Below are 72,089 nucleotides of genomic sequence, written 5' to 3' on the forward strand. Positions count from 1 at the left end.
ACACTAAAAATTGGTTAATCATCTTTCCCACATCCTTAGAAAAACAGAGGAGCGCGTCGTAAAATGATCCGATTTGGACGACTGGCCCCTGGCTAAATATTATGAGCGATTTTTTTTTCTTGGCTTCAGAAATACTGTACACAGAATGACATGCTTAGCTGATATTCCGAAGAAAGTTGTTCAGTGGATATATGAAAAGTTCATTGCAAAGTGGAAAAAAAAGTGCTTTAAACGGATGCTAGCCCCTAGAGTTCCACGATTTCTACAACGAAGTAGTTGCTTTTAAATGGTTGTTACTATTTTGTGGGGATAAAACGCCTAGGAGAAACGGGTACATCCATCTTCCCGTTCCTTATCGATATTTCTTAGGGCAAGTATTGTGCTTGCCTGTAACCTGTTGAGGAACGGAGAAGAGTTGGAAAACCGATGAAGAACACATTATATTCGAATAACGAACCCAGAAATTATAATGCTTTTCGAAATCAGAATTTGATTTGTAAAATGTTGCAGGGCATCTAAGCAAAAAGTCCTTAGCCTCGCGCTCTTAATCGTCCTTAGATTTCAGTTCTTGAATAAGGACTTGAAATGATATTGCATTCAACCCCATGAAAAAGCTCCTGCGATCCGTTTGGGTGGCAGCATTTGGGGGCTACCTGCGAGCAGAGGTGTTGAGCCGGGCTGTGCTGTGATTATTTCCCTTGCGGGGTCATTTTTCCCCTTGCGGAAAATCTACCTTAGCTGTTTGATCCCAAGCACTGCGGAGATTTGGAGAGGACTGGGGGGCTCTGGGAGCGCGGSGGGGACGTTGCCCGTGTCCCTTTGCTGTGCACCCCGTGGCTCTGCAGCCGCGGCGCCCCACGCGTGTGCGCGGCTGGGAAGGGGGCTCAGCCCCACGGGGACTTTCGGGCCGATATTGCCCCGCTCTAGCAAATATGCGGCCGCTATGAAATGAGCACCGCGAAAAGGGACATTTATTCGAGGACGGCAGCGCTGCCCGGGGGGATTTGCGGATCCGCATCTCTAAAAGCGGCTCCTGGAGCTGCTGCTTGAGCTTCGTTCTCCTTAGCCAGAGMGTGAGAGTCAGTGAGGAGAGGAGAATGTAAGTGCTTTTAAATACTGAAGACAGACAAATATATACACGCTCCTAGAGGGGAGAGAAAGCAAGAGAGAGCGAGAGGGAAACGGAGAAAGCAAGAGAGAGAGACAGCAGAGAGAACGAAAAGAAAGACAGGGGAAAGAAAATGATAGATGGAAATAAAGAAAATGAAATAAAGACAGAAATAATAGAGAAAAGAGAGAGAAGAAATAGAGAGAAGAAAGAGAGAAAGAGAGAAAGAGAGAAAGAGAGAAAGAGAGAAAGAAAGGAAGAAAGGAAGAAAGAAGAATGGAAAGCAGAGAAGGAGAAGGAGAAACAAAAGAGAAAAAAGAAAAAGGAAGATAGGAATGAGAAGAAGAAAAATAGAGAGCAAGAAAATGAAAAATGTTAGAGAAGAAAGGAAAGAGAAAGAAAGAAAATGAAAGAAAAGGAGAAAGAAAAAAAAGAGAGAGGAGAGAAAGGAAGAGAAAGAAAGCAAAGAAACTTCTGCAAACGAAAAATGGGAAAAGGGGAATATTAACTTTCCCCGCAAGAGTGGGGGGACTCAGGAGGCAGACTCAGGAACAGGCTCCCAATGCACCAGCAAAGCACCCGCAGCCGCTACCTGCTCCGAGCCCGCGGCGCTGCTAAAGCGAAGCAGCAGCCCCTAAAGAGGGTTCATTAAAAAATACTCTCCGAAGGGAGAAAGAATAAAATCCCGGGCTAGGGCTACGGGTGGTGGGGTTTATTTCTTATTTTACTCTTTCTTTTTTTTTCTTTCTTTTTTTTTTTTTTTTCCCTGAGTTTGCGGGAATGTGAGCTGCGCAGCTCCCGCGTTTCCCCGGGTGCGGAGCCGCAACGGGAGCCTCGGCTTAACGCGCGGCTCCGCGCCCGCGCTGCAAGCGGCGGCACCGGCTTCTCGTTTGCTTCACCGGCTTGGTAGGTGGCCGTGTATATTTTTGTTGAAGTAGTGTTTATGTTAATGAAAAAGGCTGAGATTACAAACAGACCACTGAATGCCCGGGATATTGCTGCCGGATTGGTCTAAGCTGTGTACTTTAAACCTAATCAGTTGCTGTGAGCAAATATGATGTTTTTTTTTATTTTTAGCAGAAACCTTTTTTTTCTTTTTTTTTTTTTTTTTTTTTTTTTCCCCGCACTTCGGGGTTCCCGGCCATTTCTCTCCCCGTTCCGCTGTTGTTTTGCTGCAAGCTCTGAAGCGCGTTTTGCCATCTCTGCCCGATTTGGCTCTAGGCATCCAAATCAACTCTCAAAAATTAACCGAGAAAAAAAAAAATCAACGAAAACAAGCCCTTCTGCTTGGGGTCTGCCCCCCAAGGCTSCTATCCCGCGTTTGGATCCCAGAGGGAAAGGCGGGTCTTTGCTCCCCTTCTCTCCATCACCCTCACCCCGCGGGTGGGTTTCTCTGTCCCCGAGGTAACCGTGTGTTTGGCATTCTTGATTGTAGCAGGGGGGACTGGAGACCATGTGAGGATGAATTTTGCCCTGTTTTTGCTCTTTTTTAATTTTTTTCCCTCGAACGTAAAAAACCCTGCGTATATATAATTATATAATTCCAGACTCCATTAATACTTCATGATCGGGAATCGATTCTGCGATCTTACTGCACAAATTTTATATATCAGGAGTAAGGAAACAGCAATGCTTTGTCCGTCTTTTCTTTGATCTTAAAGCCTGAGTTTGGGATCATTTTGATTCTTAATGCTTATCTAAAAAACCTCCAAAATTAGTCTGGGCAGCCCCTCTCCTCCCTTGCCCAAATATGTCTATCCACTTCAGCGTGTTTCAACGGGTGCTACACATAGGTACAAACCGTAATTTTTTTTACGGACTTCTCTCGCAGTGGACTGCCCGACTTGGAGAAATTCCCATTTGGTTCCATGGAAAAGGAGAGGGATTTCTCCCCGCGGGCGCAACGCTTGGCACCGCGCTCCCTTTCCGCACTTTCCTTTTGTGGGCAAAAAGCTCTCGGTGGAGAGAGCCGGGCGGACCTGGGGTATTTGTGCCTGCAGATATAGTTACCACCCTTACGATCTCTCATTGACCAGGCTTCAAAGGAAAAGAAAACGAGGCGTAAACAGTCCCCATTTGAAGGGCACATTAGTAGAAATCAGGGAAACCTTCGCAGAGAAGAGACTGGGGAGAGAGCAGGGAGAAAACTCCGAGAAAAAGAAATCGAGAAAACCTTAAATCCCCCCATCCTGTGCTGCAGCAGAACTAAAGGAGGGGAGATTCGTGCTGGTTTCGGGGCCAGCGGAGCCCCCGAAAATTCGCCTTTATCCCTTAGGAAATCAGCTGGGTGTGGACCCATCTCCAGGTGGGAATGGGACATTCCCAGAGCGGTGCCTTCCGGCGACCGCGGGCAGGGGGGTTCGTTTTTCTGCCCTCCTCCCTGGAATTAGCCCTTTCCCCTTTTCTGTATTTTTCCCCTAGAAAACGGCGGTTTTGCCTAGCAGCATTAGTACCCCCGTCGGAAGGGTTAGCTGGGGAGGAAAAAAAAAAGAAAAAGAAAAGAAAGAAAAAAAGAATTTGGGATAGTTTGGGAAGCAAAAGATGCCGGAGGGACAGGTAGGCCGGGGGTCCGGCACTGGGGCTGCTCCCAGCCGCCCCATGCACATCCCCACGCACACACGTGCACACACCCATATACATCCACGTGTACATCCCCACGCACACATACACACACCCGGCATCGCTAACGATGCCGCGTACCCGCTCGGCGGTGCGAGGCAAGAGCAGATGAAAGTGATGTCACATTAATGTCAACTAACAAGTCGAGCCCACACAGCCTTGATTGCTCTTATTAATCTTGCCAATTTGTCTGTCAGCACTCGGCTAATCCTTAAATAGCCTCCAACAGGTGCTTCATGCTTCCGCCACGTCCCTGCCCCCCTGGCACAAGGCAGCCACCCACCTTTCCCCCCCCCCAAATCCCGGGTCTCTCCCCCCGGGATGTTCCCTTTCCCCTCTGAGGGCTCAGGGGAACGAGGCCACTCGGCTCCTCTTGTTTAGTCTGTCCCAAGAGATTTGGGTTTCTCCCAGGGTCGGCGCAGGGAGAAATGGAAGGTGGCGTGGGGAGTTACCTGGGGGCAAATTTGTGTTGAGGGGGGAAAAAAGGTTAAAAGAAAGGGTCCCAAGTGCAGCTGCAGTGGAAAAGCCACGTTATCCTGTGAGCAATTTTACCCCACTATCAAGCTCGGGATGAAGCATTTTCATTATAATGTTATCACTGGCTTATTAAAGTGTGTATTTAGCTATAAAGTCCCAGTTTGGTATTGAATGGAAGATTAAAACTACCATTGTCAGTCTTTGTAAGGCTGTTATTTAGCAGCCAGATCTTCAACATGCGTTTTAACAACAGGCTCCCCTTGAATAGAGTCCAGATCACCTTCCTCTTTCTGAATTAAAGAAATAATAATTAGAAAAGCTCTAGCTGTGCTCGGCACCTCCGCTTCATTAAACGGTTCACACAGAGCCCTGTGTGTTGCACCACTCTCCTTCTGCAGCTCACCAGGGTGATGCTCTGCCTCGGGGATGAGCTGCCAAACGTGGCCTGTGTTTTCAGCAGCATCTTCACCCATTCCCCTAAGAGCCTGGTCCGAGTCACTACGGGAAGCATTCCCACTAATTAAACTCGAGGCTCAATTCATCATTAACCCTTGGATCTTTCCGATCAGACCCTAAAAGCTCTCAAAAATACAGCTCACAACTGCAGGCTGTTTCACACCACCCTGACCTGGATTTATTATCAGGAGACAGATAGATTTTCTTTCTTTTCTTTTTTTTCCCCCTTTCTCCCCAAGCCATTCATTTTGTCCAATAAGACTATCCATCACGGTAYGCTGGAATCGACCTGCGATCCGAGGATATTCTTAGATACGCAGCATGTCAGGAAACGACTAGCAGCCCCGCATGATGCAAATATTTAGATGACCGAGAGGTAGGAAGGATTGTCCAAATGTTTACGAAAGGCTGTTGATAGCCTAAGGATTTATAACTGGTGTATAATGTCTGCCCCCACACAGCTCCTTCAGCAGGTGCATCCAGTTTCAACATGACACATGGTATGTGCGTGCTCTGGGAAAGGGGATGAAGGAGAAAGACAACTCCATGGGTCTCAGCTCCCTTTCCTCAACTCTGATGAAGYTGTTCCCTGGTTTTGAGCCTCGGGGAAGGCAGGAAAAGAGCCCTGGACCAGCTCCAATGATGCAGAGCCCTGGTAGCAATTCAAGCCTTTGCTAACTTCTTAAAGCAAAACCCAAGAAATGAATATGCTTAATTAGAATTTCCTAAGTGAAACCAATGCTCCAAGTTATTCAGATCCATCAAAATACTTCTTGTCACAGTTCTTCAGTGTTGTGGTRGAGGAAATTCATGACATTGTTCTAGTTATTGTTCTTGGCATTTCGCTTCCTAATTTCCACCACCAGGATTTGATCCCTTCTGTCTCACTGAGCTCTACGGTAAGCCCCAATTGCTGGTACAAGCCTATCAAAAGTGCTAACAGATCCATTTTAACCATTTCTGGTGTTGAAATAGCTGCAGTTTTCCAACAGTGCTGCACACACAGCTGGAAATAGCCCCACTATCTCTTGCCGTCTTCACTTTCCCCTGTTTCTCTGCACAGAGCTGGCAGCAGATCCCTGCTGATCCGTTGGCCGTGTTAACAGCAGGAGATGACCCCCCAAAAGAGGAATTTGCACCCTAGATAGACCAGGTTGTCTGGAGATTGAAAGAGCCACAGATTTAGTGTCTTGCCCAAGGATTTAGTGTCTTGCCTGTGTAGCAACTGGAAAGAGATAGAAAATGAACTCGCATGTCTTGATACCCCCAGCCCATGACCTGCTGCCCGAGGGCTTTGGGAGTCACTCGCAAGGTCCAGGGGGGCACTTGAGGGCTCTGGTCCAGCCTCTGGCTCCAAGCAGGTCTGTCGCCACTGCGAGATCAAGTTGGCCAAGGGTTTGTTTAGCTGAGGCTTGAAAACCTCYGAGGAAAGGGAATCCAGCAATCATGGATATTGACAGCCCTTATCTCAGCAGCTGCGGAGCTGTCAGTGCCCTCGCGTCCATCTGACCTRGTGTCTCCAAGTGTTGGCAACACAGCTGCCTTTTGGGCTAAAAGCATTCCTCGYGACCGCGTTTCCGAGTCCCTTTCGCCTGCAAAATGGGAGAAACGAGCAGAAAATTGAGTCACCAAACCCTGATAATTGCGTTCCCCATGTCTCTCCTCCAAGTTTTGGGGCTGTGCTTGYGATGTGCTGTGGTCTTTCAGACAACGTGCTTTTCTTCGGGCCGAGCAGCAATCGTATCTGCTGCAGAAAAGCCCTTAATTCATTACAGCCCTGCACTAGCAGAGTTTGCTGACTGCTCACACGGGTGAATACAATGGCCCTATTGTTTTGCCAAGGGAAGATTTCTTCGTTGCATGCTCTTGCGCAAACTGTATGTTTTCTATTTGTTACCTGATTCATTGCAATGAGTTTCCTTAGATGGACTTCAGACTGTTTGTCCTCCTTGTGCTGCAGCAATGAGAGAAGCTATCGGTGGCTGTGGACCAGATTATTAGTATTACCTCTTTTGGCTTGTTTAAAAAATACGAAGAGAACTTGGTGTTCTTCTCAGGAGTGGAGTTGCGCAACAAAATATATGGGAAAAAGAAGTAAGTACTCAAATTCCAAAGTCATCTGCTGTGCTTCCTGAAGGTTTATGATATATTGAAAGAATTCAGCCCCGGTTTTGATGTCACATTCTCAGTATGACCTTAAATGTGGAGTCATAACTCAGACTAATCTGGGCTCATCTCTCCTTGAACCTGTTTCTCAGCAATCACCCAGCAGTGCTGGAGAAGTGTTTCCTTCACCATGTTCCTGAGTGATAGACTGGTTCCAAGGCACAGGGATGCAGAATAAAGCAGTCGCATTCATTTAAGTTTCTGGTTGCTGGCTCCAAATGCCCACTGGGGCTTGTGGCACCTGGACTGGGCATCTCAGGGACCTACATTGCAGGTGTGTAGAGACTGAGGGTGAAACGCTGACTTTGGCATCTCTTTTACTGCAAGAATGACTGTTTCTGCAAATGTGTGCACCACTCACCTCTCCATTATAGCAAACRTGGTCAAATTGTGCATAGGACAATGTTTCTGGGAGAATGTGAGAGGTGGCTCATGGGCCAGACCAGAAGAGCAATACATAATTAGCTGTTTCTCTAAAGCAATTCATTATGAAGAGATTGAAAGATTTTTATTCTGCAGGGTTTTTTTTTTTTTTTTCTTGACTAATCTGCCAGGGAACATATAGGTCACATTGCAACCCCACTTCCTTGGAGTAAATCACAGTGTGGGGCTCCTTTATCTCAAGCAGAGACTCTATAGAGGAATGTTGCACTGGCCAGCCCTCAGGCCACCCACCCCTGAGCCAGACTTCAGCATCTGCTCCAGGCCCAAGCTCTGACCCCTGGGAGACAGCGTTTTTGCAAGGTCAGGAGGTTGGGTGGTAAAGGGGGAATGGGGAATAGCAGAGAGATATTGGAGGCTGGTTCTGCAAAGAGATTTCAAGGGGGATGTTTACACTGGCCATTAAGTGCAGACTTGAGCCTGTTTTCCTCTCCAGATTTGCCTCCTATCTGCGTTTTTTGCATGAGAGCAGGCACACACTCAGTCCCTGCTTCAATATTTTCTGAAAGACAGTGGCCCGAGCATGCTCTGCACCCTGGTCCTTGGCCATGCAACTTGGGCCGAATGGACCAAGGCGGGACCTAACAAGGCCCTGCAAGGTAGATGTCTGGTCTGGGGCTCTTCCTGAGGATGCTCATAGCTTGAGCTGTGACTAAGACATTGTGGTGTGGCCAAAGACAAATAAACCATAAGCAGAGAAGCCACGTGGGATGCCACATAGATAAGGACAGAAACAGATCTGTCAGATGGGTGTCCATCTGAAATGGATGGAGATATCAGTTTATATATTGCTTTCACCCAGCAGAGAGTACTTCTTTCAMTGTCATGTTGTGATGAATCAAGTTTGTCAGCAGAAAGAATTATAGAAATAAAGGCAATTAATTGCATTTCTTTCAATTCATTCARTTCTTGCAATGAATGTGCAGCCAGAATCCATTTCATACACATAGACTAACCATTCTCTCCTGAGTGGAAACTGTCTCCTTTAGGATCAGGTCAAAATTACTTAATCTGAAGTTTCTTTCTGGAATTTTTGTTTGCTTTTGCCTGGGGGGACCAAGAAACCATGTTCATACAAAAAAATTGCTTCGGAAGAGTCGCCAAACCTGATCTAACTGTTCACCAGGAGCAAGGTGTAATGTCTCCATGTGCATAACACCACTTTCCCATGAGAATTCAACAGAGAAAAAGAGAAACCCAAGAAACATTCTATTTTTTTTAATTAAAAAAGATTGGTTTATTCATTTTTTTCCCACATCCATTTCTGTAGAATTCCTTCCTTGATGAAGAGGAAGATGTCATTTTCTCCTTCTGTAAGAGCTGATCAAAGAAGAGATGCAAAYGGTCAAAGAGGAGATGACAAAGGAGATGAGATGTTGATCCATTGTCCAGTGAAACATAGGGTTTTTTATGCTGTTTTTTTCCCCCTAACTACTCATTAAATCATGCTACCCCCCAAATTCTACTCAGCTTCCCGAGTGGCTCATTTTGAGACTGGACTGAGCCTTAYGCCAGGGAACTCAACCCTGTCGGTCATTCCACCCCAGGTACTGAAAGGTATTTAGATTATTCTGAAGGCAATGGGAGACTAGATCTAAAAAGAGACTTGGTCATCCATGTCACAACATGTGATTCATGTGTGCGAGCTCCTGCAGTAGGTTTGGACTCCTTGCTGCATGGACATCTCTCTGGAGAGGGGAACAGCCGCTTCTTCAAGGCCTCCAGGCCTTTCTCTCCACAAGGGTGGGACTTGGTGACAATCCTGCCCCTGTGCTACTGAGGGGCCTCCTAACTAAACCACTCACGGTGGCATTAGACTCTGAACTCAGTTCCCTTCCTCGCCTTTGCTGTCCTCCACCACAGCGCCTGGGAATCTCCATGCCTGGCCGCGCAGCTTGTCYGGCTTTGCAAGGGAAAGGCTCCCAGATGTGCTGGGAAGGGAGTGGGCAGAGTCCCGAATTCCAATCCGTGCTGTGCGCACTCTTTGTATATTTTGTTTTAAGGAGAAAATATGTAGAGAGAGACCTTGGAGAAAGGCCGGGGAAGCAGGCATGTCCCTATGAGCACCGAAACCGCTGGCCTAGGAGGTCCTGCACGTTATCCGCCCTCAGCTTTCCTCTGGCTTCAAGAACTGGCAGCTAAGGGGACTTCCAGGATCAGAGGCAGCTGACGTCTRTTTGTGTCACACCACAAGTCCCCAGACCCTCCTCTGGAGAAGGTTCCAGGGCCTTTGAGCATCTGGGCCTGACCCAAAAGTCAGGGAGCACAGCAACACCTAAACACCCGTGCTGGATACTCTTGACTCATAAAACATGTGGCATATCAGATCAATAAATATTTACACACTAATAAGCATGTTATGGGGCTGGTTTCACTACATTTTAAGTGCATTTAGCCATGATACTTGATAGTTACTTGATTATTGCGTGAGACAATACGTTTATGAAGTGTTGGCCTTCATTTAGTTACTAACCTCATTGATGTATAATATAAAAATGGTATGAGACTAATTGTTCCCATGGAAACAGGAATCCAGCAAATGATTTCATATCACAACTTGGCAAAAGAAAAAGAAGAAACTTCTGTAATTGTTCCCATTAACCAAATGCAAAATATTCATGCTCAATCTCYACTACACTCTGTTTCACTTCTGCTGTGAATTAGGGGAGGAAAAGTTAGCACAGAACCACATAAAAAGCACTGAAACAAGCTGCACTTTACTGAGCATTTGTAGTTCTGCCACCAAAACAATTTTCCTTCTGCTTTACAGGTTTCTGGCCAGCAGCTCAGGCTCTCGCAGTCTGCCATTCACATGGAGATGTCATGCACGGAGGCTTGAACCGTGCAAGAGCTGCGCGTGGAGGCAGAAGAAGGACATGTCCTACCACGCTGAGGGACTGAGCAGCACAGTTTGGACACACGACAACCCTCACTTCAACGGTGAGTGCTTAGGAAGTGAACTTCAAAAGCAAACTTAGAAAGTCAACTTAAAACCTCAGTTTTCAGGGCAGCCTGCCTTTGCCTTGGGAATGGAGTTGATRCAAATCAAATGGTGTGCAGGAGGCAGAGGGAACCAGCCCATGTCTCATCTTTACTCAGATTTTCATGTTTTGTCCATAAAACACTGAGGGCTGGAGCACAAGTTCAGACCAAGGACTATCTTGCTTTGGAGATATTTGCTCCCACTGAACCCAGTGATAAGCATTAAGTCTTAGCAAGTTGCTCAGTGCTTCATATGTCAGGGACCATGATGTGCATGATCAACTTGGTTAAATTTTAGCAATCCTAGAACATTTACCCTGCCCCTGTGCACCTGTATGGAAGTGTGCACCTCTTGTGCACCCTCCCAGCTTGCAGGACAGAGACCTGGCTGCCAACCTCCACCATCAGTCCATCCCTGCATTGGCATGAGACTCTCTGGATGAAGGGGAGRTGCTACCTGCCACCTCACCAACCTGCTTCATCCTGGGAATGGCCACAGAAGGTGCTTCCCATTGTGCTAATTATTGCTAATTGTGCCACTTGGCTATCTCACCAGCCTCTCCAGGCACAGGCTGATAGGGGTATTTGTGAGATAAGGAGTGTGCAGATAGCACAGGTAACATCTACAGGCTGTCAAGCTTGCCCTGGGGAGAACTGCTCTCTGGAAGGGCTTATCTCTTGCCACTGGCTRTTGAGGGCTCCTGCAGCACCAGCCTCCTAAGGACATTGTGGTATGAAGGCCAGATGGAGTGGAGCTGCGCATGATCCTCCGAGCCCTTTAGAAGACACTTTTAGAAGATGCATTTTGGTGACTCAATATTTGCAAGCAATTAAAAACAAGCAAACAAAAAATCCCCTCAAAACAAGTTGGCGCTCATTTCAGAGCAATTCTTTGAAATTTACTTAACAAGCARTTTATTCCTTTGAGTTGTTTTTTTGTTGTTGCTAGTTTAGCACTATGGAAATGAAAGTTTCACCATTTCTCCCTTCTTCTGTGATACCTCCCACAGAGAAATAAATTCTTTTTATAAATTTTTTTTTTTTTTTTTTTAATTTAAATCAGATTCTGTATCTCTCAGGTCTTTGTCCCTACATGAGTCTGAGCAGTAGGTAGAAATCATCATCATCTATTTAGAAAAGAGGCAATCTGGATCAAGTTTTATTGTCATTTCAGAAAACTGCTTGGAATTGAATATTTGACAATTTTGCACACAACTTAGAGAAGTCTTACACAGGAAGCCTCAAACTTCTGAGCTACTGTCTCATATAGCTTCTGCCTGTGCATATATCCAAGAGTACATGACACCAAGGGTGGAAGGGGCTGATATCTGCCACGCTTTGTGCCRGACACACTGATATCTGCCCATCTGCACCTTGTCTTTGCCCAGGTCACTCAGTACCTGCTGCAAGTGTGGAGCAGCACTATCTCATTAAGCAGGTGAGTCAACAGAAGTAAATGTGCTTCACAGCTTGGGTTTCATGGCTATCGAAGCCATGCAGCTCATACACCTGAGAAATTGCTTTGCTCCTGTAATTGGAGACTTGAGATGTTTTCCATGCCAAGTATCTCCATATGTAAGAGCAGAGTAGGAGACCTGCAGAGACAGGCAGAGAGATCTTCCTCAAGGTACCTCCATCATCTGCTCTTCCCTTCACCCTGCAGATTTCGGTCAGCTTTCAGTTTGGTTCCAGTTCCCAAAGTTTCTCAGCCCATCGCAGTAAAGCTCCTAACAGTCTGTGGCCAGCTCTTTCTTTGATAATTCCTTTCCCCCATTTGTTTATCTCAAGTACTGAGCTTTGTTCCAGGCCCAAAACCAAAAGCCTTTCTACCCTGTTCTCTTCTTGACTTGTTGCAGATGTAACGAAATAAATCTTCAGAAAGAACAAACCTTCACTTCCTCTCTCCCGTCTGATTCAGTCACAAACCCCAGGAAAGAAAAATAAATCACAATGTGAGCTCACCCAGTCCTGGAGGATACCACATCAACTTCTGTAGGCCATCGCTCAAATTGGATGTGTCCATCCCTCGGAGAGGTCAGAGAACACAGCTACTTAATCAACAGCATCAGCCCAGGGTATCACATGAAACGGGCCACACAAAGCAAAGCCACATGCACTTCTGTGAGCCAGAAGCTCATCTTCTCCTCTTCTCCACCCTTCCAAATGCTCCACATACCTTTTTTTTTTTTTTTTTCTTCTTTTCTTTTGTTACCCCGTATGGTCTCACGGTGGGACAAAGTCCAGATAATCATGAAATCCCTATTTTGAATGCAGCCAAAGTCAGGAGTGGACAAAAACATGTTGTGATGGGGCTGAGCTTTGATTGACACAATGGTCAGGGCTGGCTGTGAGCAGATGACACAGCCYGTTGGTGCCTTTGTGGAGGTTGTTTCTCAAGTGCCAAAGGGCAAGSTTCAAAGCTGGCTTTTCCTCACAGCCTGGCAGTTTGCTCTGCCCTTTGGTTTCTTCCCTACCACTCGAGTCACCCAACTGTCATCAGAAAGATCAGCTGAAGGGTGCATCCCTTTTCCTAAATTGTCCACAGGAAAAAAATTGAAATGTCCTTTCAAATAGTGAGAAGATGTCTCCATGGGAAAGCTGTGATGCTCATCCATCAGCCTTTGAGGGAAGGCTCATATCACTGAATACAACCGAATTTGGTGGTTTAATGAAATACTATTTTCAGCCAATCTGTTAAAGGTCCATGCACATCCTCCAAGCTTGTCCAAACTGCGAGGAAAGACACCTCAGTTGAAACCTCGTTCCGCTTCTCTTGGCTTTGCCCTTGGATCTGACAGTCAGTCAGCACGTGCTTGCACCCTCCAAGCAAAGGGGGCCACCATTTCTTAAAATAGTATTTCCAATGTTTGTCTGACTGTGTCTTCAGTTGATATGGGTCTAAGTTGAATCCCGAACTATATTGAAGCTGGATAATATTGGTAATGTTTAAAAAGAGGTTACCTGGGTTTACACCAGGAGCGTCTGGTCTGTTGTTTCTTATTCCTTAGGACGTGAGTGGAAGATGTGCAGAGCTGCAAATTGCACTGAGATTAGAAGACATTTGGGTTCCTTTTAGTCCTAGACCTTCACTCCAGAGGGATGAGCTAAAGCTTTACTTTTTATTTCCTTATTTTCTTTTTTTTTTCTTTTTTTCTTTTTTTTTTTTTTTACGAGACATCTTTGCACATTTGAGGCGCTTCATGCCGCTAACATTGAAGAAAGTGTAATTAGACACTTTGAGAACTGGAAGGAATTAACTCCAACCACAGGCCGTTACTCAGACTATTATTTAATAATACTTCCCAAATGTGCAAAGCACTTAGTTTTAGAATAACAGGAAAGGAGTATAAGTCCTTACGGAGAGCTAGGGCTTTGGCCCAGGGAATGCACGTGCACGAGGAAGGCAAAGCCAAGCTCCAGCACAGCTACATGAAGGCCACCTCTGTGTCACCCGATGGGTGCCCAGGTGTCTATGGGGGACAAACCAACCCTATGAAGGGTTCAATTTACGTCCCAAAACTCTGCGCCCCTTGAATGGTTGGAACACAGTCAACGCTAGCAACGGGCCCGAGGTGCAAAGAGCTGGATGAGAGGAGATCTCCTCCAGTTTCCAACATGCCGAGGAAACCGCTAAGAAATTGCTGTTTTCCTTCTTCTGCAGCACCAGGCAGGGCTGTTGACTCACCCGCAGCTACGGAGGCCTGGCTAGAAAGAGATTATTGTGATTTCTGTCTGTTCCTTTCCCTACTACAAAAGGCCCCATTCATCGGGGTTAATTTTGAAGGGAGAGCAAGGGGTATCAGTAGCACGAGCTGTATCTGGATGTCTCGACCGCATTGCAGCAAGCCCCGCTTGTTGGCCAGTCCAACCCCCTGAAATAGATACCGTTCATTTTAATTTTTTTTCTCGTGGATCGTTTCTCCGGTTCTAAACAGAGGTATCTTTTCTGGCTGGGGCAAGTCTGAAAAGCACTGACGAAGCAGGGAAGTCCATTTTCGCAGCAAAAACAAGAGGCCATTCAAAAAGCATGAAAAAAAAAAGGTATTTCTCGAGGCAGATATATACATTTCTTCTGCTGGAATCAACATACCTATATTCATCTACCTCAGTACACACATATATGAAATAAGACTGTGTGCAGGACATTGAACCTCTGCCTTATTTCAAAAGACTGACCAAAATGGATTGTTTTTCCTTTTTTTTTTCTAATGCATAAGTGATGCCTGATTTGCTTAACTGCCAGTCATTGGGGAGCACAACTGGGACTGCCTGTGTGTGGGAAGAGCTACAACGTAATTGCTTTCAGCAGAATATTGCTGCAGTCTATAATTAAAATATACAAGTTTGCCAGATTCAAAATTTTTAAGTGATTTCATCTGTATTTGGGTGATTAGGTCTGTCTGAGCTGCTCATTTAAAATGATAGTTCTATTTTCAGCGTGCAAAATGGTTCCTGGGCACAAGAAAAAGAAATACCCAATATATTTGACCAATCCTTCTTGCAATCTCCAGGGAAGCACGTAGGGAAGTGTCTACGCTCAGGTCTTGCTGGGGAAACCTTTGACAAAAGCCACTTGGGAATCTTCATTTTGGAGATGGGTAGAAGGTGCCGAGCAAGGGGGGGAAAAAGGAAGGAAAAAAATGYCTAACAAAATCCTGTCACCTCCTAAATCGGAGTGACAATTCCAGCACAGTGTTTATGYGTAGTGGTAAAAATAAATTGCCTGAGGCTGATTGTACCCACATGCCACCAGCCAGGCAGCAGGGATATCCCCTGGTATGGGAAACGAGGCACAAGGAAGCACGTGATGGCTTCTATCTCTCATTTATGGTCTCCCCATGAGGTCTGGGTCCTCAAARACGCTCTGAGATGCTCATGGAGCATCTGGCATTTGGAACGGATGGGCTAGTCCCTGTGGGATGCTTTCTGTCCCCACAAGAGCTGGTGTCCCTCGAGCAAGACTTTCCTTGAGCAAGGTCCTCCTTTTTGCCCTTTAGAAAAGATCTCTGCCACCATGGTGCTGTTTACATTAATTTTGGCTTTTAATACTGAAAMTACTCTTTCCTCAGGGCTATTGTGCCATGGGTTGCTTTGCTGCAGTCTCCCTGCAGGAGGGAGCGGATGAGCCCCGTCCCTCGATTAAATTTGCACATGGTGCTAGGTCATGGAGACAGAAGAGATCTCCYGAGATTCCCAACATTTCTCAGCCCCAAAGTTGCCCATCTGCACAGCTGGAGGCCTCCGGGCACTAGTGGCATCAGGGTTTGTGCATGAATGGTCTGGGGATGTGGAGGGAGCACAAGGAGGACAACAAATTACAGGGCAATCTGGAGTAAATTCTGAGCATATTCCAGTCACTAGTGGGTTTTGACTGAGGATRTAATTTGGATTCATATCACGTCAACTTGCACAGAGAATTGAGCAGCACCTGCAGGATGGAGCTTTCSTTGCTCCCTGGGAAGGTGCTGGGCCAGCTGGAGCTTTTCTTGCATTTGGGATGTGCGATATTGGTGTGGTGCAAATATCTGGATGTCAGTGCCGAGATGAATCTGACACAGCAGCCCAGGCCATTCAGATGAGTCAAATGTCATGGTTTTGTGCCTTTCATGGATAGGGTTATGCCCAGTTATCTTACAGACATGCCAGGCCAGCTGTGCCTCAGCATGCCCAAAGTGTAGGTAGCCTCCTCTTCCTCCCTCGCAGGAGGGCTGCACTGTCATAAGCAGCAAAAGATGTGTCTGGCATTCAGTATTTTTCATCAAAATAAACAATATAAGAAGGCAAAGATGATAGCACTTCTGTTACAACTGCAATGAGTCACAAACGCTGTTTTGATGGTTTTATTTGGAAAAAAAATACACAAAATGCAGTCATTTTAATTAAATATCTATCAGGCGTTGTAATAAGCATGGCCGCAACTGGAGGCAAACCTGCTTTCATGTGGCGGACTGCAGAGGTAATTCTCCCATTAAAATAATAAAAAGAAAAGAAATGACATTTTTAAGAGTTTGTTTGTAACAATATGAGGACATGATATAAAGGACCTATATCCTCCGTGTGAGAGAAGGCATTTGATTAGCTGGGATAAAGCATGGAAGGCTTCATTTTTATGGCTTATGAATGTGTGTGTTATATTGCACATGTCTGCTTAATGCTGCATGCGTCTCCAGTGAGTCCTTGTGCAAATTCATCTGGAAAGAGGAAAAGGAAGCAGCTCAGGGACTGGGATCCTGACAGATGGAAACAGAGTCTCCTACATGGGCCTGCTCTCCATCACACAACAGTGTATCCTGCAGAAATAGGATGGTTTTATCAGCAAAGCATTTGCTTCCTTGGCAATCAAGCTTTGAGCGTGGAGAAAGTGAGAACTTCAGACCTAGGTGCACAAGGTGATCCTACAACGCACATGGGATTGATTTACTGGAAGGATCTGCAAACAGCGTGAGGTTCAACCTGTTAGAAACAGCTACGACTTCCCTTGCACCATCCCAGCCCGGTGACTGTGAGATGCAGTTTCCCAAACGCATCCAAGATTTGCTGCAAAACATCAGGGAAATGGCAAGAGGGCAGATTAATCCCGTTTACTCTGGAAGAAGCCCATGATTAATGCAACTTGGATAGCGTTGTAGGAAAGGGGAAGGCTTAAAGGGATGGAAGGAAGTCTGTGGCTGTCCTTAGTTGATACTATATATGGTATTTGGTCAGTTCTGCTTTAGAAGCTGCAGCCAGAATTGCATTTTTATTGTATTTCTTTCTAAAGCAGAAAAAGGTCAAATAACTTCACTGCACACAAGAAGCCAGTGCTGATGGATAGTGCTGCAGATGTCAACTGCTGGAGCTCTGGTAAGACTTGAAGGGGCAATCTGGGAGGCTACAGCCCCCGCCTGCCCTCTGCCATCAGATCAAGGGGCCTGTCTGCCTTTAATCCGCTGGGAGCCACTGCTGATGTTGGCTTGTGTGGACAGGCTCAGCTGGGGATTTTGTTGGGTTTGACTCATGGCTGTCTGCAGCCGGAGCTGCGGTGTCCGAGGAGGGGAGAGCTCTGCAGAATCGGGCAGCTCTCACCCGTGGTAGGACCTCTCTGCATCTCACTTTGACCATGTTTCCCCTTGCCATTGCTGGAGGAATGGGAGAGCTCAGCACCCAGACAGGATTTGCAAAGCCCTACGGCAACTCCAGGTCAGACTGACCACGCAGGTGAAGAGGCTCTGGGTTATCGTCATTAGAAAATCACGGTTACTTATATCCAGGGACTTTGTTCTGTTAGTACCAATTCCTATTTTAGCAGCACTGTAGCACGAGCAGGCTGGCAGGACGCTGGCAGTGTGAGGAGCTGTAGAGGCTGAGATTGATGCCATATCATCCCAGCAAAGAGGTTATTCATAGACCAYGAGCAAAGCAAGCAAAGGCAGGTGACCGCAGGAGGAGCTTGTAGGACAACAACCAACCAACAAGAACCACGTTTGAGATGCCACAGAGGATCACAGCTCCAGGCCTATGCCATCCTATGACCAAGAAAGTCCTRAGCTTGCCTGCAATCGCAGAGCACCCTTCAGTTGCCTCCACATCAGATGCATTAATGGGACTGGGAGCTGAGGTCCAGCATTTGGGACTGATGCTTCCTCCCTGCAACAGCCTCCACTTAGGCTCCAAAGCCTGCAGGGTCTGCGCTCTCTGCTCTCTAACTCAATGGCAGTGATAACTAGTGCTGCTGCAAAGGCAGGAATATCCCCCCTTCCCTCCACTCCCCTCCTACATCTGCTCTACATTTGCATCTCAGAAATTAGAGAACTTAGTTATGCGGAATTGCATAGCTGGAGCTGGAGTATGGAACTGATTGGGTATTCAAGCTAAATAAGACGAGTTTAAAGMTCTTTCCAGGAAATTGAGTGGAACACCCAAACTGACATTCGGTATTAAATATTATATTTGTGCAGTTGCTCTTTATAGCCCGTTGGCACTGAACATCTGGGAGCGCGATTTATAACATGCAGAAACTGAATATCTGCTTAAAATTATGCTCATCAGAGCTCAGAAATTAAAATATTACTGTGTACCCTTCGAGCCACTCCGCTGCTAGAAGGTARGGCTATTAAAATATGATTAGTTGAGCCGTATCTGGTCTCAGAAATGTCATACATCATTACAGCTGAAAAGACTTTGATGCGCTGCTATTGGCAGCACCCGCTGCCTCCTCGGATGCTGAAGCTCAAATTTTGCAAAGACTGAGATTGTCCCAGCACCCAAACGGGGATTAAAAAGAGCAAGGGAGCCTCAGGGCTTTGGTCGTGCACATTRGGGTGCCCCCATCACAGCCCCATTGCAATCCCAGCTCCCGGTCCCCAGCATGGTCCTGCTTCCAAGAGCTCCATGCTCTTCATGGGTGGTCGGGATTGCGTTTCCCCTTCCCCCTGCTTTGCCAGAGAGGAAAATCCAAACAGTGACCACAAAAAAACCTGCAGGACCAGGCTCAGGTCGGGGCAATTATCATCTTTCTCTTCATGCAACACAATGATACATATGTGTGTGTGTGTGTATGCATATATATAGATAGATATACAAATCCTTTGCAATATATGATTGTCTCCCCTAATTAGGCAGATTGACCTAATCAGGCCGGCATTGCACAATGTTAATCACTGTAAACATTTTTGTACCAAAAACTCCACAAGGGCAAATTCCCCCCGAGGAAGGGGGGCTCTACAGGTGAAGACCCTCAAGTCTCAGCTACTCTTGGGGCTGGTGAAGCCTCCAGGGCCTTCATGGTCATCAGCTTCCTTGGACAACCCCCGGGCAGGAGCCAGAGCGAGGCACGGAGCGGACGGTGCAATTGCAAMAGCACCAAAATCCCCCCAAGCAGCCCTTGCTCTCCATAATTGAAGACACTTCCCATAGTCAGAGGCCTTCCTTTTTAATTATATATTTTCCTTTTTTTTAAGTGCATGCATCGAAGCAGACATCCAAGAAAGAGTCAGTTTGGGAAAACCATGCTGGGATGCGAGGTGTGCGGGCCGAGGCTGGGCATAATCCCAGTCATCGCAGGGTTCCCTGCTCCTTCCCCAAATCCCATCGCAAGCAGCTCTGCGCTGCCTGGCCCGTCGGGAGCTGCCTCTCCCCGGCTTTGTCAGGGCTTATTACTCCATGTTTTCACACTTATCCCCAAGGTGTTGAACTTGCCCCGAAGGTTAATTAGTAATTTATTGCGCTGTCATCAGTTGGAGGTTACTAATGGCTTCAATTTAGCCCCAGGGTTTTCAGAGCTTTTTCCTTTTTTTTTTTTTTTCCTCTTTTTTTCCCCTCCATTCTTTTACTCCTGCCTGGAGAAGCTCGGATTTGCAGGGCATGGGAAAAGAGGCAGGGCTGCTATTTCCTAGCACCTGGAAATAAGGAATCTTGAATGCCCCAATGCTTGCAAAGCTTTGCAGGCTTGTAGAGAGCTGCTGATGGCCAGAACTGGTGGCAATCTTGTCTTTCCAGTGATGTCCCTCCAGATGTGACTCAGTTTCCTCAGCTGACTCAGCCAGGAGGGTGCATGGAGGGTGAAAAGTCCCCAAAAACCCAGGTCTGGAGTCCCTGGTCCCCCCACTGTCCTGTCTCGCCTGCTGGAGCTGCTCTTCCCCAAACAGCCGCCCATCGTTTTTTTGGAAAAGAACCACGTTTCCTGTGTTTATACAGGCCGCTAGGTAAACGGTGGGGAAGGAGGGAGCAATGGGATGCGAGATGATGGTGGGATCTGGCCGGGCCAGCTCCTCATCCAGGTCAGGAAGGGATGGCGCAGGGCGGAAACGTGGCGCGGGCTCCGTTTTTCCCATCCGCGCGTGGGAAAAGGGGATCTGGCTCTTTGGCACGGGGCCGTGACCAGGTGTTTTGTGTGTCGCGGGGGCTCCCAGTGCATCCTCACCGGGAAGCAAGAATCCGTGGGAATTTCTTGCGATCTCAGGGCTACTTTGGATCTGCAAGGGGAGTCGTACAGGTAAAGCTGCATCCGATGGGACGCCTCGCCACGAGGCTCTGCATCCAGATGTGCTGGCACCGAGGGATGAATCAATCCGTGAATAATGGTGCAAAGGTGCATTTCTTGGAGCAGTGGGATCCGAACAGCCGGAAGGGAAAAAGGTACAGCCACTTCTTAGGATTTCAATTAAAATATATAAGAATAAGAACCTATATTTAGCTTTTGCCTTCAGACACAGTATGTGGATTCCTAGAGTAACATCTGCTATTCCCCTCCCCTGTTTAATTTATGGCCGTTAACTTTAGGGCTAAGGACAGTTTATGGAAAAAAACACCTGCTTTCTCCTACTCCCAGGGCAAGGATGGAATTTTCTCTGACTCTGCATCCTAAATAAAGCTCCGTTCCAGGCCCCGATGATTCATTGCACGGCTCATGCACACATGCCTTATGTTAGGAGGCCCCGTCAAAGGCTCGTGCCCCTTTTCCCCGGGACCGGAGCGCAGGCTTCGCACCGAGCTCATTTATATCCTTCACGAGCCCTTGCACAGAGCCAGGTTGCAGCACGAGTCCCGGGGCTGGGATGCTCCACGTGATGGCAAAACTCATTGGAAAAGTKTTGGCATTGCTGCGTGCTCCAGGGTTCCGAGTCAGCCTGCATTTCTGCTCCCAAATGCACCTTGCACCACGCCGGGATGCATCCTTGCTCCCCAAGCACTGTGGCGTGTCGACCCTCCAGCACCGGCCCCTGGCTCTGCCGCTGTCATTATAAAAGATCATCTTTCCACAATAGAGCTTTCAGTCATGGCTGCTTGTCAAAAACGGGGGGAAAAAAAAAAGAAGAAAAAAAATCAAAAATGGAAATTGTTGGCAGGGAAGTGCAGATAAAACCTGGACGCGCTTCCAAGCTCATGCTTGCAAAGTGATAGTCAGCGCTCACGCAAGGACCCCCCACGGAGCCCCCGGGTCCCCCGGCTCCGTGCGGACGTGCCGTGTGTCCCGACCCGCTTTGCTGGCCCCGATGCAATTTTTGCAGGGGGAGCCAAGCAAGGTGGTGGTGGYGGGGGGAAGCGCATGAGTAATCTTGCAACCTTTCCTTTTAGTGTTTAAGAGAAACTAAGTCTGTTTACAATAAAAAAGAGTGATATTTTTCATCCTTCCAAATGGAACAAGGGTTATATAAACAAGGTAACCTCAGACACAGCAAACACCTGTTGGAAGGAACTGGCTCTGAAAGACACGCAAAAACTGTCTATCCATCCRTCAAGACTTCGTGTTGACTAGTGGTCAAGTTCAAGTTGAAGCACCCAGAATGGATTCGCCGCYCAGGGAGGGCTGTGATAAGCAGAAGTATTAGCAGATGCCCATGGTTTTTGCTTTTGGCCATGSAAAATGTAGAGCTCAGCTCCACATGTTCCTAGATTATTTCTCAACTGGACTCAACTGTTTTTTCCCATACTCCAGGACCTCACTTCCAAGAAGAAACCTCAAATCAGGAAGTTATGGRATTACCTGTCATAAGTCTCCATGTCTTCCTTATGTCCTGTAGCTCGGGTTTCCATTTTTCACCAAAACATGTAGGCTTTTATTTCTTCCAAACTTCTGAGGTTTTGATTTTTCCCCAAACTAATCAAATTGAATGCAAATATGTTCACATAATCCTACAGTCTGGGTTTGAAGTCCTTTAGTTCTTTGGTTTTAGTGGTGTCTTKTGATGGTGAGTTCCATAGATTAATGATGCATTTGCTTGGTAGAATATGAGACTGCATCATCTCTTTACTAATTTCCGACCATATGAATCCTACAACCATAGCAGTAGGAATTCCCAAAACTTCCATTTGCAATTATGGCCACTTCCTTTTCATTGTAATTATTCCCCCCCCTTTTTTTTTCTCTGCTCCAAGATTGAGGCAGAGGAATAGTCTCTGCTCCAGCACAGCACGAGGCAGATCTCTCAGCGTGCATAAATCAGCTCCATTGAAATCGTGGATGTCTGCCAGCCTGCACCTATTCAGGAATCCGGCCCTGTGTTTTTGCATCTCGCATTTCGACAGGCTGCTGTAACGAGGCTGAAGGAGGCTCCAGCTACCTGCTTCTCTACCCCAGCTGATGCACCATCATCTGCAGGACTTTGCGCACGGGAAGCGCGATGGATAACAGAGAAAAATGCTGTCTTCCGCTGCATGCATGCGGCTGTAATTCTCCTAAAAGGTTTGCAAAAAGAAAAAAAAAACAAACATTTTTCCACCTGTAATTAGAGAGGCTGCCTTGCCGCGGCCTGCGCTCTGTAAGTGCGCTCTGACAGGCCATGGGTAATATCATTTCCCTGCTTTCAAGCTCGTTCCAAGTTCRGAAATCCAGCAGGCTGGGTGGAGGACTGCTCTGCTGCAAGAGCAGGGGGGCTATTTTATTTTTCGGTTTTCTCTTCATTGCCTGATTTCTTTTTCAGAGGAATTCGGCCTCCGAAAAGAGCGAATTTTGCTCGGAATGAACAACGCAATAAAGCAGCTCAACCTTTTACCTGTATGGACCTAAGACCTTGTGTTTGTGCAGGACAAAAGGAGAGAAGAGGTTGTTCTTGGTCCTAACCTGATAGACAGGTTGATACTGGTGGGTAATAACCAGCATAATTTCAGATATCTGCAGATATCTTAAGTGGCTTGGTACCCCGTGCACCATCTGCCCACCACAGCCTCTACATACATCTAACATAAAAAACGACCAAAATTTTGCTGCATCCTTCCTACTTTATGCCTATTGCTCAATTAATAAATAAATTACTAAAGAATTGATACATACTTCTGATCTAATTCAATCCAAACSTTATAGATATGAAAGATGAGAAATGGCATGTGAAGTTGATGTATGTCTCCTCTGTTTTGTTACTTTTGCTGCTACTTCAGTTTATCACTCCTTTCCCTGGAAAACTGTTCATGTGCATTTTGGGAAAAGGAGACAGCAAGTCAGACTTCTTAACTTTTTCTCTTTCACATGAAATCTAGCATTTCATCTTTAAATACTTAMTCTGTTTCTTAATATAGTCTTAACATAGCTCCTTTACAGTGTTCCAGTAATGGCTAGGCACCATCGCATAGCAATGACTCATCTTCTTATCCAGAACTATACGTATTCATTACAAAAACACACAGTTGAGCACTCTCAAATATTTGTGTTGCCCCAGAGTAGAGATAGACCCGATACCAGTAGATCTGAGCCCAGGTTCACATCCAAGTTCAGGTCCCGAGTTCTCAGCTCGTACCTCACTTCCTAGAAGCATCGAATTTAAACAGTTCTGCCCCGAGGTCTTTGTTTCATGCTGTTTCATGCACAGCCRTGGAAAAGTCATGTCCTTCAGTGCTGGGGATTTCACTTGTATGACTTGCCCAGAGCAATGATCCAAGCTGAATCCAGACCATCTTTGTAGGTTCAAAGCYACAAATACTCTAAAGGGACAGGAACACGACTGGGAGCCCTACAGCCCAGAATGACAGGAATTCTCCTTGCCAGAGGAGTCCTGGAAGGTGTGAACATCCCAGCTTTGAATTTCCAATGTCATGTTGTAGGACTGATGACTATACGCTAAGTCGGACCTAATCCTGATCCCACTCCTACCGATCTTGCAATGTTGCAGAAAACCACGGACACTAGCCAAGCCGTTCTTAGATAAACAAGAGCAGACTCAAGCTCATGAAACTTGGACCTGCGCTGGGGTGCTCAGATCCAACTTGCTGGCTTGAGCTTCCCTGTAACTAACATCCAACTTGGGCAACGTGAACAATAGAGCAGAACTCACATGACTTTCTCTCCCTATCCCAGCCTGTCCAAGGAACCATCACTGTCCCAGTCAAGAGCTTTCTAACACTTAGTGCTTTTCTCCATTTACACCCCCTCAAGGTCACCTTTGGCTGCTTCTTTTTCTACCTTCTGGAATCCAGAATTATCTCTGCTGATTGTTTCCAGTTATAACACATTCTTGATTTTTCGTCTTTTCAGATAATATTGAAACTTCTTCCAAGCAACTCTGTTTTCTTGCCAGTACCCTTTCAAGATGATGGGAGATGCATGTGTCTTGTCTCACACAAGGCGAGTCTCTAACTTTAACCTTTTGGGGACAGTAAAATAGTGCCAAAGCATTATGCACAATGCAAAACTGGGCTAATGCAAAGAAGGGATTAAATTAATAGCAGTTCAAAATGCGTGAGTGCTTTCCATCTGATTTCTTCCTTAGCCATTAGAAATCCAAACTGAAGGTACAGACTAAGAACATAAAATAGCATCAATCACAGCCTGCAACAAGATAGTATCTCCCCAGACTGCTTCATATAAGTGAGTGCTTGGCAGACCAGCTCCCTTTGGATGGAGCTCCACGGAACGTGGTGTCTTTCACTGCTTTCAATGGACCAGCGGAGGAATGTGCCAGTATGTTCTGTATTTGAGCATTAAGGGCAGATGATCAGTCCTACCAAAGGTTTTGCAGAATCATAAGCCTGGGCTGGCCCTAAGTGCTATTTTGTCCATGCCAGGTCTCTAGAGAATCCAACCATACGAGTAGATGTTAACACTCCATTCTGTTGTTCTGTCTTGCCCTTCCAATCCCTGCTGCCAGCATAGCTACAGCAAGAGCTTAGGTTGTCTCTGGCCTACAGGTCTTTAGACAACATGTAGTTTTGTCTAAACTGATTAGAAGCCCTGAACCTTTTCAGAAAACTCAGTTCCACCAAGGACAGTGTGTCAGGTCCCGGGTAGCTGCACATCTCGCCAAGCCCACCAAAGCCAAGAGAGCTATGCCGAGACACATGACCTGACTGCTTTGGCTTGATAGTTTTGTTTTTTGACTTCAGTGGGGAGAAACTCCGGGCCTTCTTGACATTTTGCTGACCTTCAGAAGTGCTTAAAGGMAAAACTGTTCTCTTGTCATGTGCAGCTCCCATGGGATGGGTCAGGCAAGCAGCCCATGAGCCTGCAGCGAGGTGTCCGCAAGGTGAGCGGTCCTGCACCCGCAGAGCACAACGCTGCGACCSACACCCTTAACTGCTCCCTGTCGCCCCCGGTGATGCTTAACATTTCGTAACTCCTCCGCTGTCCGACAGCTGGATTCTTCTCTAATTAGAAACCAGTTGCATTTGAAAAATCAGACATTTCCTGGAATGTAAATGACCAATTTCCCACCAGTCGTTATCCAAGACCAYGATCCTTCCATTTGTAATACACTGGAGAAAATCACTGGGTCACACTGGATAAGCAGAGGAAGAAAGGATTTTGATTGACTTTGACTTTCTCATATTAAAAACACACATTCCGAGGTCTTCATTTTCTGGCTAATCTTGTAAGACTTTTGTTGTTGTTGCTATTATTCTTTTCAGAAGAAAATAGTATCATTTGTTGACAGAATTGCAATTCAATGTTTTTAAAAGACAGTGTATTCTTAAATACTGTAAATAAATCCTTCAAAGACACAGCTGGCAGCTGACTGCAGTTATTCATTTGTGCCTTAGGAAGCATGCCTTTGTTCATAATCTCTGCAGAATAAATATTAATTTTTCCTTACCAGTTGACACATTTTCTCCCTACTGCAAATTACTGTAATATTAAGTAATGAAAAGCTCGAGACTGTCAAGAATTAGACTATTGAAGAGACAAAATAAAAAGTCCTAGGGCAGCTGTTGGTCTCCAAGAAACTCCATGAACTGAGACCTGTGTACCTGCATCCTAATTACATCCTTGGGGAACAGTAGAGAAGACAGAGTTCCAGAGGAGGTAGTAACAGCAATACAATTTGTCAGCACATCTTCATAGCTGTTGATTTCTCTTCCAGGCTCCACATTTTCAGATGCTTTTTTTTTTTTTTTTTTTTTTAATCATTCTCTAGCTCTTCTGCTTATGGGAAAAAATATAATTTCAACTGTAACTGATTAAAGAGGTTGTTGCTTGAGTTTGCAAGCAGCCTGAAATGAGAGTTGGAAACAAATCAAAAAGCCTCTTTGTCCCTGTGAACTATGCACSGTGACTTTGTGAAGGGATGTCCCTTAGCTGTGTCTTTGTCTCAGCTAAGAGAGGACAACTGGAGCTGGAAAATAAGTATCACATACCCTGCGTGACCTTTGAAGCTGCGTCTCCATGAAGAGAGCTGCCCCAGATGGGAAACCTTGAGACAAGAGCTTGGAAGTCACTGCATCTGGGGCATCTGCATACCAAGTCGTTTCTAGAGGAAACTATTTTGTTTGGGAAAGAAATTATGTTGCACTGGAACTCAAAGAACAGATGCTTTTTTTTTTTTTTTTTTTTCCTCCTTTCCCTTGGGGCAGTTGGGTTTTCCCTGAAACACCCCACAGTCTTGACTGTATTTTAGTGTCACAAGTAAGAAATACATGAAGGAGTTGAACTACAACCATCTTTTGCTGGAGTCAAAGCCTTTCCCGCTCACTGAGGGAACGTTCTTGCCCAAGGACCTCTGTTTTCTCGCTTTACCTAAAGAGGAAAGGCCAGCAGATCTTGTGCCACATGCTTAGGCCAGGCTTAGGCCGTGCTTAGGAAACAACCAAGGGCAAGGAGTCTACAGCACAACTCCAGCCCCAAGCCTTGAAAAGGAGGGATGAGAAGCTGAGGCAAATGCTCTGAAAAAGACCCAAATCATCATGCTGTAGAGTTTGTCCCCAGACAGCGCGTTATCCTGCATGCCATTTGCCAAAGGCATTTAAAAAGCTTCCTTGGCCTTCAGCAAGGAAAAGCGAAGACGAGGGAAACACCTGTTTTAAGAAATAGGAGCAATTCTGGAAAGCATATGCAGAGACTTCCAACGGGGTTTTAAAGCAGACTTGTCAAGTAGCTTAAATGGGAATGTTAGTCCTTGCATTTATTCCAAGCTTTGCGCATACTTAAGCCATAAGCCCACAGCAAACAAATGCAGTGTAAAAGCCCCACGGGTAAATAGAAATAACAAAGCCTGAGGAAACCAGTGTAATTGCATGGAAATAACAATTTTTGGAAGAGTTTGCTTGACTCATTCTCAGCCTTCCTGCCAGCACGTGGCTTTATATATCACCCAGGAGAATATCTTGCCACCAGTTCAAGACTGCTTAGCAGGGGCGCTGAAGCCCGTTTAGCAAAACCCGTCATGCCAAGCTCAATATTAACTTGGCCATTAGTGCTTAGAAGGTGCATGAAGATTTTTAATAATAAGGAAGGCTGACCCGAGATGTCTGTTTTTCATAATTGCACAGGGCTCCCAAGACAGCTGCTCAACCATCTTGAAAATCAATGTTTTGATGCCCTCTGAACCTTCTTTTCCTGTTGAGTGTCTCTCCTACAGGTTGCTCCCCAGGATGAAAACAATAAAAGCAAATATATAACAGTAAAGGCCTGAGGTTAATGTCTTTAACAAGATAATGTTACTTAAGGGAACTGTAAACCAAATCATTCCTAAATTCCATTTGTTCCTTGCAATCTAGAATATATTATGAAACCATATGTGTGTATGGATGTGTACATAACTCACAAGGTTTTATTGCAGTGATACAACTGCATTTTCCACTTTTTGTATTTTGGCATTCCCATATCGCACCATTTGCTGAGTATTGTATTAATCATTTCATTAATAGCTTGCAATTGCTGCCGTTTTATCCCATTGCAAAGTAACTAGCTACACAGCTCGTGTGCAGAGCTAAAAAAATAACACTAACTCATTTCACCAGGCAGATTTTATTTCTTCGGATTTAATAGCAAATCATAATTCATTCCAACAAATTAGCATGTGCCATTCAAAAAAAAAGAAAAAATAGAAGTCACCAGAAGAGAACTTGGTGAAGTTACTTCAAGCTACATTCCTTGCATATATATGAAATCTTGGATGGGGGAGAAGGAGGAATAGAAAAGAAGAAAGAGTAAATATTTCTCTCATACACATTCACTGTTTTTACACTCACTGAAAATTTATCTCAAGAAGTGTTTAGTTTATTCTGTCCAGAATTTATTTTTTGCCATATTCTTAGATAGCTAGTCCCTCTAATTCAATAAGCTTTGGGCAGATTCGATACGGAACAAGGCTTTGACCCTGTGTGTGTGCTTTTTTCTCTATTTTCATGGAAAAAGTAGATATAAATAAGTGCAGACCAAAGGAGCGAGACTAGTTTATTTAACTTTCTATTATCTACAATACTATAAAACCTAGAAATAAAACAGAAATATAATCCTACCAAAACATTTTGGAGATTGTCCAGGAAAATCGAAGGACACTTGTTTCTACTCCTATGTACCTCACCAGACTCATCTCCATGTGCACATGTTAATTGGAATTGTTGCCAGTGGAAATCTGGACTACTGCAACCTACACAGACCCCAAGGCGAAATATAAGACAACTGATGATAAAGTGACCACAGAGAAACCTTGATAACTTCAAAAATGTTGGCCAGCTCCAGATCCTTCTCCTCCTGTACAGCTTAACCATTGCCCCTACCCATTCTTTCATCTCCAGTTAGAGGGGTAAGATTATTTGGCATGAGATGGACCCTATAGATAGGGTCATACGGTGTTTTACTGTAAATCAGGAGTCTCTCATCAGTCGAGATTGAAAAGACAAGGCTCTTCTGCACTACTTATGGYAGAAATAGGCATAACTGTTCCTGAAAATTATTAGCATCATCTAGCTGTGTTCTCATGGATGACCATGGCTCTCCAGTGAACATTACTGTGCCTTACAATGCCGTATTCACCATAAGATGAAGGACTTGCCCAACCAGACTGTGGGAGACCCAAGGACCYGAATCTTTTGAATCCTTACACAGGACCATCAAGTTTTTCACGAGTCTAGTAATCTTCAGTATAGCTTATTTCCATGTCTAATCTGTGCAGGAGAGTAATGGTCTTAAGAAGTCAGATTTTAGTCCAATTGTAGCTCAGTCTAGGTAGCAAACCAGCGGGCTGGACCTGCTCTGCAGGCAGAGGCACATCACAAGGGCAAGTGGCCAGGAGGTTTCACTCCCCGAAGAGGCAATCACCAGCTCTTCTTGGACGTGAAGCACCTGGATGGGTGTCTGCACATGTCCTGACCTTCACGAGCAGCTAAGATGCGGAGCTCCGAAAAGCTCAGGTTTAACAAGACTTGTGCAGCTTTTTACTGCTGTCCTGTAAAATGTTCATAAATGGAAACATTACCCCCTTTTCTCTTGCACAGATTACATGTTTCTATGCCAAAACATGTTTTTTTAGACAGGCTCCAAGGGTTTCACTTGCTCTCTTCGCATTAACTAGAAGTTAATCCAAACCTGTCTTACCATGGCAGCTGTAGATATAACAATCTTAGGGAATGAACGTGTTTATCTTATTAATTGTCAAAATGCTTCCTTCTGTGCCTTCAGCAGCAGCAGCAGTACAGAGCACCATGGATAGACCAGCACTGCTCTCCCATCATTTCCAGGGCTGGAACTACACTTCCCAATTTGGCTTATGCTTGCCTGCATCCACGCAGTATCTGTAATGAGATAGGAGAGATTTGCTGTTTTAAAAACTAGCACTTTTGTGCATCTGTACAGAAAGGAATAGATTTGCAAGGAGACAGATTTCACTGATACAAAATATATTCCCGAAGTTGGATGTCTTCAGTGGAGGGTTGAAGAAAGATCTCTCAATGTGGAATGCCTAGATGGAAAAAAGGCCAAAATTCACTGTCACCTAACTTGAAATTTTATACTAGGAGCTTACACTGCACTTTGCTTCAAGACCCAATCCCATTAACAAAGCATCAACGGGCTTCTTCCCTTGGCTCTGCATTTTATGAGACAGCAGTGAATGAAACACTGCCCTCCCCTTTGCTATTTCCCCCAGTGAGAGGATTGCAGAGCTGTGGACGGAAAGGTAGAGATGAATAAAATCAGTGTATTCCTCACGAAAAATCTTTTAGCGCTTTTAGATTACATTCTGTTTTCATTCCTTTAAATCTCACAATGTTTCACAACTCATTTTTGACAAGATCAAGTAGTTCAGTTTTTTTGCTGTGTTTTAGCAAGCCTGAAATTTGCATTCTGGAAAACTGAACTCCATCTGCACAAGATTCTGTATCCCCAGTGGTGGASACATATGTATTGCTACCATTTATGCCTAAAAAAAAAGGAAAAAGACATTCTATGTTAATAAATATATTCTTAAAGAACTGCAAAGAAACCTTTACCTCGACCTCCCACTACCAGGTTATTTTTAGATTTTTTTTAAGGAAAAAAAAAACTTAAAACCCCTCAAAATCTTTTAATCTAATCTTGGCTATATTTTCCCCTTCAATGCCTAAGGGACATAGGATTATTTATAACAGGAAACCTTTGATTTCTGAGATTTTATGTTTTTGCAGCGTCCCACTTCAAACCTACAATAATAAGCGTGCTCCTTTCTAAGCACAACGTGGACGGCTGTGCACCTAGATCTGACACCCCCACCCGCTGGCGCTGCCCCGCTCTTGCCTTAATGCCTTAAAAAGCAGCAGAACTTGGGCTGTGTCAAGGACTTTGATAGTCTCAACCTTAAGCACTGCAAGGGTTAAGCCTCCGGATCATGCGAACTTATCCAAGAGGAGCATCCCTTACGGGAAGGCCTGGCGTGGAGGTGATGGGGGTATTAAGGAACCCCTTGGGCATTTGCTGCCCCATCAGTGCAGCCTGTGCGAGGGGTCGCGCCTGGCCCCATGTCCTCTCAGGGCCAAAGGGGTCCAGCTGAGCCCCGTGGAAAGTTTCCCACTGATTCCAGAGGTTGGAATCGGGGCCATGAGAAGCATGTGGATGGCACCGATTCATTTTTCCGGATTGCAAAACACACTTGCATGTAGGAGGAAGGGAAAACCCCGGCTCTGCCTCATGTCTTCACCATTGCTCCATCCACTCTGGCCTCATCTAACGTGCGTGTGACTCAACACTTGAATAAGCCCCTTTTAGTTATAAACCCCTTTTAGCTCTGCCTACCTTCAAGAGGTTTATTTCTCTATAGCTCCCTGCTCCAAGCTGCCTCCTCTTCTCCTATCTTTACCTCGGGATCTCTGGTCCAAAGGGAAGATGCTGCCACCTCTCAGTGAGTGACAGCTGCCAATCACACCAGGCATTAGCATGGACAAAGGTCTTTGATTCCTCCAGTCTGGCATTCCCACCAGACGCCAGGTATGCCCTTACAAATTCCTGTTATTTCCAGTAAAGTTACCCCAACAGGACCCAACCCAGTGGAAAAAACTGCGCTGACAAAATTTCAGCTGGGTGGGGACCCACGCGGTGCAGAATACTTCAGGATCAGGTGTTGGATCCCTGTCTCCCTGCAATTTTCCTTTTGAGTTTAAATAAAAACCCTCTTTGATGTCTCAGTCCTTACTAGAGCTCAGAATAATGGTATGTTTATTATGAGAGATTAGTTCTTATTTTTTTTTTCTTGGAAATTTCTCGTTTGATTCTTTTAGCGCTTAAGAAAAGCGTTGGAAGCAGAGCTAGGGTAGGAAGCTGCTCACCAACAAAGATCTTCCTGCCAACTCCTGTCACTTTCATCTACAACTATTTTCTGGTGATATAGCATTGAACAACGTGGGCAAAATCAGATGGGTGTGTATTGGTAAAGAGAGGACTCTATATCAGCATTTAAGTGGTTGCAGACCTGGAAAAGTTTTAAAAAAAATATTCAGTCAGATGGTAATATATTTCCTGCAGRTTTCAATGCCCAGAAAAACAGGAAAGTTTCTTTGCGTGTTTTAAAGAAATATAAATAAATAAATAATCAGGTCTTTGCAGATTGTGAAAGGAATGCCAAGTTTAGCTTGTGAGGGACAAATCAGATTTCTGCACATAGAAACTTCCCTCTTCCTTTATGTGCAGGTTAAATGGGATTTTAATGAAGACATTTACGTGGACCCTTCATAATTCCAACTCCAATAGTCAGCTGTCATCTAATTATGGCTGTGAAGAATGCCATAATGGTTTTAGTTTTGCTGGAAAGCTGAGAAAATCCATTTTGCCGCTGGATTTGCTGGGCATTTTTGCCAGGCAGGTCAGTAGAATCTTGTGTCAAACCTGGTCCAAGGCTGGTCAAGCTCCTGGTCCGCCCAACACGACTATAAGGACAGAGAGAGGAAGCTGCAAAGGGAGAACACGGCACATCCTACTACTATTACTTTTATTTTTATTTTTATTTTTATTTTTATTTTTATTTTTATTTTTATTTTTATTTTTATTTTTATTTTTATTTTTATTTTTATTTTTACTTTTACTTTTACTTTTATTTTTATTATCATGAAGCTTAGAGCAGAACCTGGTTCCTTAAGCCTAGATAGAGAGTTTTTTAAGGAACAGAGAGCAATTGTGGCGGAGAAGATGCAGCTGATGGAGATGTCCTTCCCTCTGGTCTCGACAAGGACTTCCAGCAGCTGCGTGGGCTGATGTGCACACAGGTAGTAGCCTGATTTGGCTGGGTTTTCCTCATTTCGAAGGTGGTCTGCTATCGGCTGGGAATCCAAAACCACAGACTGAAATAAATCTTAGGAGCTCACTTTAAACTCCCAACAGTTAGAATAATAAAAATAGAAAGCCGGCATTGAGCTCTGGCAAACCCATTCCTTTTAAAGTTCAATTCTTTTCTTTCCCCATGAAAAATGAGAGCTTCCCCTGCTTTTTTCCCACTTCTAATCCCAGAAATGCTGCATTTATTCTAGTTGACCATGCACTCTCCTTCTCCTCTCGCTYGCTCTTGCATCAGAGCATTCATGAATGGGAACATTTTTCTTACTTCCAGAGGCAATGCAAAAGATTTTCAAAGCAAATTCTCTGGAAGCCCAACAAGAGCCTATGGTTCCCCCTGTAGCGCATTCATGGCAAGGAACCCAGCGAGGAGAAATCACCGTGACCCCATCCTCATCAGGAAAAATAAATACATTTTCTTCCATCCGAGCTGCAGTTCTGCGTGGAACAATTTAAGCCTTTCCTGCCACCTCTAGGCATTGAGGTTTGTAATTGAAATCCTGAGGAACAGAATTGGCCAGCAGACAAGGAAGAAATTGTCATCCCATTGCATCTGTTTTGCTTCCAGGTGATTGAACTGGCCAACTGGTCTTTGCTTTTCATTAATATTTAATTCCCCTCCTCCCCACAAGCAAGGCATTAACCATAGGTGTKTTGAGTGTTACTCTCTGGAACCAGGAATGAAAGCTTCTCTCCACCATGGTGCTCYAGCCCAGCCTGGAGGCATCACTCCAAGGATGGAGAAAACCATGTGGCTTTCGGGGATGTTTCAAGTGCTTGGTCCTCCTGCCAGGAAGGAGCTGATTGCTGCCAGCTCCGGCAGATTTTCCAGGGTGATGCCTGCCTGGAAGAAACGTGATGGCTCTGATGTAACTTCAAAGCTGGCCCTGCTTTGAGTGGGATGATGACCTCCAGAAGGCCCTTCCAACCTAAGCTGTCCTATGGCTATCACAACTGCTTTGGCATAGGAAGCTCGGCTCCTAAGCCAGTAAAAACCCACATGTAGGTCCCATCCTCAAGCAGTTAATGCTGTTGTCCCAGCGCGAGAGACCAGCAGGTACCAGCAGAGCACTAGCAAAATTCCTGCAGACCTCCTGGCTCGTTTACGAGGCGTCTTAGGCACAATAAACAGCTTTTTAACATTTTTTTTTTTTTTTTTTGGAAACCACACCAGGAAAGGAGGAGGGAAACAGGACAAAAGCAAGGAAACTTGGCTTGGGAAAACACCCAAACACATCAAGAAGATACGAAGGAACTGTGCAATGCCTCGAGCAAGTGTCCGGCCCGTCCTCCACTCCCCTTTCCCTCCTCCACTCAGTCTGGGCTCCCCAGCACATTACGACGGAGCAAAAAGGACAATAACATTCACTGTTATTTTCCTTGGACGCGTCCTGATGCTACRAAGAGCTACTCATCGTCCGTGCTAGGTGACCCTGACATAAACCTTTAAGGAACATCAGCAAGTGATATCCCAATTAAAACTGGCTGGAAACCACTCAGCGCATATTTTCTCCTTTCCAAGACAGTGAAACGTTGACTAACCAAAGACGTTTGTGAGAAGTCATTTGCTTTAGCTGGGTGTGGATTTTATTTTCCCCTTTTCATGGGGAAAAAAAAAAGAGGAATGCCCAGAGCCTTGTGCAGCATAACCTTCCTTTTGGCTTTTTTTTTTTTTTTTTTTTTCCTGTCATTTGTTTTCTTTTTAACCAGTTAGGGGCTAATCGCTTTGAAAGAATCCCTAGAAACTGGGCAGCAAAAGTGGAAAGGAAGAGCAATCCTGGGAAGTGCCAAGTCCAAATGACATGGAAAGAAACTGCTAGACGCAGTTTATGGGTCATCTGCTGCCATCACTAAGTTCCCTGAAAAACTCCAGGCTTCCTTCATGAAGGACGTTGTCTGGGCTGCTTAGAACATTTTCCCCAGATGTCAGTCCTCCAGCAGTTGGAAACCTCTTTCTGATTTTACCATTCAAATACATTCATGACCAGCTGGCTCTATCTATTTTTCCTTCTACCAAATCTAGGATGGATCTCAGCAATTTCCCCATTATGCTGCTAGAAGGAAGAAATAGCTTCTATCCAAAGGGTCCATGTGCCTTCCCAGCTTTGTGCCATGCTCAACCTTTGGAGCTAGAGAGTTAAGTTGATGCTTCAGGCGTCTTGTGGCCCAGAGATGGGCTGGTCCCTTGACCAGATTAACTTGGCAACTTTTCCATGTTCTCCTACCTGTTGGCTGAGTTTCTTGCAAGGAAATAATCTAAGTGTCTCTCTATAAAGTGCCTCAGTTAAGCCCAYACAGACTCTTTGGATAAATTGTCCCTCATTTGGGGTTCAGGGAACTTTCCTATGAGGAATATGAACATAAGAACATCTCAAGTCTGTCACAAGGCATCACCAAAAACATTGGGGGAAAACAACCAAGTCAGATAAAGTGAGATTATTGCGGTCCTCTGAGCTTCCTGTCTTAGTTCAGAAGTTTTCCCTTTCAGTGTGTCTGACTCCAAAAGTTTTGATGCCATCTTAGGAAAAAAAAAAAACCTGCATAAACACATTAAAAAAAACCATATATGAGAAGACTATCATCTTGCTGCATTGTATATTCTACCACAATGAGTACTTCAACAAACATAAATAAAAACAGATTTCCTTCTTCTGACTCGTCCCATGAAGCTTTAGGTTGGGCCTCTGYGTAATCCATGGGATTTCTGAAGCTTTTAGTTTTAACTAAGTAATTTGTATGGCTGCCTGAGATGCTTCCAAATGTGCAGTAACTTGATTTTGGTATGCTCCCAACCGCCTAATTAAAACCRTGGAAGAGAATCATTGGGCTTAGGTGATTTTTAATTCTTCTTTCCTCCTCCTTTTATTTTTTAATCAAAAGAATCCTTCTGAGTCACACGTCTAGGGGATTACTCTAAATAGCACCGTGGAAAGGGTGCACGCTGGAAATCCTATATARCAGCAGGGCAGAGTTGTCACACACGCATATAGAGCTCAATTAGCCCGGATGCCAAAGGTTAGGGTGCACACAGGAAAATCTAATTGCCTGCGATCCTCTTCTTACTGCAGCATCCCTTCAGGAATGATGTAATGAGGAAAAGAAGATTTCCCCTTCCAAAAACCTTAAYGAGGATTTTGGAACCACGGATGGAGACATGGCCCCGGGGGGATAGTGTGGGGAAATGTGCCCCTCACATCCTGCTGCTGTTGGATGCCCTCCCCATGCCCGGGACCAGCGTTAAATAAAGCTCAATAAATCTCTGTTAGGGGCAGATTTGTGGGGATAGACCTCAGGATGCCAGAGCTCCATCCCTGCAGATGCCGGCTGCTTGGAAGCAGCAGCCTGCAAAGCAGCAATGACTTTTCTTCTCGCTGCAGCCAAGGCCTGGGCCTTTTATTGTAATTGTTCGGCACAATAACACACAGATTGAAGTTTGGTTTTCGCGGTATCTGGCTAGGCATGTCGACCTGATGTGGATCAAAGGCTACATGGTAGAATTAAGCAAATATAATCAGTGTAATATGATTCATTCTGGCCCTGCTGAGCAGATGTTTGAACAGATGTCAGGTAAAAAAAAATATATGTGCTAGGGAGTTAGTGCATTATTTTAAATTAGTGCATTTAAGAGAAGGGAGTATCTTTGCTAATCCCATTTAAGGTGAAAGCAAGTATTTATGACTTTGGTTGCTGGGAATTTRTCCTCCCTCTGCCTTTTACTGGACAGCAATCAGTAGTTCCCCTATCAGGGGCACCACAGGGCTAGTGGGATACTCGCCTAGTCTGCTCTACTTAGATCTCCACCAGCTAGGGAAATAGCAGTTAACATAATTAAATGAGTAGGGAGAGGGATGACTGAGTCACTATTGACCTACTGTATTTTGGGGGGAAAAAATCCTCCTGAGATATTTGGACTGTTACCGTGTTGCCGTCACTGTAATTTGGGGAGTTACCTGAGGCCCTTGTTGGCTGCTAATTAAATAAGTGATCACAGACTTAATTTTTCTGGTATTTATAGACCTGTGCTGGTACCTGGGGAAGTCCTATCATGTGCCTACCTGGGGAGTCCTCTTATGTGCCTAATTAGTGATGCAATTATAGTAACTGGGTGCAAATTAGGTAGTTATCAAAGCAATATTAATCTACRTACTCATTCACCTGAAGTTATAATTGCAAACCTAGCAACCATACCGAAATCACAGCAGCTGAATTCCAGTCTACAATAAAAGAAAGTCTCTGTACGGAGCATTTTGCTTTGCCGAGAACACTTCTGCAGCATTTAAAAGCTGGGCGTCCTCTGTTAGTCAAAACTCCATAAACCCTAAAAAAAAAACAAAAACCAAAAAGACAATCCAGGAAAACAGTGCAAGACAGGATGGTAGAGGTGGAAGTGAATCCCTGGCATTTTTGTTTGCTTTAATCCTAGAGATTTTAACATGGGTTGTCTTTGCTTAGCGGTTGTATTGGATGAGAGCTGACACACTCCAGCAATAGCTCTGGAAAAAGGAGGACACCGACTAAAACAAGTAGTGGGAAGGTCTGGGGTGACTTTGCTCCTCTACTCGCTGTTTTCCTGCYGGAGAGGAACATCAAGGCCTTCATCTTTGAGGGTCATTAGTTTCTGGAGAGATCCTGGATGCTTTCCCTATAAATCCCTACGGAGCTGGTTCTTTTTATAACTCTCTCATGTCGCTGGGGAAAGTTTCTCTAGCCAGCACATTCACTCGGCCACCAACGCTGCCTGTGATGTGGCTGCGTTAGCAGTGTCTGGCTACGCAGAGGCATCCACATAAGGTCATCCTTTGCAAGAACAAGCAATTCCACAGCCCCAGCACGAGAAGACATCAATAACAGTGCAAAACAGGTTGCTTGATTTGCTGTTCCTTGCCATTGACCTGAATTTGCATGGTTTTTCTTCTATTTTATCCCCTTCCCTGGCTTTCTTCGCCATCAGAATGTATTCCAGCTCTGTCTGCTGGGCACAGAGCAGCTCGCATGCTTTGGAAACCTTTCAATTAGTAAACAAATTTAGACATGGGCCTGAAGCACAAGCCTGYGTTGTGGCTGCAAGGGCATGGCTCTCGCTTTAGCTACGGGCCTTGCGACTGCAATTAGGGGAAGGCATCTCTAGCTGGAGGCTTCAAGCTCCCCAAAAGCCCCAATTTCTTACTCCATTTTCACTCTGCCAGCAAGGCCCTCCATGACCTTCACTATCTCTTCACCTCCTCACGTGCCCGATCTCTTCCCATGCCTTTTTTGCACCTATTTCAGGGTCTTCTCGGAAAGCCAGCAAAGAGGCTAGGCATTGGGTGCAGATCCAAAAGCTCCTGCCTGGGCTCACTTCCAGCAGCGTATTTGGAAAAAAAAAAATGAAAAGGCTTTGCTGAAGAAGCCTTTCAAAGAGCAGCCTGGGCAATGAATGCCCCTGCTTTGCTGTGCTTCAGAGCCCACTGAAGGGAGCCCTTCAGATCCCTGTAGGAAGGGAGCCCTCAACCGATTTCCATCTTCTTTTATCCAAAAGTCACACTGAAATATTGCTGGAGAATGAGGAGCACAGTGGTTATTTTAATTTTCAAAAGCAGAAGAGAAAGGCAGAGAAAAGAAATGCTCCAGGCAAAATTCTTGTACACGAAGTGCTCTAGCCCTAAAGGTGTGATGAAAGCATAATCCTGCACATAACCCTTAGTTCTGCTGCCTAAAATAATACTCCAGGATGCTGGCAGGGGAATACTACGCTTCCTGTGAGTGTTACAGTTCACATTCTCCCAAAAATAACACAGCGACTGTTAACACCTGCACTTTTCAACATTTCCTTGCTAACAACAAGGAGATTAATAGGTTCCATTCAAAAAGACCTTTTTGACCTCAGTTATGATGTTGAGAAACTCAGGAAATTGCTTGCTAATCCAAATCTTGATAATCCCAACATTCGTAAAAATAATTAAATAAATAAAGATCACTGGTCAGCTATATTTATCAAGGTATGATAGGACCTGCAAGGCGTATTGGGTGGATCTTTGCATTAAAAGTAAAGCAGAATCACGTACTAGAGATCCAAGAAGAGGGATTCACCACCCTGCCTGCTGTTGCAAGCCTACACGCTTAATTTGATCAAGATTGTGTATTTATTTTGGAAAGCCAAGGAAGGAAGAAGTCCAGGGTCATTTCCAGTGACTAGCACTGTCTGGCAGGATTAGACCCAGCTGACGATGCAGACAGGTCCCAGGGTGACCCAGATACATCAGACCCAGCAGCTCCTGTCGTTTCACCGCTGCTGYAGGCAGGGAGCTGGAGCAGCAGCTTGGCCCCTTCTGGACAAGTTCARTCTTGCAGGTGGCTTCACTTTGCCCAGGACCTCAGATTTCTGGAGGATGTTCTTTTCCGCTTCTTCATATGCAGGTTCAGCCTTCTCTTTTAGTTTTAGAGGAGCCTGGAGTGCTTCCAGAGATCAACCACAAAAACAGCAACATCTGATAGACCTTGGACTCTCCTGGCGATGGAGGTGGATCTTTTCTCCATGGCCACAGTAGGTCCGGGGATATTAACCTGCAATATCCTCCTTTTCTCCAGCAAAGGGCCAATGYCCCCTGTCCCATGCACTGATTCCTGTGTAAAAAAAGAGGACCGTTTTCACCTGAAAACTGCTGGTGGGGAGGATGCTGAAAGGGGGATGAGCTCAGACCATCTTGCTGAAGTAACTAAGCCCCTTTGCTGTCAGGGCAGGAGAGGTGACTCCAGCCTGCAAAGACCCTGGCTTTTCCCTGTGGCAATAAGCTCACAGGGCCAAGATTTCCTTCCCTCTTGGTATGATCCTCTCACTTTTGTTCCTGTTGCTTTCCTGCTATTTTATCTATGACCCCTATGTGACCGTTCCAGGTTCCTCTCCAAGCCTTTCTCAGTTCAGTCCAATTAGCAGCCTTAACAAGCTAGAAACTATCTCCAGCTTTCATTGGCTTGGAGAAGAGTTTCTCCTTCCTGTAATGCTTAGATCCATCAATCTTTAGGAAAAAAAATATCCTCTGGACCAAAGTGAATCAGCAGCAGTGAACATCCTGGAGAATTCACAGCTTGACCAATGGTATCCAGCACAAAACCATCTACTGACACCCTTCAACTGTCACACAGGGGACAATGCTGCCACTTTCTCCAGGGTTAATTTTGTGCACAAGTAGACAGTGAAAGCTCCACAGCTGAAGAAAACAGCAGCAGATACACAGCTTTTCTTTTTCCTTTTTTTCCCATTTAGGTGCAATAATATCAGGTGCAAGAGCAGGAAATAACAAGGCAGCAGCATTGTAGAGCTTTCTTTTTCTCTCCTCGCACTAATCGAGTTGTTTTGTAGACAGCAAGCAGGTGGCGGAGGGAGAACGATGGGGTCGTTTCAAAGTATTTGCTTCGTAGGAAGTTTTCAGGGTGCAGCAAACAATGGGGGCCGAGAGAGCCCGAGTGCCTTGTGTGCACGGCTGAGGTGTGGGAGGTCAAGCCACCGAGGCCATTGTGCAGGAGGCCACGTCCCGTGGAGGACCTGCAGGAAGCACAGGGCAAAGCAAAGGCTAGCTGTGCCAAAGCTGCTGCAAACACTTTCCCGAGCCAAAATTTGTGAGCTGTTAAAAAAAATAATACATATTATATATATATATATAAAAAAATCGTAAACATGTCAGTGGGCATGGGAAAAAATACTTCAGACAATGAACCAAGTGAGTATTTTCCAAATGCTAATACGCACGTAACACGGGACCTTGGTGATTCTTGGCCTCCCAGAGTGTATTGGGTGAGCAAAGTGGGAGCTCTGATCCTCTTAACAGAGTGAGGGATGCTCRTGTCTGTGCAAGGATGGCTTGCACCTGTGTAAGCTGATCCCAGATATACCCAGCGAGGGATTTCCATCAGGAAAAGCTTCACAGTTCACATAGTTTTGGCATAKCTGGCAGTGGGATTAGTTCTTTTTAGACTAGATTTAAACTGCCTCTAGGAACCACCTTCCTGCAYGGTCAATGAGTCCTTCCGCTCTTCACATCCTTATGAACTGCTGACTTCTTCCTACCAATGCTCTGCTTTTTCTCTCCATCTCCTCTGGCCCTGCTATGTTTCAGAGTTGATCAGATCCGCAGGAATGATCCTTGGAAACTATCAAAGTGGCCATGAAGAGATGTTTCAAATAAATCCCCAAATTAGAGTATTCTGCAACCCAACCTGAGGAGCTTAATGTTGAATTCATTTAATTTGACATAAATGTGACATGTTAGAACGTATGAGAAAATTTAGATAATATATAATCTAGGGCATGAAATTTTCTTCAGTCTTAGCACACTGATGCTCTTACTAATGATCACCCTGGTACAAAACTAGTAAATTGTCTTTAGTGGCAAGAAGACAAAAAAAAAATCCCCACAACAGTCTTAGTAACTTGTTGCAAAMGGTTAGCCAACCTCTACCCAAGAGAAAAGCAGAATTAGGCTCAAATAGGTCAAATACAACAACATTTTGGGGAAGGTGGGGGTGGGAGCACTAATGGGTTTCGAAAGCAAGAAGAGCCAGAATGAAGTAGGGGCTCCACCCTACCATGAGTAATTAAATATTTTTCAGTTATTCTAAGATGGGAGATAGTTGATCCAGAGATCACATTCTACTCGCAGCCTGTGCAGGATAAAGCAACTTTTCCTCCCTTTGCCCAATCTTCTCCGTGGGGTTCCTGCTCTCTGCAGTGGCCTGGCTGCCAAGCCAAACACAGATATTCCAAAGAACAGGAGGGATTTCAAAAACCTGCCCCGCTTTCAAGCAGAATCACCATAAAGCTGCTCTTAGACATGCACAGATCAGTTTGTGCTAATCAGAGAGCAAACTCTGCTGCAAAATATTATTCATGGGACTGAACATCAGCCAACTGCAAAAACATTTTCTTAGCTTGTGGATAAACAGTCGCACAGTATCTGCTTAAGATAGAAAGGCCTCCACCTCCCAGCATTAATGTAATTTCACACTTTACCAAATAAAACGCCCAGAGGTTCCCGAGCCGCACGCAGGAAAATAGCAGCAAATTAAAGCATACAGCACCACAGCTTTGGCTGCACTGCTCTGGTCTTTGTTTCAATTTCTTTTCCTGATTTGATCTGAGCTACTACAGAATTAGGAACAGCAAAGCTGCGATTTTTTTTTCTTTTTTTTTGAGATTCAATTTTAGGGCAATGTGTTATTTAGAGACCACAGGGGAGGGGAAGAGGCCTACCAAGGTCAAGAGAAAAAGAAGGAAAAGACAGATGAGGACTAAGCAGAAGGGCGCAGATTATGCCCAACAGAAAACAGTTTAATCCTCTCTGTCTGTGTCCATCTGCTGCCTCATCTTGTATTTGGATTTGAGACGTGAGGGGCAGGGACCTCGTAACAGACCTCAAACAGAGCCTTCGAAGACACATGAACATCCTTGCTCAGTATCAGGAGTAATTAGCAAATTTTCTAGCACTGCTTAGCTGGGTTGTTGATCCAGGGCAAGTTCAGCGAGGCCACCTTTCTTTCCACCAAGGACAGCTTAGTAATTGGTATGCTGCCAGCCATAAAGAAAGGAAGAGCTGGGCCTTGGACGTCAAGAGCTTTCCTAGGCCACAATCCCAGCACGTGAGTAATTGGTTGATTAGTTTTTGGCTGAACACCTTGGCTCTCCGCAAAGCTCAGCCCAGTTCATCTTGTTGCAATGACYCCAAAAGAGGAGCCCAAAACCTATTCGAATTGGCCCGACACCCTGGGCAAGTCCAGAACTAAGAACCGAGTCCRAGCACTGCCAAGCTGCAGGGTGGCTCAAATGTGACCATTTAACGCTAGCCCACCTCGGAAAGGMGGAACATCTCCACGCAGATACATCGTGTGTTTTGAGCATCTGTCACGTTTCACCTCATTTTTCACCCCACTTTTGGCATTCAGATTGGTTAGATACCTTAAGCCCCAGAACTTTTAATTATAGCTCATGCCGTGATTTACCTTGTCCACTTGGACTTTGATTACATTAGGAAAGAAAAAGGATTTCATCTATGCTATCCAATTATTCGGAGCATGATCCTCAACCTGAAAATAAAACTGGAATTGGCTAGCAAGAGATGATATTTTTCTTCAAGACAGCTGAAGGAAGCATGAAAACTGCTGTCCAGGATATCCGGAACTTGGCTGGTTCCTTTCTTTTCCCTGAGTTTGCTCACCAAATGAGCTTTGTTTATTTTATAAAAATTCTGTTCCTCCTTGACAGGTGTCCTATAGGCAGAAAATATGTCTTGGCTAGAGACACTGTGTAGGGATTTAGTTCTGGGTTTCTTCTAAGGAGTAATGGGAGTGTTGCTGCTAAAGGTAAAACCACGCAAGACCTGTGCCTGGGTAGCAGTGTTCCTTTCTATATTTAATTTAATATGTGAGCATGCATGCATAGAATTTCAGGCATGAGAAAGTGCTCAAGAACTGAAAAGTTACATAAAAATGGAAGCAAACCGGTTGTGAAAGACGAAATAGGATCTTTGCAGTTGTGAATTAACATAAGCATAGAAAATCCAAGTCAGATTTGCAAACAGTTGGCAAATTCAGGAGTTTTGCAAAATCAGAAATGCTAAGAACCCCAAGAGAGGCAAATAGGAAGCGATCTAGCCTTTGCCCAACTTTTGTTTGGGTTTTGGGTTTGGGTAATCCAAAAACATCGGATTACCAGGAATTGCATAAATTTAAGTCTTTAAGCGTTCTGCATGTTCCTCTAGCAGAAAGCTGGGCTGGCTCCAGCTTGGCAGTGCAAGCAGGATGCCCTGTCTCCTCCAGCTTCCATCGCTGCTGCAGATGCTCCGGGAGACCTTGCTTGCCATCCTGCCCCATTGGCAAACTCGCGCTCAGAGCTGCGAGTCTCCATCCCACTTGTTGTGCTGAGACATCCAGCAACTACAATAACTCCATGGCCCTCAGAAGTCTTGTAATCTGAGTAATTATATGAACCCTTGCRATAAGAGGACCATGTAAGGATACAGCCCCAGCTTACTCCTCCTGAGAGTCAGTTTATGCACTCCAACTCCATGCCAGTTCAGCTAGTTCAGTTCACTAGGCCAGCATAAAGCCTGATTSTTACAAAACCAGCAGTTTCTGATGGCTTGGCAAGGTCAGGCAGCTCCCAGGGACAGTGAGGGGAAAAGGGACGGGCAACACAGCCACGGGAACGCGGGAAGACAGGGCTGCAATGGCAGATTAATTTACACTATTGAACTACACCCAAAGTGCATTGATGTTTCTGAAATCACTGAAATCACTTCTGATTTTGTTCTCTGGTATTGTAATATCATTTGAGAGGATCTGTCATTGCCCAGAAACTCAGTGCTTCCCTTTTTTTATGCCTTTCTAGGAATTAACATATATAATAGATGGCAAAAACAAATGAACAGGATTTTTTTTTTCCTACAGAACAAGTCTTAGGAAGAAACAGCAAAGGAATGAATCAGCAAGTGCTGGAAAAAGATATCAGATTAATAACGCAAGTCAAGGGAGGACAGAGAGTAGCTGAACAAATCATCCACATGAGCATGGGCTGCAAAGCTCAGTACAACAAAGCCTCGAGAGTCATGCTTAACTTTAAACATGTGTTTAAGTCCCACTCAATCAGTTGCTTAATCGCTCTAATGAATACAAATTGCCTCAAGTGTTTAAGCACTCTCTCAAACACGGGTACACTAGATCCAACAGCGCTGGCAGGACAGATCTCCTGGCACATCCATAGGTAGGGCTGAAGAAGTCTTGCAGCAGAGACCTGCACCTGTACTAGGATCCCCTGCAGAGGTTATTTCTGTATTTTATGCTGCTTGCATTTCACCTCACACTGCCAAGGCAGTGATTAGCAAGGCACTTAGCAAGTCCTGCAGAGAAGGTGCCTAATAGCTGGAGGCACTGTATTTTTCCCGGTAAAGTCTTCTCTGCTGCTGCAAAACACTTCAGTTAGGATCCCCAGTACGTCATTAAACTTAGGACAGCTGTGACAATGGACTTGAAGATCTGCTCATTGGAGCCCCCCAGGGTCCCCTTTGGGACCTAACAAAGTCAGAGGGATTTTACTTAATGCAGGAGGGAGGTTTTAACGATAGATGATATGAGTGAACCAGAGCTCAGCCAGCCATTTTAAGTGTATTTAGCATATTTCAATAATGAGAGCTTTCATGCTATCCTGTGTGCGTCAAGCCATCCTCTTGGCCTGGCAAACATCCAGGCAGGAGATCCCTCCTCCCCTTCGGGATGCAAGACGAGAGAACGAGTTTGAGAGTGACATGGCAGATCTCCAGTCCTCTCTAAATATATTTTACTAATATGGCAATTAATATTGTGGACCAGTGCCTACTTCATAAAAGCAAATTCAATATGTTGGGAAGAATGCAGAGCACTAGTGATTTAGAAACTACTATTTCTTGGACAAGGGCATTCTTAAAAAAGCATGATCTCATAAATCTGTGGTTTCTCTGCATTTTTAGGTTGTGTATATGAGAACTCCCACACCAGATAGCAGGACGTGTAACATTGTTAACTCCATGAACCCCAGTCACATGATGGTAATTACTGAAGACCTCGAAGGAAAAAGACTAATAAATTCAGTATTGAGAGCACAGCTCCTGTTTGGTTACGTTGTGCAGGGTCAAGTTCGGTCCAAACTCGTATGTGAAAAAGTTTTATCCTTTAAAGCATCTTAATTTCGTAACATGTTGCTCTTCTTTTGCATACGTCATTCTCCATCACTGGACATGAGATAATTTAGCCAAGTGCCTTCAAATGGCCCAGAAGAGCACCCAGCCCCACTGGTGCCGGCTCCTTGTTCCCTCTATCTCTTCAGCTCTTCAACCTTAGCAGGCTTGGGAAGGACACTCAGGTCCCTAGGGAGAGTGGCCACATGTAGTTACTCTAGTGAGTGAAAACGGTCGGAAATGGGAAAACAGATCAATGAGAACAGAGTAATAAAACAACGGAGAAAGAACAGGAGGAACAGAAGAATTTTCACCATCTACTGCAGCAGACAAGAAAGATGTTTAGCTTCCCTCAAGGTCATGCTCTTAAAGACGAATGCAGAGGCTGCATTCATGACCAACAGGCTCTCATGATGAGAGRTTTCAAGATGAACAAAGGCTTCTGCATCCCCCTCTTTCCAGAGAACTGCAAGGGGAACCAAGAGATGTCCTTCATCCTTCTCTGGATGTAGTCGGCACATGACTGGTGCTGCTGACTCATTAGCTGAGCCGAGCTCAGCTTGCCCTGCTCTTTGACTCTCCTGCCATAGTTAAAGCCAGCCAGTTCTTTGACAGAGATAATAGGTCAGATGCTCTGCTGGGGCAAATTGGACTCTCCACTGCCTCAAAGATTTACATGCGTATTTTTAAAGTGGAGCAATCATTAAAATGCTGCTTCACCCTGATAATTGCAATTATCCCATTCTTTCTGTGTCCCACTGTAAACACAGAGTTCACTGTCTTGTGTCTTTTGCTCTAGCAAGAGTCATCTCCGTCCCAGGACTTCCTCTTTGGCAACAGGCTATCCCATCTGAATCACTACCCAGCTCTTGCTTCATCCTTAGACTCCGATGGTCTGATAACATTTATTTAGGACTACAAGCAATTAAAACCAAGATGACACATTAAAACAATCTCAATTTAGAGCCCATCTTAAAATGATTATTTGGAGCTGATTGGGAAATGGAATTTCTGCTCTGCAGGAAATTCAAGCATTTCGAAATTCCCTTTCATCACATACTGGAATGCAACCTGAATCTGGCTTAAACCCCATCTTAGTTGGTCTTTCAGCACCTGGGACTTGGAAACTGCTTAATGTCAAGCATCACTTAACCCTAGAAAAAAATTCAGACGCCTCCACACTGAGGCAACAGAGTAGACTACACTAAAGTGTGCTCAGAATTACTGCTCCATTGCTTAGATTGAGATGGGAAGAGAATTCCCATTTCCCCTCAAATCTCCAGATGGACGCAGCTGTGCCCAGGCTGTATTGAACGTGTTGGGACAAACAAGGGACAAATCCGAAGACGCAGGAGGCAGCGAAAGAGGACATTTGCCCAGCAGAGACATCCCTTGCAAATAAGGAAGAAGATGCGACTGAGGCCTTTCTGAACTGGAAGGAGATGAAAACCACATCTCCCCTTTTCCAAGGGAGGGATCCATCCACCCATTTATATGGTAGGTCACAACAGACCTCATCTTTGCCCGTTGCGTGTGTAGAAAGCGGAGCAGCACAGCCAGGAGACAGAGTTCCTCCCTACTGCAGTTTCTACTCCTGCCCCTGTGATATCACACCCCAAATGAACCAGCAGTCCCTGAATCCCCTCCTGGAGCAGTGAGTTCATCCGAGAGAATCCAAACACGGGGGAAATATGATGTAATGACAACAAAATGAAATACGACCATGTTGCTCTAAGGTGCCTCATCCTATTGTAATGGAATAAAAGACTGGTGGTTGCTGTCTTGAGGCTGAAGGAACATGGTCTGACAAGGACCACCTGCTCCTCCTATGGAGAGGAGGACAACTGGGGAGGAGAACAGAGTTGCACATACTGCTGCAAGTGGACAAGATGACTCCTTGCCACCTTATCCACCTGTTGGAACCAGCAYTGAGGGCACCAGGGCCACAATATCTGCTGGTCTAGGGAAATCCCTGCACCTCCTGTGCCTGCAGATGTCTTTGGAAGGAGTCAGTGCTCCCTGATTCTGTCCATAACCTCACTGCAGATGTTGGGTTCCTTTTTCCACCAAGGTGACACAYGCCACAGACTGATTTTACACTGGCTTGGGGACATCAGGTGATGCCACTGCACAAAGTGCAGCAATGCTCGTAGCTCCTTGTTATTGAGGGACTTCTGCACTTTGCATCTTCTGAGCAGGAGGACTGCAGACTGATCCACGCCTCTGTCCCGCAGCTGAAAATGACATGAAAAGCAAGTTTTATCTCATTTCTTCTTAAAAAGAACTACCTCTACCCCCTTCTGTGTATCCAGTGAGGAACCAACCAGGCAGGTAGGCTAGAAGGAACCTATGGCCCACCATGGTCCAGTCCCAGTGTGCATAACAAAAGGCCTCAAGTCCTATGGGACTGCAAGGAGAAACTATCCTGACCAGAGCATATCCTTGTCAGCATCAGACTCCCTTTGGCTCCTCTGCAACTGCCCCAAGGAAGTTTGTCACAGCTGAGCAGGTGGGAAAAGAAGGAACAAGGATCTTTTTTTTAATATAACATGAAATTGTGTTTCTGGATACAAAGGGCTCCCCAGCAAGAAACTCAGAACATGGGCTCCAGTTCAGTAAAGCTATTAAGTATACGCTTAAAGTCAAAATTTTGCTTAATTCTTTTGACTCCAGTGGGATTTAAGCAAGGACCTCACGACTTAACTGAATTCAGGTCTGAAATCCTCTGACAATGTTCCTTATGGAGCCTAGTGAAAGAAAGTGGTTACAGTGCATGCCTTGAGAAGCAGAGGGGTGATGAACTGTGATGCACATCCAGTCTAATGTAAAGCTTTAAAAATCACTTGGCAGGAACCGAGCAATAAATTAAGTTGCTCAACTGAGCATGCTCTGCAATCAAAGGCTTTGTCTTCGGAGGCTCCAGCTTCCCAACTGGCCTCAACTCCGTTGCATCCGACCGGAGAAAACTTTACACTTGATAAGTCCTCTAATATGCCAGGGAGAATTCCTCCCTGCCCTCCCGCTCTCCTCCTACCTCTTTAATGAGCATCACCATTAAGCTCTAAAGTACAAAGGGAGTTCAGCTCGCGAGCCTTTGTGTCCTTCGCATGTTAGGAGAGCGAAGGAGCAGTTCAAAAAGCAATCTGCCCAGAAACCACAGTTTATGAGTCCCAGAAGTTTCATTCTCTCAGGTCAGACTGAAAGCTTGGCTGAAGATACAGGAGAAATTTTTCTCTGTCAGGCAACAGAAAGCAGTACAAAGAACCCAGCTGTTAGGTCTCAGAGCCCAGGCCTCTAATTAAAACAGTGGAAAATTAGATAACTTCACAAATTCATCACTGCCACCGCTGCCTGTCAAGAAAAGCTCGGGGGTTACCACCCACCTTTTGTTTATGTTGCTAACGAGTGTCTCTGCTCTGTGTGTGTGTGTCTGTGTGTATGCACACACGCACGCATGCAAGAGGGCTTTTGCCTCCCTTCCACCCTTCCAGCCACTCTCCATACCTCATCCAGGAAAATTTTTGAGGAGACTTTCAAGCAAAGCGCACCCAAGGTCTGAGGTTGTGCAGCCCAAGTTGGATTTTCAAAAGGGTCCTGGTTCCTACAAGGGAAAAACGAAAAAGGTCCAATTTTATTGTTCTCTGAGGAGGAAGAGGTGTTAGTTTCCCCGACGATGCAAGATATGGCCGGTGTGTTGCTTCTGAATGTCTGGCCTGAGGTCAACAAATGTCGCTTGGAACTTGTGATCAATTCCTCATCAAAAAGAAACGTCAACAGCAAAAAAAAAAAAAAAAAAAAAAAAAAGGCAAAACAAAAAAGCAAACAATACCTCCGTCCCTGGAAAGAAAGGAGGAAAGACCTTGTAGCGCAAACACTTCCACACCAGCCAAAAAAGAAAGCTTTCATTCTTTCAGAAGTTAAATAGGTATTTTTAATTAAAATACAAGGGATTTTATGTTAACCCTTATTTTTGCCCYTTTTCCCCACTGCACTTGCAGCTCGGAGGGATGAAAATTGAATGATGCTTGGATATAAATACATGGCTGCCAGCATATATAGGAGGAAAGAACTGATAAATAACCTCCAAGATGAAGACAAGGTGGGGAGCTTAGCTCCTTCACGACACAAAGCCCGGACTCCCAACCTGGAGTTATCACATGAATCCAGGAATTATCTCAATTCTCARTGTGGCCCAATAATGAAACCAAACACGTGTTCTTAAACCTCTGCACAGGCTGCATAGACAGAACCAGTAATAGATTCAGCTGAAGGCATTTTGTCTTCTCAGCCAGGTAGGTAGCAGCATTCCCACAGCTGCATCCCAGAGGCTCAGCCAACGGGAAGCGGCCCCATCCAAGGCTTGTCCATGCACGATATTCACTTACAGGGCAGCAAGCGTGCACCCACCTCCCCAACAGGCTAAAGTAAGGGCAAAACCACATCTGGGAGCAGAGCTTGGCGAACCACCGCATTGAAAGCCACAGCATGCAGTGAGCAGAGCAGCCCACGGTCAAACCGCACGATTTCGCACTGATTTGTGCCTTTGGATTTCTATAATTGGCAAGATTTTTTTTTCCTAAAAAAAAAAAAAAAAAATCACCAGCAACCCCTCCCCATTTCTCATCAACAAAAGGTAAAGACATTGGGAAGGACGGCATTCTCTTGTCACATGTTACCTTCTAAATCTTGAGTCTTCCTTTGTACTCTGACAGTAATTTCACATATAGACATGGCTGCCAAGCGAGGTTTGTTTGATGTTCTTTCCTGCCTTTGTAATGGAGTTTCCTTTTAAGAAGGAGGAGGCGGAGGGAGAGGGGATGACAGGGGCTTATAAATATGGAAAAGACACTTTTTGGCATAAAATTCGTGTTGCATTTAAAATATCTCTATGACTCTTCTTCCCCCCTGCTCCTGAAACCGGCCACCTTTGGGATTGCCCACTTGGAAAAATGTAACTTTAAAAAAAGAAGCACAGAAGGGAAAATCATCATCTCTGGGAAACAGTCAAAACACTGGGAAGCCAAGGCTGTTTCACCCAAAGAATAACCCTTAACTCCAGAATCTGTGGTGGGTTCAGTTATGTCAGTGTTATCTCTGCTTCACTCAGAGGCTAAAGGCCAGGCTTTCACTGATGAGCTTATGGCAGATGTGTTCAAACAAGGAATAACCGACTTGGTGACTCTCAGCAAAGTCAAACCTTGATGAATTTATGCAGTCGGTAGGAAGAGGTGGGTCACAACGTTCTTGCAAAGCCTCGGTAATAAGGCATGGAGTGGCACATCCTGTATTCTTCATAGGTGACACAACGCTAGTGATGTAGCTGGCCAGGACAGTAAGCAGTGAGCCRCTCTTTAGAGGCACTATCCTACACTTAAGTGAGAGCTCAAATATCCAAGAGGCATCTCCAAGGCAGTGCAAAACTGAAAGAGAAGGAAGCTACTGGCTCCAGAAATGTGGCCACTCCTGGCCCCAAAGCCAACCTRCTCGTGTTCCCACCATGGTGCCAGAGGACCACAGTCGTGCTGCTTTCAAATGCATTGCACTGAAATGAATATCCTGGAATAACGCATGACCAAACAGGCAGATCACACCTGATCTGAAGGYGACACAGCCTGCTACCCCAGTGAACAAGGCCAAGGGGAGCAGGAGATGTGTTCAGAATAAACCAGCAAGCCCTGAGATCCCTTATCCACCAGCGTCTGGTAAGCCTGATGTTCAGGTATCTCAGTCTGTACCTGGCTTATCTTCATTTTCTGAAGCTGGTCYAAAGAGCTAGAACTTTTAGAAATGCTCTACTTTCCTCCATGCTTTTTGGAAAAACATGTATGTGCATTTCATTTATCCCTTTGACTGCTTTCATTAGATTCTTCTTTGCACTGCATGCTGYCTGACAGATGAAAACTCCCTTTGATGAATTTATATGCCTTATAAACAAAAATTAAAAAATGTATCCAAAGGCCCCGCAGCCCTGCCAATTGGAGCATATGGGAGAACAAGAAGATGTCAATGGATTTTAGGAGGAACACTAGAAATTGAAGCAGAAAGATACATTTGTTGAGCTAATGAGGGATTGTTCCCTATAGCATATTCCCCTCAGCACTAAATGACTCAAATGATAGCCCTTCCAACACTTCCCTGGAGAAACTATTCCATAGCCTAATAGATCACATTGTCAGGACTTTTCAGCCAGCTGTATTTCAAAGGCTAAGCAATGTGCTTGGGTGTTTGACTTGGAAACCCTTTAAACGGTTTTTGCCTCTCATATTTGTGATACCACAAGCATGGCTTTAGCTGTTGGACCATATTGGCCAAGTGTTGTGCACCTCTGTCACGCGCAGATGGTCCCACACGCGTGTGATTCGGCTCACACTGGTTGCTGTGCATGGAAAGTTAGCTGCAGAAGCAAGGTCTGCTGAGCATTTGATCAGGCCACTGAACCCTGAAGAGCCCTGCATGCTTGGAACACTTAGACTGATGTATTATCAACCTAGAGAGAAGTACACAGGGGAAAAAAATGCATATTTGGTATCACATCCACTATAAAAAAAAATGTTTGCACTTGCATAGCACAGTGGTCCTGRACTTGGCCTAAACATCCCGTTTTTTTCTTATTCTTACTGTTGCTGGTTTGGATTTTTTTTTTTTCAAGTTGAGTGCTTCTTAGAGCTGTTTCTCCAAGTCTTCTTTGCTTCTTTGACCTGATAACATCACTGAAGAGCAGGACAGCTGGAGAGCACAAGCCCATTTGCCTAGAGCATAAGTAGAACCAGAGGGAGAGCTTTCTATGCATTGGCAAAGCTGGAGGTCTTCGTGTAGAAATACCAGTGGAGTTCTTTGGGATARTCTCAAAAATCTCAAAAAGTAGCTGTGTGGGAGCTTCAATCAGTGATAGGACATGCTCRTGCTGAATCTAAATGAGAAAGAGGAGATCCTTCCTGCATCTAGAAGGCGCATACTGTTCTTTTGACGACACAGGTTTAATGCCTCACCCGCACATAACATTCCTGCTTTACACCATGTCACAGTCCATGGGAATATTTGTGCATGATTTCCCCGAAATGATCCTGCAGCTCCTATCCTGAGGGTCCTTCCTAGGACTGGTTCATTTGCCACACAGCAATATCATTTCTGTTCCTGTACACACACAAAGTGCAGGAGCTTGTGGATTTCTTCTTCTTTTTTTTTTCTTTTTTTTTTAATCGACCTTAATTCACCTTGTCCAAGCCCAACTTTCTGTCCTAGCAGATTAAAACAGATATCCCATTTTTTTTGAAGCAGAGGTTTTGGCAAAGCTTTGAGATGTTTGGAAGTGGGCAGAAGGTAAATCACGCCTTGCCCAGAACAAGCCCCTTTTGCCATTATCTGCCTTCAAGTAAAACTTGCCGTTATCTGCCAGAACCCTGCCTAGGTCCTGTACAAGCACACCACGTAGAAGCAGGACCTGCCTCGTTCTGAAGTTTATAATCCACTTGGGCTAAAAGTTAAATGTTCTAATTTTATACCTAAAAATAAAACAGAAGAGAATGTACTCTTCTCCTGTTACTACCTCCACCACCAAGAGGAGAATTTAAAAAAAAAAGTTCGACCACTTAAGGGTGAAACATGATAATAAACCTGAGCGAAATAAAAGCCACCTAAAAACTGATCTCAAACTTCAAATGCATGCAAAATGCACTAATTCTTGGCAGCGCTGATTTTTATGCAACTCGCTCAGGGAAGTTACATAAGACCTCCCTCCCCCTGTGCAGTTTACTGGGAACTAAAGATGTCACTGAAATGCCTGTGCACTTAAAGTGCAAGTGGACGGTTGAGAAATATTTATGGGACAAACTGGTTTGAAACCAAACCTCAGAGGTATTTCTGTGCCTCCTCTCTGTCTCCCAAAAGACCTTGTGGCTCTTTGAAATCCCCACAGTGATTTGGCTAAGGGTTTTGCAAGGCATCCAGATTATTATTTTTTTTTTAGACAGGGTCACACTTCCATTGTCAGAGTCAACGGGAACAAGGTGAGAATCGAAGCACCACAAATGTTTGACACATTTCAAACCCGTGCAAGGGGAAATCTAAGCATTCAGGCTTAAACTAATTCTCTGGCTAGGGACATAGGCTGGCAGTCCAACAAAAATAGTGGGCATGACTGCTGGGAATTCGGGCTGTTCTTTGATACCTCACACCCAGGTTTTTCTTCCTCTTGCTCAGGTAACTTTAGACCTTGTAGCTATGTAAGTGAGAAGCTCTGATTGATCCTGCTTTGCACCAGACACATGGAGCAGCCTCCAGGAAACAGAACGACCACGGGAGGGATTACTGGAGATGCTGACATCAGATAGCACCGCATTCCTTCCACCACATTAAGCTGCTTCATACCGTGTCACAACTTGACAAGATATGATAATTTAATACAATAGGACATGATATCTCGTAGCAGTGGACGAAAGAGGAAGAAAAAAAGAAGGAAAGGAAGGGTTTGTTTGGGGAAGGATTATCTGCTTCCGACAAAGGTATCCCCTCCAGCGGTTGGGTGGGTGTTCAGTTGGGGAAGGGCTTGCTGAAAAATAACGAGTTTAGACTCTCTTCTGCATTGTTAAATATTAGAGATGTCCAAGTCTTACCGGTTGCTAATGAACAACTTGCAATCAAGAGAATTAAACTGAAGTGCAGGTTGAAATTTTACTCTCTACGTCCAATGCAAACCTTGTTCTGCTTTCTTAAGGGATTAGCAATTATTATGACAAATAACATTGCTTCATCCCAGTTACTTACTTGGTGACTTGCTATGAACTGCTTCCTYGGACCTCACACTGAACAAAACGGTGGAGTAAGAACCGCTTGTAACAGGAGATTGAAGAGTCGTAGATTGGCGAGGCTGGTGCCGAGGCAAGAGGGAAAAAATTTGCCCTATGGCCTGGGGCCACAGAGCTGGCTTCGTCTCATGTCATCTGCAAATTGTTCTTCCACTCTAATTCCGCTGTTATATTCATTTCTAGATGGATATACTATATGGATATGGATAAAAAATTGGCAAATTGAACCGTCTGTAATTTGGCAATGATGATTCCATTTTTCCTGCGGTATCTTGATTACAGTCAAAGATATTTAACTTCAACTAGAGCAAATATYCATGGTCTCCTTAAAAAATTCATTCTGAGTGGACACTCCCAAATCCACCTACTTTTACTTACAAGGCATTTCTGCAATTTACTGTGTTTCTGTAATTTACTAGAAAACCAGAATATCAGATTGAGGATTAACACTTTACATGGACAAGTTTCTTTTGAAACATATATTCTGAAAACCAGCTAATAATCCTTTGGGAGGGCTACGAGACCAGAGATCGCCTGTGGCAAGTGAGCTCACTAAAATGTGAGTGCTCACTTAAGTGCTTTGCTGAATCAAGGCCTAAATTCTTGGCTTTTTTCAGCTTGGTAACACTGACAAAAGGAAGACAGGAGGATTATTTTATAAAATGCTTTTTGGTATTTTTTCAGCAGTTGTTACCAAAAAATCTAAGTCATAGGCCAGTCCCCATTAAAATATTTTCATAAGGAGATGGGACCAAACATCGATAACTGTTTTTTTTTCCTTTATATTTAATGACTGGACTTAAATATAGTCTTATGAATCCTATGTTTGATGGTTACCACCAGATTTCTGACTCTGAGATAGGAGTTAAGGCAGTGTAACCCTTCTGGGCTCTGGAGGAGATGGTAACCTGTCACCTAAAATAAGGACATTCCTAGCTGTTGAGCTGCTCTGAGTCAGAATTTCCCTGGAAGAATGAAACTCACCATCAGTAGATGCCAAACACCTCATGATGCTCAGGAAGACCACAGCTCATGTCAACACATATTGTTTGAGCGTAGAAAAAACACTAGAATTAACCACAGCACAGAAAGTTCATGCTCTGTGGCCCTTCCATGAAAGGCTTCAAGTTGGGAAGGAAGATACTCTGGCAACTCAGATCCCAGGATTTGCTCTGGTACCTACTGACCTGTTCTCTGCCTAACTAGGAGTCTTCATTCAGTCTACTTGGGCAGTGTCTGCAGTACAGAGAAGGAATGAACCTACAATGCATGCTGCAAGCCAGCTCTTCYACGGCAACACGCGTGTCCCACCTCCATGGGGATCACCACTAAACACACTTGGTTTGTATTTGGGTTCAGCCAACTTAGATTGCCAAGTTTTAGTACAAATGTAACCTTACTGTTCCCGGATATCAGTGCTATCAATTCCCTATCAGTTCTCCGTTTTGAACCTGGGCCCAGTTCTAAGCAGCTTTGCCCATTGAGGGCCTATCCTTACATAAATCACTATCTACTCACATACACCACAACCACAGTCAAAGCCAGCATCTGCCTCGTAGAGGTGGGAATGGGGGGAAGGGGAGAAGGGGGAAAAGCAATCAGTTGAATTCTTGGTATCAAGCCTAAGTGCTCTCATAGAAAAGGATTTGTTCATCACAAAAATTGAATTCACACCATTACCCTGATCCGAGAAGACAGATGACATCAGTCCCTTGGCAGGAGGTGCTTTAGAGAAGACACTAATCCATGTACTGACACGAATATTCACTGAAGCTGTTGCTCACACTCTGTGTCCAAAGTTCGATCAAGGCTTGAATATGGACCTTGTCCTGCTTGACAGCAAATATGCTTTGTGGCATCTGACAAATGAGGTGACACCCTATAGATTTAAGTGTGATTGTGATATATAACATCAGCTTAAGAGTCTGAAGAGCACAGGGGATAACGCTTGACACTAAAAGTCTAGATGTGCTCAAAACAGCAGCATGTGCTACATACTTTCAAGATCGTTGTATCTTCAACTCTGCCTATAGGGAAAATAAATGGACGTGTTGGATCAAGTCCACCTTGTTCCCTGGTGTCTTTTATCGTTGTCTTACAGGCCTAAAATTCACAAGTGAATAGATAAGTGTTATACAAAGCTATTTAGAAGAAAAAGGCTGGATTCTAGCACATTGAGCATAGTGAAGGACTCGTTTCCAGCAGCTCAGGGTTAGATCTAATAGGCTTGAATCTTTTTTTATTCAGGCCTTTGTAGCTGCCAATGCTTTAAAATATGTAATACTCCCCAGTTTAGAAACAGATAAAAAGTTGTTATTTATTATTGGGAAGAAGCTAGAAAGATCTGTTGATTAGGATATATGGAAGATTTGGAAAAGCTGGAATCATTTCTAGACTTGAGATCCTGTCATCTTTAATGGTAACAGCATAATATGCATTTCATTGGTGAAAACTCCAGTTTGGTCAGTTAGACAGAAGCAAAAGGAGATATTGGAGACTTGTGTCTTGTCTCCTAGAGTGAAGCTTCAGCAGCTGGAGACAGGGCACTGGTTCGCAAATTCAAGACTAATCAAAAATGCTGGAGGCCAAATTCTGTTTAAAAAACAGTTCTAGATGTATTAACGAAGCTAATAGTAGCAGCATCTTGCCCAGTGGTGGCAAAATAAAGAGAAAATGCAGCAAGTGAGGTGACAGCTATGTGAACCATCAGCCAGGCTGGATATTGCGAACCAGGATCCCAGTCTCCTCTCTTATCTGTATTAAAATTTGAGGATGTTCAGACCAGGCTTGGCTCCTTTCTAGTTCTAGAATAGAGTTGCTGAAAATAAATATGAGGTCACACTTTAAAACAACATTCTCATGCTGAGTTCTTCATGTGGAATTTGTCCTGTATCTGTGCTATCAGAAACACTTTGGGCCTTGAGCTGATTCTGGGAATCACATTTGGCAAGGCCTTCACCATGTAGCAGGAGCTTAGCTTGGAAAAGGGAGCCATGAGACCTCGAAGTGGGGAAAACCAGCCAGTGGGATGGCCCATATAGCACATGGTGACATCCAAGGGACTCCCTTACCCATTTCTCCAAGCTACTTGGTCCTGATAACATCAGTCCTGACACAAGGACTGAATATTGACAGCTGTGCAACTCTTCACACAAGCACTATGCAAAAAAAACAAGATTGYCCAAAACATCACATGAACTAATAAACCTCTAAATCACAAACATCTCCATTCTGCTTCTTTCTTATTGCTGCACCTACAGACAACACTTGAATAGCAGAGGCCGTAAAATGCCTTCTGGTGCACATGCCAAAGCCCAAGCAGGATGGTGGAGAACTAGGGAATTTAGTAGGATAATAATCATGATGATTAACTCAGCCCTTTTCAAGGACCACTTTATGTAGTCTTTTCCATGATGTAACCGTTGTGGAAGTGCCACGTAGGAGAAAAAGGGAGTGAATATCTATCCTATGATCACAGTCCAGACTACAGGCAGCAGCTGTCTGCTTTGGTCATCTCTTTACACAGGATGCTTGATTCCACTTAAAAAATTGAGGTTTAGCAGCATTGTCATTAGCGGAATGACCACCTAGAAACTACCAGATGTGAGGCCAGATCATTGGATTAGCTACTTCACTAAATCTCTGCCTTGGCAATGGAATGACCAGATTTCCGTGAAGAAGGACAAAAACTGGTAACTGTTTCAGCTTCCTTTTGGAGRAAAAAAGAGTATTATCTATCACCTGCCAGAGTAAAGAGAGAAAATGAGAAAAAAACAAAAGCATGGGGAACTTTGTGAGATGCAGCAACCGCTGTCTGTCCCAAATGCACGAAGTCTGGATTTCGGTCCTGGCAGCCTGTAGGAGTGCATGCTCCGGGTCCCTGCCAGAACCCTTGTGCCCATGTACGCAGCGCGGATCAGAGCGATGCTGCTAATGACTCAGCTGAGTGCTCGGAGAAGAGGGAAAGGTCGGGGGATCTCAAAGGAGGCCTGGCCACCAGCCACCGGGCTTAAAGTGGAAAGCATGTCTTTTTCCACTCCCATCCAGATCCTCAAAAGGCAACCGGCCTTCCAAGCTCTTCCTTGAGACGCGGCGTCTCAGAGGGCTGTGAGGACGCTGGGGAGAGAAAAGCTGCACAATTTAAGTTTTATCAAGGTGTTTATGGGCATTGCTACCTCTTGTGGCATGTGACAAATTCCCTCTGCCTGGGTAAGCTGTTCCCTACAAGCTTACGGAGACCAGTAGACCAGTCCCTCTGGTAGTCCAGTGCATCCAGTTGTATCCGACTTCTCCCTGCCCGAGCCCCCAGGAATCCCAACTGTTCAGATCACAACTTCTAAGTTGGAAATCGTCTTTTTGGTGCAGCCAGGCTGATTAGCCCATAGTAAAGAGCTATCATGCTACCGACACTTCCTACACCTGGCACCCTTCCTTGAAGCATTCGCTTTGTCCTGCTTGCTGCATGCCTTGTGCATTGGCTTCTGCTCAGGAGAAAAGGAAGAAGTTACCAAAAAACACAAATAAAGGTTTCACTCAAGCAGAGGGGCATGAAAGTAATTTGTCTGGTTTCTTACAACTTCCAAGGCAGAGAGAAGCAGCACCGGCCTGTGCCAGTAGTTAAACCTTTCTCAGTACTCTGCAGCTGTGCCTTGGACTTGGATTGCTCTGGAAGTGTGCTACATGTGGACATGTTTAAAAAAAGATGCTGAGATTAGGAAAACATTATTTCACTACAGGAATAACACATTTCAGCTGCCTTTGCTGCTGCTCAACCTGGAAAGCCTTTTTTTCCAGCAGGGAGAGAGAGCTTTGCARGGAGACAAAGGATGTGTTGGGCTYGGGATCGGGTAGTGCTGCTGATACCCCCTTAACCTGACTCCCTTTCCAGGAACATCCTTAATCTAGSGAGAGGGGTAATGGTCAACAGCTCTCCTTGGTAGCTACCAGCCTCTCCAGATGGCTCTCAGACCAAAGCCAGAATGGTCTGAGAGCAAGACTGAGATGTGGATGTGTAATCACTGACATATACAAAATATATGCCCCCCAAAAGTGGCTTTTTCTCCATCCATGAAGGCTAGATTAAATAGCCACCCAGCAAGAGCCATTTTTCTCAGTCATTAACAGACCCTCGCAGTATGGGAGGCACCACTTACATGAACATCCATCCAACTGGACAAGACTAGAAACAGATTCAAGTTAAGGAGTGCTTTCTAAGGCAATATTTTTGATCATTTGTTTTTCTGGTTTGCTGGCTTTTTCTCAAAAGGGATAGTGTTTCTCGAAGGGAAGTTTCTCTTTGCAAAGTGACTGACCCGCTGGCAGTAGTACAAAGTTTTAGGAGATGAACTCATACTTCTGAGTATGATTCCTTTGCGCTGCTGAGAGCTGCTAATGAAGAGGAGCAGGGAAAAACTAGAAGGGGAGAAGGAGGAATGGAAAAGGGGGCTAGAAAGCAGGGGGGACAYGGGTGATCACAGGCACGATCAGCTGCAAGCAGGTCAGGAAAGCAGAGGAGCCAGTCACACTCCGTCCAGAGAGAGAAGGTTTAAGGGTTCCCAGCACCATTTGAGCCTCAAAATCCCTCCCCCTTGCTCATCGGCTGCCTAATCTTCCTTGAGCTGCTTTGAAGTTACCCAGGGATTTAGATTTCTGCCTCTTTTAAGGCAAGGCAGAATGCTGCGGGCGAGCTGGGCAGCAGCACAACACGTTTCTCCRAGCCCTTAACACAGAGCAGGCACTGCAGGGTGACAGTGCCAGTGGGGTCAGTTCTTCCCCTCCTCCTCTCTCCRTAAAACTTTTCCTCCTCCTCACTGGGTTTGCAAGGAGAGGGAAGGAGGAAAGCCCATTGCCCGCCTTGGGAAAAAGGCATCGATGTTCAGGAGCTCATCCTGAAGTGACGCAGCTTTCGAAACAGGGTCTGGCAGAAGAATTATTCTTTGCAAAAGAGAATCCAGTACGTGACGTTAAATATATTTAAGGTTAGGTTATTTAACTTACTTCCTCCTCAAGGAAGAGGAACAAAGCCAATGTCTTGCTGAGAGTCACTGGCGGATTGAAACTGAATCCTTGGGGCCAAAAGTACATTTGAGAAGTACATGGCTAGTGATGTCTGTCTCCTGGTTTTCAGGTGTCCTAGAAAACTTCTCACTCCCAAAAAGTGGCCCACAGCATTACAGAAAAAAAGTCCTTCAAAATGCCATAAAAACCGTTGAGATTTTTTCCCTTACCAAATAATAATAATAATAATAAACATCTAACCTCCTGCCTCAAATTTCTAATCACTTGAAAAATCTCACCTTGCATGGAGATTCTTGGTTCCTGTTCCCCTCTAACCTTGCCCAGCACAATGGGAAACATCCATAAAGGCGCRACCATCCTCGGGAATCCGGCCAGGAGCGGATGCTGAGAAGGTTACCCAGGCTTTGTTCACATGCTATTGGCAGGGGTGTATCCTGGGGAAGCGGCAARACGAAATTCCCATCCCAGAGTTAATCGGCAGATCTCCATCCAGGACACAAGGTTGCTGGGACCACCTGTGTTTTGGAGAGGGGAGGTCATGGGGATTTTCATTGAATGCATTTCCAGGCATGGACTTCATTTTAGGTGAAAGTGGCGTCAGATGTGCATTGCCCCAGGTTTTATTCCTTGTGGCAGCTTATCTTCTTTTGCACCATGAAGCATCTGGGAAGCAGTCAAGGGCACAGAGCAGGGGAGATAGGGAGGGAGACCAAAATAGTCAAGGGGAACACAGGCATATTAATAAAAATCAGGACAATAGCTTGCAAGAGTTTTGATAAGAGCTTTTCTCTACTTCCAAATCAGAGATGCATTGCTGATTTTTCATGCATTTCTCCTTCTCAAAAAAAGGCAAAACCCCACAATTTTCTCCGCCAACCAAAGCTACCCTGAAAGCAGCATTCACAGTGGAAGGAGTTAATGCAATTCTTCTGCCTGAAGACCTTGGCAAGGTCCATCGAGTTGGTGGTCTTACCCCAGTCCCTGGTAGGCATCTGCTGAGCTCAAAGCTCGGCGCACGACACTCCCCGCAGTCTGAAACAATTGGCAAGCGCGTCTCAAAGGGTGGCCTCAATTTGTAAATAAGCAGAGCTTTGCATCCTCAGCCAGCAGCGCTGTTCTTCATTGGCAAAGCTGCCTTTTGCAGTATCCTTCTGGCTCCCTGCCTGGCTCTTGCAAGTGTTATCAATCCCTCGCTTCCACGAACATTAAAGAAATCAAACTTTCCTTCTTTCTTTCTCCCCCCGCCTCCTTTTAAATAGCAGCTCAAAAGGAAACAAACTTAGATCAAGGTCAAAGGCATAAGAAGTTTGTTTTCTCATGCTCCGAGGAAATCCTAGCAGTTGGATGGYGAATGCAGTTATCTCCCAGCCATATCTGAACATGAACTCGGGGGAAGGAAGGATGGAAGGGATTTCCCAGGATCTTGCAGCGCTCTCCCCATCCCCTCCTCCCCTGCAGAGAGGCAGGTTCTCCTCTCCGTTCAGCTAATGCAACTGGTGCAAGAGCACCCGTGCACAAGTTAAATGAAATGCTGACTATCATGCAGAAAGATTGCCTGAATATTTACCAGATGCATGGAGGAAACTCCCTAAGTTTCAGAGAATTGCTCAAGTGAGCAAAGACAATCCCAGGGCTTCACGTTTAGGTCTTGAGGATGAGGCAATCTCACACCAGAACTGGACCGAGAGAGGTAGCTGTGTACATAACTCCTCCTGCAATCCAAGCTTTACTTAAGCAGCTCTGATGATGGAGATTGTTGTTTCAAAGTGCATTAAACCGAGCAGAAATAGGTATAAATATCCTTCATTAATTAAACACATGCTTGAAAGGAATAAGGAAAGACCAAGCTTAACATGGACCTTTCTCTCTAGATAATCACAAGCTATGGAGGAGTATTTTCGGCGGAAGAAGAACAAGGGCTTTAATCACTGTAGTTAGAACAAGCAGGAGATCTGAGCAAATGAGGAGCAATCTGTACAACAGCACTTAGAAAACAGTAATGTTGGGAGAAAAAAAAAGAGCTTCGACTTGGGTCCCACCTAGGCACAAGACCGGTTCTTCCCCCTCCCCTAAATCACCAAGCAAAGATATCTTCCCTTTTCATTCATAGGTTTAGGCCATCCAAACAAGTCCAAAGGGGAGAAAAAGGATTTCAAGTTCATGTTTAAAATAACGTATACATTTTGGAGCTCCTTCCAGCTTCATCTCAGCTGCAAGCCAAGGTTTTATACGTTGTGTCGTCAGGGGATCACATTCACAAATAAGCCTAAGAAGTGAAATAAAAATCACTCATGATGGAGATAACTCACTTGCTGGCAGAGAGCAAGGGGCTGAATTGATCTCCTGGCCCCATGCACACGCTTTTCCATCTGCCAATAACACCCAGCAATTAGTCAGTGCTGCAGCACGCAGTGTTTATGGCCGAGGGTTGTAATGAAATCAACATCTCTCACGCAGGGAACTTAACCCCTCTGTAGAGAATCAGGATGACAGAAACGGCCCCTATGGAGCGGGGRGGAAACGCAAAAATACTGATTTTGATGTACAGAAGAACATGGCTGAGATGTTTCCTAGGACATTATGCAGCTATTGGCAAATGAAGGAATGTCCCTCTGCCATGTAGGAGACTAAAGCCAATTGAATATGAGATCTGGGCACCATTGCTGGTGCTGCACTGGCTGCAGCCAGGGCCACTGACCCCAGTTCCTCGCTCCAGGCTTCATAGACTCAGGTGAACAACGTGTTGGAGACTGCAACTTAAACTCCACATTAAGTCTGTCTGAGAAGAATAGAGAAAAGGCAGGGAACACTAAACTCAACCCATACCCAAGTCAACCAGCAGAGCAGGCTGGGTCACACGCAGAGGCTGAATCTCTGCGGATGAGACCTGTGCAATGCTAAGCAGCCTTCTTTCTCTCTTAGAGGATTTCTACTCCATGGACAAGCTTTCAACGCGTGTCTGGTGCTGTGCAAGAAACACTCTCATGTCGACTGGTGGAACAGGACCAGGAATCAGCAATCCCCGCAGGTTCCCTGCAGCTGCATTGCCCAGCTTGGGCAGTCTCGACCTTACACAGCTGTGCTGCATGCCTGATTTTCGGCAGACAAATGGTCTGCAAGACCCTTCCTTGAAGGGTTCTGCCCTTCTGCTCACACCCAAGGACATATGCGTAACGTATGTAGTGGAATAGCTGCAAACACATGTTTGGGCATCAACTTGGAGAACAATCTAGCAGAAGTCTAGGACTGTGAAGAGACAACCACCGCACCAGGAATAGAAGTATCCACCCAGTGCTCCTATGCAGATGCCAGGATGATGAAGTGCCACCACCGACAGAGCAAACACAGGCCACCCTCTCTGCCTTTACGCTCATCATAACCCATCGCCAGAGCCCTGAATTGCTGATGCAGCATAAATCATCTGGTGAAGATCCACCCCCAGCCTCAGGTCAGGCTTTCCTTCCCTCTAGCAAACTGCTTTATGCACTAGATATTTCTTCCAGGCCAGGCTTTCCTGATGAACTCTGCAAGGCTTGTGTAAACAAAGAAATGAAGCACGGCAGTCCAAGACCAGGGAGAAAATATCACAACCATACCAACAACATCAACAGTTTAGAGAAACCGCTTGGAGCTGTCAATACCACAGGATGAGTGGTGAAAGGTTTGGGACACATTCCAACTTACAGTAAGAGATGGCCTGTTGGTTTGCTTGCAAAAACTTGAGGGAGACTCTACTTCTGTTCAGCTGCGATTGAGCAGTGGTACGGGCTRCATGTGGATCATGACAGGGGAAAGACTAAACCTAAAGAAATGAAGGCAGCTATGAAAATTGGAAATTAAAGAGCTCTCAACTGAGATAGGAGTTCAATGGTTTGGCTCCCTGAAGCTCTGATATTAAAATATATTGCAGTTCTTCACAGTTGTATATCCCTAACACAAGGTTGCTCTCTGCACACAYGGTCAAGGCATGCCACGAAATCGAATTCATTCTGGTAGAAAGGTCTCAATAGCGCTTTGTTTCTTCTCAGTAATATACAGGACGGAGTAGAGATCCCAGGGGATTCTGCAATGAAACCGTATGAATCATACTGATATCTTAACTAAGACTGAGCTTGAGGCTGAACTTAAAACCAGGATCATCTTTCGCACAAAGGTTTCAATGGTCTCAAAATAATGGCACAGACCCATGGCCTTCAAAGCACATCGGAAGGGAGCCCATGGGGACCATGACCAAGACTCAAATAGCCAAGCTCTACAGCTAGAGTCATGCTCAAACCTAGGTGCCATCAGCATTCACAACAGATTTAGGCCTCATTTAGCACCAGAGTTTCTGTTTCCAGAAGCCTGGGTATCTGGGTCCTTGGTTTGTTTTGAGGCCAGTTTATTTTAGATTTGAAAACACAGCTCTTCTCATCAGCAGAGATGGACCTTCTGAGCTCGTTTCCCTACAGCCCTTCTCCAGGAATTTCTGTTCCTCTAGGATTTCTCCATAATCCTCCCACGCCTTCTAAGCCTCAGCCTTACCTTTTCATCCTTCCCGCTTTGATCTCTCTATGCATAAGGGTCTTAATTCAACTGGCAATGAGCCACTCGCTATCTCAAACAAAAGTGGAAGAACGGAGCAGGTAGAACTGTGCAAAATCTGAAAGGCTCTGGTGCATTAATATTTTTAATATCTGCCTTTTGTCCTTTTCATTTGACTCCCTCTTTCTTTCATGTCTGCTTTCTTACATTGCCCATCAATATGGACCTCCATTTTCACAGCTCTCATTTGTATGATTGATATTTTTTAATCCCCATTGCTTTTCCTATAAGGAAGGGAGGGAGATTTTTATGGGTGATCTTTGCAGTTAAGCATTGGCTATTCCAGAAGACAAGCCCAAAAAGAAAAGACCACAACCCTAAAAAGTGGTGTGAAAACTGATTCTGTGGGGCAAAAATGGTGAATCCCGGGGTGTTTCCGAGGTGGCTGCTCTTGTGTGTCCCTCTCATCGTGGTGTTGCCCCTGTAGCAAGGTTATATGATGTTTCCCATGAGGGATGCTCACAGCACCGTTGGGAGAGAAGAGRCAAAATTGCATCTTAACCAGCTCAGAGCATAGGAACTGTCAGCACCAGAAGAGCCTGGCCCAGGAGAGGCCAGGAAGAGGTTTGGTAATGAGACCAAGGTGGCTGAGCTGATGACAGCTGCAGGAGAAGCCAGRGGAGAGGTAGGTTGGGGAGCGAGGGGGAGTATTTCATCTTTCCTGACTTGATGAGTTTGCGTTGGCACGAGACAATGAGGAGCAGATGTCCGATGGAGATGGCGAGCTACCCGCTACATTTTCACAGCAAAAATAAAGACACTCTTTCAGACCACTAATGTTTCCAGCTCCTCGACAGAATTGGCTCGTTCTCTTAGCAAAAAAATAATTCTCCTCAAGGTTCGCAGAGAACGTGTTTTAGCCAGAACTCACCCCAGGCCTTCAGCAGCAAACCTCTTCACAAGGGCTATATTTTTTAGCTGTACATCTGCAGATTAGCAGTCAGTCCCAAACGTGTTTCCCAAAGAACCTGGATGCTGAGCAGATGCAGAACCATCTGCATCAGCCAGAGTAGACTTGCCTGAGGAGCCTTAAGCACAAGTTTCTTCCCAGARCTGTCCTTCCATCCAATAGCTCTCCCGGCTTCTCCTGTGCCAGAGGGTAGTTAGTTCCTGCATAATAGCAAATATTTATAAGACTGAAGAAGATTCCGCTGGGCTTCTTTTCATAGTAACTCTATTTGGGATAAGACCAGCTTTAGGAGGACTTAGATATAGGCAATGTGACCCTAAGCCTGCAGAGTAACTACAGTGTAACTGTGGCTTAGCAGATGCCAAAGCATCCAGCGAGGAAAACAGAGGGATAATTGGACTGAAGAATGGATGTTCCAGTGTTTAAGAAGCCCTCATATCCTTTTCTAGCAATTAAAACATATATGTCACCACTCATCACCGTGGATGCTGGTGTTGAGCACAGTTGCCCTCAGCTCTCTCTGCAGAAAAAGCCACGCTTCTTTTCGTGGTATTTCCCATTCCCAGAAAAGCTTTTGCAAGCATTCCCCTAAAAATACCAATATCCCTCCCAAGGAAGTCTCCTGACCACCTCAGGGGCCTTTTTTTTTTTTCTTTTTTTTTTTTGAGAAAACAAAGGAAAGAGGGAATTACACTGTGATGTAATCAGTTCAAATGGAATTCAGAAATCTATTATTTAATTCAAGGTTTGAGAAGATCTGCATTTTTCCTGGAAAGASCAGGAAGACAACTTCAGTGTCTGAACTGTAGTTACCTCTTCACAATCTGTCAGATTTTCCCCCAATTAATGAAACAGCTCAAATATTCCAGCTCACCTTGTACAAATCTATTGTGGCATGTCCTGGAACCAGGCTCGTGTCTATAAATGCATATACTATTATCTTTACTTCCTCCTGCTTATTGGCAATGGCTAGTAATCTTTCAGTTGTGGTATGCAAAGCCAAACATGAACCAGTATTTTCCATTATGGTTGTAATTTTGGCCTGTAATTTTATCACTCCAATCTAAATCCACTTCAGAAACACCATAAACTAATTGTCAGAGAATAAGCTCAAACTTTTGAGTGGTTTATAAAAGTGATTTAATAAAAGGAAAATAAAAAACAAATGTTAGCCATAATATTTTTGGCAAAAAAAGGTCAAATATTCCTCTCWCTTGACTTCATTTGAATGCAAGAACTTGCTTCAACTTCTAAACGCTGTCCCAGCAGGTTTGTTTGTCTTGGATTATTCAGTAGCAGATACAATATTTATCCAGTGTGAGCTGTTTAAAAAGAAAAAAAAATAAAACAGAAAGGTAAACAGGCCAAATTTGTATGCAGCAAGGATATCCCCTCCTTAATTTTCTTTTTACTAATATCAGAYGCTAAGTGCTAACAACACGGCTGTGTTCTTATTACCCAGTTTAAGCCTTTTTCACAGTTTGCAAAACTAAACACTTCAGGGCCCACTGTAAGTTTACGTTGGGCCATGATATGAGTGGCTGCTGAGCAGCCCACTTTGCTTCATTCATAATAAGAAATAATATACAGGGGATATAAAGTGATCGACTGTGTTTATGCTGACGAGAAGAAAGGCGTTGCCTAAGCAGCAAACAGGGAATGGGGGTCTGAGCATCATGGGCTGCTGAGAAGGGAGGGTTGTGCCGAGCCTCCTGCATGGAAGAGGCTGGGAAAGGCATGGGATAACGTGGCTCTAAGCGGGATTTCCAGGAGCAGCCCCAAAATAACCCCAGAGTCACACTGCAGACCTAAAAATAATGCCCCCACATCTCTAAGGTATGTGGAGGTGCACATTTGTTTTTTTTTTTTTTTWAATATGGATATGTGAAATGTTGCAAAGAAAAGGCTTTGTAGGAAAAAGGAAAAGAAAGAGCCCTGTTTATTCATTAAAAAAAAAAGTGCTTTGAAACTGCAGCGGGAGCCTGTTTATAATAAAGAAGCCAATGACAGAGGCTGCTGTTTGGCACCGCTCTGGCCGGGGAGAGCCTTGCACAGCACTTCTCTCCCCTGGGGTCCCGGGAATACGGCAGAGCCGGCTGCAATTTCTGTCTCCCTGGCTGTGCCGTGCGGCTCCGAAGATGCTGCTGGCACCGTCCCTCCCTCCGGATCTGCCCGGGATTTATTGCCCAGGGCTGGGGAGAGGGAAGAGGGGCATTTCTGGCTTTTTTAGGGGGGTGGAGGCACTTGTGGGGCCAGTGCAGGGGCAGAGAGGGAGCCTCGGAGTCAGGTCCTGAGCACCACACGCCAGGTCAGGGTGATGCGTCGCTTTCTCCATTTCATAGAAAAAAAACCCACAAAAACAGATCAGTCTAAGTGCAACAGCGTTTTCGGCCCCAAAATTCGATGGACGTGGATTTTGGTTGCTGAGCCTCTCTCCATCAAGGCTAGGAGAGACCTTTGACTGAATTGCTAGCAAGTTTTCCCCTTTATAGCAACCAGTCTAATACCTTTTGCCTTTGCAAAATTCTCCAAAAGATGCTGATAAAAAACTGTTTAAGAACTATGTATTATTGTTCACGATTATCGTTAAACAGAATTTTCTCTGCATGTTCAGCAAAACAGAAGCAGCACAAGAACTAGTTGCAGCACTGGAGCTGCAGTCTGTCCTGACCCCTGCAAATTACTTCTTGAGGTATCAGCCAGAAAACACTAGAAATCATGGAGAGAAAAAAAAAAAAACCCAAGAAAAAAACAAGTTTATTCATTCCTACCCTCACAGTACAGTTTTTGTTTAATTTAAYATTTAATCTAACATTGTTTCACTGGGTTATTACTTCCCAAACTCCTACAAATTCAAACATGTTATTAAGAATACTTATATAGATGCATACATATATAAAAGGATATGTACAAATAAAATGCATACAAATGCACGTACAGAAAAAGCAAACTCTTCTTCATAGTTAGCCCATGGGAACCCCAGGGCTCAGTTCCCATCAAGATGGACATTTTATTTAGGCTTCCATCCCTTTTCAGTACTAGGCATCAACCCTTCCACTAGCACAAGCCAGACTTAGGTAGTTCCTTGCTTCCCTTTTTCTCCTTCCCTCTTTTTGCTCTGCAGCAACAGTCAATTAAGACTCAGGGACAGCCAGAATGCTTATTAGAGCTTGGTGCCCTCCGACACTATCTGATATATTCCTTCTCTAATCCATTAAGAGGCATGGAGGATACTGACTCTCCTAAAGAACTTTCCAGGCTCCGTTTTGTGTGTTTACCACTAGGACATGGCTCAGGAGAGGGATGGAGGCTGTTGAACTTTGGGAATAGCTCCCTGCAAATCCATTTTTCTCCCGGGTTCCCATGCTGCTGGTGCATCCCTGTGCCTGGGGGAGGGGGGTCCCTGGCTTAAAAATAGTTTCCAGCGGGGATACGTTTTTAGCTTGTTGTTGTTTTCAAGTCGCTGCATTCCCACTGGTCTTGTGTTGGGTTCAAAAGTTGTGTGTGGGGGGGCACTGCAGAAGATGAAAGGTTGGGAATTTGGGAGGGAAGAGATCTGCAGTAGCAAAGAGTGGGAAGCAAGAGATGGAGAYGGAGAGCATCGGAGAACAAGGAGAAGGAGGAAAAGCTTCAGTGAAAATAACCCAGGTGCCTGCTGGGCACTGCCAACATTTTCTGCCTTTGGTGTCTTCTTTTGCATTAATTCTACCCTGAAACCCGTGCGAGGAGCTGGGCAGTGTTGCGGGACGCCAAGACGGCTCCGGCSAGGAGCCCAGCGCCTTCCCTGCCGCTCCGGACCAATAGCTGGGAAAGAGCGGCGCTTCCCACCCTGCCCCRCCATCCCATTGCCTTTCATGGCCAGGTGCCTTTCGCAACGCGCTGCCAACCGCAGGCGGCACCAGGAGCAATGCCTGGAATGAGGCGAGGAGCGAGCAGGAGGAGAAGAAAGGGGGAAAGAAAAAAAAAAAACCCTCAATGAAACAGAACAGATAATTTTGCAATTTAATTTTCCATCTTCTCTAATAATGGCACCGGTGTCACGGTTGACGGATGAATCTGCTACACGCGGCCTCTCAAGATTAATTCCCCTCCTATAACTTCAGCCGTGATTTTCCAGAGCAACCTCTTGGCTCCCTGTTCCAGCCTTCCCCCAGTCCCTGCCCCAGCTCGCGCTTGGAAGAATGTTTTGGATCAAAGCCGACAGGGAGAATTAGGCCGGGTATAAGGGCTRACTTTCATGTTTACTGAAGAGACTCGGATCCTTTTCCCGAAGGAGAGAGCAGCTTTTATGTGGAAAACTCCGGCAAAAGCGGCAATCAGACCTGACTATCTGCTGTTCCTTATCTGAAGCTGTTGACTACTGCACAAATACAGCATATCTGCTTCTTCCAGGATCTTGAAGGATCTACATTTTTTACCATCCTGCTTGGGCAAAAATCTCTGAAGCCCATTAAAAGTTACACCGTAATCTGATCTCCATATTTTTCTCAAGCCAGGAGATCTGGAATTTAAAGACAAGGTTTGATCTTATCTGTTTTTTATCTGATGACGCTGGCTCCACCAAATAAGATTTATCTGTAAAGAAAATAATGCAATTAATGTCCCGGYTGCCTAAGCCTTTATGGAGACCTCTCAGTTTTTGCTGCTCAGAGTAGTCCAATTAAGTGTAACTCTGTAAACTTCAGCAAACCAGACCCTTATCTGAGAACATGCAAGGCTACCAAATTAAATTTGTGGATTTGGTAAACCCTTTGGGAAGGTCTCGGGTGTTCTTTTCTTCTTGTGTGAAGGGGRCACAGAGACACTGTTCTGAACAAGTCAGAGTTCTTCTCCCCTAGCCTGGCAAGAAGCGCGCATACCGCTAACAAGTGCTATTACTTCATTTACGTCATTGAAGAATTTTCTCCTTCTGGCATGCTCTCTGGTATCCCACAGCTGAAGGGGCTCCAGGAAAAGTCGAATTTTCACTCTGGTGGTGGGGACAAGGATGGAGAGAGGAAGCTTTTCTTGGTCACTTGGCACAAATGGTTGAATGTCTGCAAGCCAAGAGCAGAAGATATCACTGGTTGGGAACACAATCAGTCTCCCTCCTTCCTTCTTTCACCTGCTGAATTCATACCATCAGTAGCTGGAGCAACATTTTGGAAGAGGCTGCAGGGAAAATTTGGGAATGTCTCTCTCCTTTGAGCTGAGTTGTTCAGGTACAAAGTGTTGGCTGGGAGTGGGCTGCAAGGTCAGGATTTGGTCCTAGAAGACCACGGGCAGGTCTCCATCCTCTGCTTCCAGGGCAAAGTTCCCAAACTAGAGCACTCTGTGCCAGTCTGGCCAACTGGGTCCATTCACTGTGGTCCTACCTGTTAGTTTTACTTTCCTGCGCAAAATCAAAGCGTCATTTCTGGGGGATCTCACTTGAGTTATTTCCAGGCTGTTTTCCCTAGTTTTTCCCTAGCTAACTCTTTGCCCTAGCCCTAGCTTTTTTTTTTTTTTTTTTCTCTTTTCTTTTCTTTCTTTTTCCCCTATGAGATGCTCTCGAAGTTCCTATTGCTGCATTTTGCAGCTACTTCCAAGATGGAAAAATACACTCCTGTGCTGAAATCCATCTCAGTCTCCTGTTCTTCCCAATTACTAAAGGGAAGAACTCCTCATATGAAAATTTAAAAAAATTGTTTTTAAATTTCTACAGACAAAAAAAAATCAGAAGAATCCATCACTATTTCCAGCTAAAATAATAATTTTTTCTTCTTAAATTTCGGAAACCTCTGGTTTATCGTATCATCTTCCTCCTTTTGAGTCGTCTTCACCTATATCTTATTTTCTTTCAATCTTGATTTCAGAGGATGAACATTGCTAGCTTTTGGTTTCCTCGGTTTTATTGTTGTTCCTCCCCGCATGCCTTTTCCTCTATCCATGGAACATCATTAACAAAGTTGTTTCATGTTTAGGGGCAGTCTTTTTTTTTAATAAACATTCCTTGGAATATACATCCTTTTGTTTAAAAATGGCATTGATACTTAATAACAAACTCTGAGGCCTTCATGTACAAACACTGTACTGATTGGAAATGATTTAATACAACTTTTCCAGATGTATAATATGGAGCAAATCACAAACCCATTTCATCTACACTCACTATGAGTAATGAACGTGAAGCGTTGAAGAACTCATAGGTCAYTGGAAGTGGCCACATCTGACTCTAGACAGAGCCCATCTTTTGGCAAGGGCGGGTCCCAGGTCTTGAGATGGTTTTGATGTCAACTTCAATGGATCTCTGTTGATCTTCATGTCAACCAAAGGCTTCATGGTAGCTTAGGCCAGGTGAATTCAAGGGGCTGGTCATGGGAAAAGATGGCTTGAGGATCATCAGAATAGGTCAAGAAGGTAGTGGACAATGAAGATGTTTTTACTGCCAACAGTCAAGCCT

This window comes from Nothoprocta perdicaria, unplaced genomic scaffold (assembly GCF_003342845.1).
Source record: "Nothoprocta perdicaria isolate Ctin4 unplaced genomic scaffold, notPer1 scaffold_30, whole genome shotgun sequence".
Taxonomy (NCBI): Eukaryota; Metazoa; Chordata; class Aves; order Tinamiformes; family Tinamidae; genus Nothoprocta; species Nothoprocta perdicaria.